The sequence below is a fragment of the Coenobita brevimanus genome, chromosome 84 (genome assembly GCF_032717465.1).
Source record: "Coenobita brevimanus isolate Jiangsu-jjx chromosome 84, ASM3271746v2, whole genome shotgun sequence".
NCBI lineage: Eukaryota > Metazoa > Arthropoda > Malacostraca > Decapoda > Coenobitidae > Coenobita > Coenobita brevimanus.
In genome coordinates this window covers 15395698-15467786 of record NC_137037.1, presented here as the reverse complement: position 1 = coordinate 15467786, position 72089 = coordinate 15395698, and the positions used below count along the sequence as shown (strand labels likewise).

General features: G+C 41.5%; 1 protein-coding gene across 1 annotated transcript; it reads left to right on the top strand.

Moving 5' to 3' along the window:
- The first annotated feature begins 14343 nt into the window (after positions 1 to 14343).
- Positions 14344 to 70515, top strand: LOC145410036 (allatostatin-A receptor-like). The gene is made up of 7 exons (XM_080280253.1): positions 14344 to 14460; positions 20484 to 20641; positions 62664 to 62872; positions 66809 to 66978; positions 68373 to 68561; positions 69536 to 69675; positions 70130 to 70515. The coding sequence occupies exons 1-7, from the start codon at positions 14344 to 14346 to the stop codon at positions 70491 to 70493; spliced, it is 1347 nt and encodes a 448-aa protein (XP_080136379.1). The 3' UTR covers positions 70494 to 70515.
- Positions 70516 to 72089: the final 1574 nt, after the last annotated feature.

Here is a 72089-nt window from a genome sequence, read left to right as displayed (position 1 = left end):
CCCTTGGTCTTGACCTTTAAGTAGATGTTCTCACAATTGAATCGCTTTGTTTTTGTCTAATATTTAAACCTTCCTAATTTAGTTCAAATAAAATCAAAGCTGTTTGAGTTGACATTACTCTGTGACATTGGATTTCGACCTTTCCCTATGACCTTGACCAATTGTTCTCTAAATCGTTTTTCCTTGCCTCATACTCAGTATTTCTCACAGTTTGGTCTCATTCGGGAAACAGTATTTAACCTGACCTTGCCCTGTGCCCTTGACTCTTGCCACATTGTTGGAAAAAAGAAACTTTATTTCATTGCTGACCTTCAGTTGTTCCATTATGTTTGCCTAAAGTCAGGTCAATACTTTTTTTGTTACTTTGTAAAAAAACACACAAAAGGGTCGAAGTTTGATTTTTCACTGTGACCTCCATCTTTGACTGATTTCCTGATAATCTAATCAGATCATTCTTCCATTTAACCATTCCCCCCCCCCTAGTTGTGGTCTACATTGGGGAGATAATGCTTATGTATATTTTTCTCGGTCGGCGTTTCACTCGGCTTGTAACCTTGATTTTTGGCCTATTGTCCTCCTACACAGTGTTTTCTCTTTGATCGATCTTCACTGCTTCCACCAAGTTTAATTAAAACCGAACAAAAAGCATTTGAGTTACTCTGTTAACACACACACTGACACACACACACACACACACACAAGGCACCGAGGAGACCAGACACTCTCCGCCATCGCTCCATAAACGGCCAACTTGGCCAGTGGCATTATCTAAATTCGTATCTTTATATGAGTCGAGCTTTGTACCAGGTCAGACTAAATGGTGTTCTAATATATATATATATATATATATATATATATATATATATATATAAGAAGTTTTAAAGCAAGACTTGTTCAAAAAGAAAAGAAACCAACTTAGAGTAAGAATGCGCACAATCAGCTGATCGTCTGTTTCGTCTACAACTGCCCCAGGGAATGTAAGTACCATATGTGCTTTTAGTACTGCAACATGACCACATACTTTAGTTAAGCAAATTTGGAAAAGAAAAGGGATAAAGGTAGAAAGCAGGACGATGATTTCTGCTAAGAACTGGTTGAAATGGAGACTCACAATAAACTGGTTGAACGAGTACACAGGCTTGAGACGGCTTTTCAAAATGAGATTGATGAAATTAAGAAACAGACGCACTTGCAAAAGTAAGAAATAGAAAAATTAGGAAAGGAAGTCAACAAGAAAGACATAACCATATGTGAGCTGACAGTAGAATTGGGTTCACTTAGGAGAAAAATTAGTGAAATGGCAAGTATAGTAGTCAACCACGAGAGTATTATGGAAGAGTTCAAAAATGATACAGAGACAATTAGGCAAGTAAGCAGTCTGATAGACCAGAGCAGTGATATTGAGGAGAAGATAACACAGGTGAATGAAGCTATGCAAAGCTACAAAAATGATGTGGAAACCACTTATGCTGAAATGGTGAAAGTAAAGAAAGAAAAAAAGGTGGAAGAAAAAAGCATGAAAAAGTAGGTGAAAAGAATAATCCAAAACAATCCTAAGTTAGTCAGAGAGTCAGTAGATATTAACAATCCTATAGTAATCACTGGTATAGAAGAGGAAGAAGTAAAAAACAAGATCTCAAGAGACAAAATGGAGATAGCAAATGTAATGAGCATATTGAATGAAGTATCAGAGAAAATCTGTAGTAAAGACATAGAGGAACACAAAAGATTAGCGAAATATGAGAGAAGCAAGTCAAGACTCTTAAAGGTAACCTTCCAGAGTGTAAACACCGTGGAGGAGATAATAAAAAATGCAAAGAATCTTATGGAAAAAGAGGAGTTCAAAAATGTATGGATAAAAAGATGCCTAACACAAGAGGAACTGGAATTACTGAAAGAGAAGAGGGAGGAAGCAAAAACAAAAAATGAGGGAAGATCAGAGGAGGGGAAGAATACATTATTTTTTTTTTTTACAAAGTAATAGGATTGCAGGTACGAAAGTGGTACATAAACAGGAGGGAATAAAAAGGAGGAAGGTAGTAGAACCAAGTCATGACAAGTATATAAACAAGATGATTAAGTTGATGTACTCATATGTGGATGGAATGGTATCTAAATTTTTAGAGATGAATGATTATGTCAAAGAAAATGAACCATATATAATATGCCTAACTGAAACAAAATTAACACCAAGGCTATCAAATGACATCCTAAACTTAGAGGAATATAATATATGGAGAAGAGATAGGAACTTAAAAAAAGGAGGAGGAATTATAATATTAACTAAGAAAAATCTAAAAGTCAAAGAAACAGAAATAGATATACCCTCACAAGTAGAGCTAATTGCAGTAGAGATTAATACAACTGAAGGGAAAGTAATTGTAGCCAAGTTGTACATGCCACCCAAGTCAAACACATGGGAAAGAGACGAGTATGAGGACCTGGCAGAGAATACAACTCAGGGTTTAAGATCAATACTACATAAAATGGAAGAGAAATTGGAAAGTATTATACTAAGTGGAGATTTTAATACAAATATAAATTGGAATACTCTAGATATAATAAGCCAAGAAAGCTGTTCGGACCAAAAGCTCTTGGATCTCGTGCAAGAATTTTTCCTAACGCAACATGTAAGGGAAAGCACCAGAAAAAGAGGACTCGATGTACCCTCAATGCTAGATCTCATATTTGTTAGGCAAGAAAACGATATTGACAGTTTAATATATCACCCTCCATTCGGCAAAAGCGACCATACAGTACTAAATTGCAATTTCAGGATAGCATATGACATAGTTAACAGCAATGAAAGTTACAAAAAGGGCCTAAACTATAAAATGAGAAACTATCATGACATAAAAAAGTACTTCTTAGAAACTGATTGGGGAAAGGAGCTTAGAGGACAAGATTTTAATGCCATATAAAAAAAATCCTGTGAAGTTTATGAAATAGGAGTCCAGAAGTACATCCCAAAACACAAAGAAGCAGAAAAGAAAATAAAGAAATGATTCAGTACAGAATTTAAAAAATTAAAAGAAAAAGAGATTTGTCAAGGAATAGATACAGAATATACAATAGTGAAAGGGCATATAATAATTACAAACAGGCAAGAAACGATTATACAAGATTAAGGAGGGAGCCCAAAAACAGTTTGAGGATGATATCATAAATAAAAGTAGTGATCAACCGAACCTATTTCACAGTTACATCAGAAGCAAAACTAAGGTAAAAGATAAAATACAATCCATTATGTGAAGCACTAAACAAAAAATTCCAATCAGTTTATACAGAGGAAAAAAATTTTGAGAGGGATTATGTGGAACATGCATGCCCACACATACTACCAGATATACAAACATCAGAAAAAGTAATACAGGAGGAGCTAAGTAAATTAGACAAAGGAAAAGCAAATGGTCCTGATGAAATTTCATGTTGCGTACTACGTGAATGTGCAAAGGAGTTAAGTAAACCATTATTTTTAATTTTCAAGAAATCCTTGAGTCAAGGTAAACTACATGATATTTGGAAAAAAGCAAACATTGTTCCCTGATTCAAGAAAGGGAATAGACAAAATCCACTCAACTACCGACCAGTATCACTAACCAGTGTTGTAAGCGAGGTATTAGAAAAGCTTATAAGAAAAGCTTGGGTAAATCATCTAGAAGAACACAATATGATAAAAAAGACAGTTTGATTTCAGAAAAGGAAAATCATGTGTTACTAATCTGTTGAGTTACTATGACAGAGTAACAGACACATTACAGGAAAGAGAAGGATGGGTGGACAGTATCTATTTAGATTTCAAGAAAGCATTTGACACAGTACCACACCAAAGACTTATGGAAACTGTACCATCAAGGAGGAATTCGAGGCAAGTGACTCAGTTATTTGATTAGTGCACTTGTAAACTACTTTCAGTGGAGTGTTTCTTTTTTTTATCAATATTTACTGAAAATAGTGGTTTATTGCGCTGATCCATGGTTTATTGCACTGACATAAGTGGCCTGCAGCAACATGGCAGAGATTATAATGCAGATAATTGGAGCCTCTATATTTATTCGTGTAAAAGAAGCCTGAGAGGAGTGCTTCTTCATAATGGTAATAAATATACTTCAATACCTGCTGCTCATTCTGTGCATTTAAAAGAAACATACCAGAAGTTGGCAAATCTTCTTAACCACAATAAACACTGTTGGTTCATATGTGGGGCCTTAAAGTATTGTGTGTCCTACTATGTCAACAATCAAGGCAAACAAAATTCCCATGCTTTCTCTGTGAGTGGGACACCAGAGCCCGGAAGCATAATTCCGAACTGTACTGTAGTAGAGACAAGGGGCGGGGCTTGGACTGAGAAGTCACTATGCGCCTGCCCTCAGCGCAACTTATCATCGTTGGTGTAATGACCTATATAGTTTTTACGACACTAGCATTTTTGTTTTCTGTATTTTTATTTTATTTTTTATTTTTTGTTATTATGTCTTTTTATGTGCAACGTTCATTCATCTTGAGTAAGATGTCTTTGTTCCATATACATCTTGTTGTATGTTTTCCGTATTTTCGCTGAATTTTTTTCCTTTTGTATTTTTTTGGTAAGTATGTGCAAGGCTCACTGAGTGATCTTCAGTAACGTAATTTTGTTCAATACATACATTGTTGGCAGCAAGCAGTGAACATTCCTGTCGATATTACAATACCAGTGACCAACAGCACCATTTATTGTCAATTGTAGATCAGAATACCTAAACTTTCGCCAAAATACCTAAAATTTTGCACTGCTGAGTACTGATGGTTTCAGCACAGAATTACTTTATGTCGTGTTAAGTTTGTAAATAACAAACTGGGACAAAATAATACAATGATAAACTAAGATGAGCTATAATGCAATGACAGTTATTCTGTACTCATTTATGAAATGTATATAGATAGATACACATATAGTACGGTACGTTTTAAATGTAATGGCATATAAAATGTATAGGAATATGGGAGTATCGTTCATCACAATCGCAGGCCCAAAGCAATGAAACCGAGAGAGAAGCCTGTATCTAAGTTGCGCTGAGGGCGGGCGTGTAATGGCGTCACAGTCCAAGCCCCACCCCTTGTCTCTTCTGTAGTACAGTTCGGAAATATGGAGCCCGGAAATTACACGAGGAATGACCAAATAGAAATAATCTATAGCTTGATGCCTATAGCTAACATCATCATATCTAATTTGATGAATACAGAAAGTGCTGCTACCACCACTTCATATTAAGCTTGGATTAACGAAGCAGTTTGCCAAAGCCCTATCAAAAGTTGGATTATGTTTTATGTCTTTGTGGCCAAAGTTTCCTTGTTTGTCTGCAGCTAAATTGAAAGAGGGCTTATTTATTGGACCTGATATCAGAAAATTAATTTCTGCTGCATGCTTTGAAGGTATGATGAACGATCTGGAATGAGAGGCTAGGGTATCATTCAAAGAAGTAATTTATAAGATTTGAGGTAACAATAAGGATCCAAATTACAAAGAAATTATGAGAAACTTATTGGTCAAGTTTAAGGAGTTGGGTTGCAACATGTGCCCCAAATTTCACTTTTTGGATTTGCATTTGAAATACTTCCCCGAAAATCTTGGAACAGTGAGTGAAGAACAAGGTGAAAGATTCATCAGGAAAGGAAGGACGTGGAAAGAAGGTGCCAGGGACGTTGTGATGTCAGTATGATTTCGGACTACTGCTGGATGATTCATAGGGACATACCAGAAAAAGTGTACAAACGACTGGCCACCAATCAAAGTTTTGGAGCAAAAAAAACTGAGAAGTCAAAAACACTAGAGGAGTTATATGTTCATCATGGAATGTAATGTTGTTTCCTTTATGTATATGCATAAGAAAATTACTAAATATTTACATTTTATTTATACTTTCATTTCATTATTACTAAATATTTCATCGTTTCAGTATTACTAAATATTATCCCTTTCAGTTACTTTGAAACACTGCTGTGTAGGTCATTTGAAATTTATACTTTTCTGTTTTATTTAAATTTCTTGTTTATTAATTTTGTATTAAAATGTGATATGGAGGAAACATTCTAAATGTATTTTTTCTATTGTCTTCATAAGTACAATAGAAAATAAATACTCAGAATTAAATAATTTTTAATGACTTTAATTTTGCAGGCCTCTGTTATTTAACCTAAATGTGCACACATACATATCGATGATTATTCTTTTTTTTCCATAATAACTACACCATAAAATACAGCAGCCAATCAGGATTACCATTACAAGTGACGAAATTCGTTCATAGAATTTTACACTTGATTGCAACAGGTGTAAATAGACATAGCCGAGGGTTGTAATTATACAGAGAAGGTTATCTGGGCACAAATCTCGATAGCTTGGTTTTAGGTAGTTGTAGTGAGATAGGGCACTTGATTATGGATCGTTAAACTCAGCCAGAATTAAGTAGTGAGACGTAGTGTCAACGAGGTGAGTTACAGCACTCTTGGGTTACAAAGTTTATTCCACAAAGTTATAAAAAAGGTGAGCTACAGTTTAGTAGAGCGTGATACTAATGTCGGACCTTCTCACCAACCCCTCTCTCCCCTATCACTCTCTAGCCCCCTTCTCACTGTATCTGACCCTCATTTTAATGGGCCTACTCTCCAACCCCTTCTTCTGATCTGCAGGGATCTCTCCAACATTATATAGAGCATGGGGAGGATGTGTATGGTAAATTTCCTATCACGTTAACTAGCTGACAAGGGCTGGTTACTCCACATATTTGGATACGTCATGAAATTCTTGTTCATCTGGCCTATGAGGAAGTTTGAGATACAGCGTATGGTTAAGAATTCTTGATTGTCTGGGACAACAAGGGCTGTGGATATACATTATGTGAATTGACATTCCTGGTTCGTCTAGGCAAAGGGATGTGCTCTCTAACTCTTCCTGGAGGACTCAGACATAACTACCTGTTGTACATATTGTTTCCTATAGCTATATACAGTTACATATAGTATTGTGTTATATTATGCCTACACAGGTTACCAGGTACCATCAACCAGCCACTTGATGTGTTGCAGGTTCGTATGTCTGCAGGTGTACATTAACCTAAATGATAATCAAACTAGTAATTATAAAACTAACAAAGTGCACATTGTGAGCGAGTGATGAGTGAGTGAGCACCATGTTATCACGATCTCCCTCTGACATACGGGGGCAGGATTGTCAAGTCTGTTCTTTCTTGGATTCACGTTAAGATCATTTGTTATGTCATTTCCATCGTAACGTCGATGAGGTTTGAATATTCAGTGGCGCATCGACTTGTTACAATAGAAACTTATACTTGTTGCTTTCATCTTTGCACCCATTTAACAGAAGCAACGCAACATACGAACTACACGGAATATTCACAGTTACCAAGTAGTTTCAGTGAACTACAACAAATTGTTGGCTATCATTTGCAGGATGACAGTATGTAACAGAGTGTTTCCCCTGGATAATTTCTCCCTGGATGATTTTCTCCGTTGTTGATTAAGTTTAGATTCGTGCATTGAGTATTGTGGAGCACATTATGAAGCAAAGGAAACCAAAGTTCTTAATATAGCTTAGGGTTTGTTCGAGTGGTACATGAATGCTGGTGTAAAGCGAGGTGCCAATGCATCCATCACACTCGCAATACTAAGTTCTACAATCTGCCATGTCAACGAAGCTGAAACGATAAAAATTTGGTTGTTGATGAGATGACAAAAGCCAAAAAAGGGGTGTTTCCGTTGGTGATTTCATTACCAAAGCATAGCAAAACGTTAATGTAAAATTAAAGGTGGACTCTCCGATAATTAACTGATAGGGTTAAAAAACACAGTGTTATTACGGAAAATCTTTTAAAATTTCATTTCATAACTGAGGCGTTCACCAATAACAGCCGAACACTTCTTTGCTAAGCTTGAGATTCCAAGGGATTCCTACCCCTTTACGGGGTATCACATGCAGAAAGAATTTCAACTCTACTTCGCACTGGAGTAAAGCTATTAGCCTCTGCATGAGTAATGGTCGGGTTGGGCCGGGATACTAATTTACAGACTTAACTGAGAGTAAACATTGTTCACTCACTTCATTCGCTCGCTCATAATAAAAAGAGGGTTATGTAATACCAGTCTTCTATCTCAACGCTAGTCTAACCTAACCTAACAACCTAGTCTAGTCGGATATAATCTGACCTGACCTAACCTGACCTGACTTTATCTGATTTAATAAAATCAGCACTAATCTGGCTTGCTCTAACCTAACCTACTATACCATTCGCAAATCTACCCAATCTAGCCTAACTTAACCTGGTCAAGCCTACCCTAACCATACACTAATATAAGCGTTACTTATTATGTATTATCTAATATAATCTAGTCTCACCTAATTTATTACCTTAATCTAAACTACTGTAGCCTAAATTAGATCAGTCTTATCTATCTTCACGAAAGCTAACTTTCGACAACATTCACTTTCAGACCTCAGTTGATGATGGTTGTAATGAGAAGCTGGACTAGAAACATCTTTGAGGCACCTGACCTTCACCTGACCTGACCTGATCTTGGCCATATTCCCCGGAAGTCAAGGAGATCAAAGTGTGAAAGTTGCCTCCATCGGAAAGCTTCAACATAGCTGTGAGTGGTAAGAGCAGAGCGCAAAAAGGAAGGGCTGGATCGAGTTTACTGGCGGTTCCATTTGAAAGCATATTTGAAATTAGCATAGGGGCATTTGTTTTCTTAGTATAATAGGAAAAGTGTATGGTAGGATACTTATTGACAGAGTTAGAGAAAGAACAGAGGAATTAGTTGGGGAAGAACAAGGAGGCTTTAGGAAGGGAAGAAGTTGTGTAGATCAGATATTCATTCTTAGATCTTTAGTGGAAAAGTTTCTAGAGAAGGGAAAGAAGTTGTATGCGGCTTTCATGGATTTGGAGAAAGCATATGACAGGGTGGATAGACAAGGATTGTGGAAAGTATTAAGAATATATGGAGTAGATGGAAAGTTGTTGAATGCTGTGAAGAGTATGTATGATGGTGCTAAGGCTGCATTGCGTGTGGATGGTGAACTAAGTGAATTTTTCTCTTTGGAGGTTGGGTTGAAACAGGGATGTGTCATGTCTCCATGGTTGTTCAATCTGTTCATGGATGGGGTAATAAAAGAGGTACAAGGTAGGGTAGTGGATGTTGGAGTGGCCCTGGTGAGAGAGGATAGTGTTTGGAAACTCCCTGTACTGTTGTTTGCAGATGATACTGTGTTGTTGAGTGAAGACGAAAGGGAGCTGCAAGGCTTGGTGGATGAGTTTGGGAGAGTGTGTAAGGAACGGAATCTAAAGGTGAATGTAGAGAAGGGTAAAGTGATGGTCTTTGAGAGAGGTGAAGTCAGTGAATGTACAGCGAGGCTGGATGGTAAGGAATTGGAAAATGTAAGTACGTTTAAGTACTTGGGTAGTGTGATGAGTAAGGATGGAGGTTTGGAGGGTGAAGTGCTTGAAAGGGTACAGCAGGGAAGAAAGGTTGCTGGTTCTTTGAAAGCAGTGATAAGAAACAGGGAAGTGAGCATGGAAATGAAAAAGTTACTACATGACAGTATTGTGATACCAACTCTAACGTATGGAATTGAAGCTTGGACGTTGTTGGAAGGACACAAGTCAAGAGTGAGAGAAGTGGAAATGAGTTATTTAAGAGGAGCCTGTGGAGTCACATGGAGAGACAGGCTGACGAATGAGGATATAAAGGAGCGTTGTGGTGTTGATGTGGATGTGATAAGAAGCGTTATGAGGAACACACTGAGGTGGTTTGGCAATGTGGAGAGGATGGAGGGCGAAAGACTGACGAAGAGAGTGTATGTGAGTGAGGTGGAGGGGGGAAGAGGGAGGGGGAGGCCGAGGATGAGATGGAGAGATGGGGTGAAGAGGTATATGAGAAAGGGGGTGTGTGAGTTGGGAGGAGGGCAGTGAAATGGCGGGGGACAGGGCGACGTGGAGGCGATTTGTTTGTGGCCACCCCAAACGGGATTGAGGCGTCTGGCAATAGATAGATAGATTCCTAATATGAAAGCTTTTAAACCCTACAGTGTAGTATGCCTTTGGTGAATCATCGGTTCCTACACTCTGTCCACTTTGATTTGGGCTAAAATTGTCACTTCTACTTTTTTTTTTTTTTTTTTGAGCTTTAACAAGAGATTAACACTAGGATGTGTTACAATGCTTGTTCCATTTTAACTTGGTCTGAATTATCATGTCTCCATTTCGAATACTGGAATATAACACCAGGTTATCCGTAGTTTAAGAATATGTACACTGTCTTCAGAAACTTAATCTGAAATTACCACCTCATTGTCTCGAGTGCTGAGCTTTAACAAAATATGAATACAGGAACTATATTCTGTTCATTTCAATATCGCCTTAACTTGTGCCTCTCTATCTTTAGCTCAGCACGGAATATGGTTTAAAATATCCATCTTTCCATCTTCATTGTTCAGTTATAACAAGACATTTTAACTTGCCTAAAATTGCCATTGATGAGTTTTGAATGTTGATTTGTAGCCTGAGATTAAAATAGAAATGTGTTGCAAGTCACGAAGAAGCGATATAGAGAGGATATAGTAGTGTTTTATTCTGGCGCTGAACTGCAGGATACGGAGGCAAATGGACGATAATATCCTCGAACTTAGGGTGGACAAACGATAATGATGGTAAGAGAGAGATACATGTCCCAGAGGAAATCTTAAGTGCACAGTACATCCATAGTATGAGGATACGTAACAAAATTGTCCCATAGATCTAAATATTCATGCTGGGCTTTTATACAGTGATATAAAAGAGAAGAGAATAATTGTAGTTGCTTAGTTGTGACTAGCCCACGAGAATAAAACATAGTAGTTAAGTAGAATACTCAATTGGCCTACTAAATAGCAAAATAGATGAGTCTGAAGGAATTTAAAAAAGAAAGCAGCACAGGATGTACCGAAAATAAACGTGAAGTGGATAAAGAAAAAAATAAGCATACAGGTTACTAGGGGAAAAAAAAATGGCATTTAGAAAATGGAGAAAAATGAAAGAATAATCAAAATATAGAATAATAGGAAGAGGGAAAAATCACCAGAAGTCTGTCAGATAGGAACAAATGACAATTGTAGGGAAACGGGGAGATTATATTCATTCAGAAGACGCGAACAATTAATTGGAAAACTAGTAGCAGTTACTGTTTTTTAAATGTGCGCCAGTGGTCATAGATATATGAATATTTAATTATAAGTTTCTTTTCTGTAGGCTACAGATTCATAACCACCGACTGACTAGAGTGATGTGACTTCAAGCAAGAAAAGGTGGCAGTATAAATATTTTCTGTAGTGTCAGTGAGATAATGGTACATAGTTAACAGGAGCTGGTGCGTGTTTATGACTGCTGGTACGAACACGCACACCAGCCAAACGCACGCACAAGATACACATGCACATGCACACATTTGGGTGACGTTGTGTTGAATAAAACACCTAGGTAACGTTGTCTCGAATAACTGAAACAGCTACACGCGATAAATGCCTAATCATTCAGGCACACACACATCGGTACATACACACTTCTTCAAGTTCTGTTATCGAGACTCATAACACTAATGCACACGCGGACAAAGAAACACACACACACACACAGACACACACACACACACACACACACACACACACACACACACACACACATAACATATGCAAATATAGAGTGAACAATCATACTGAACTATATCATTCAGAAACTCTCTCTCTCTCTCTCTCTCTCTCTCTCTCTCTCTCTCTCTCTCTCTCTCTCTATGTATATACAATTTTTTTTCCTAAAGCTGACTTTCTACAAAGACTGGGCAGATTAACGGACATTGCTGGATAGAGGAGTAGACTGTAGCACCAGTCGAGCAGGGCAGTACTCCCGAGGTGGATGGAAAGCTGATGACAGGGAGTGCTGGAGCTCCCGTTTCATCAGCCCTCAGGACTAGTTCCTGACCATCCCCCTTTGCTGAACTTTTTCAGTGTCTCAGTTACACAGAGAGTAGGCCAGCATGCTCTCCAGTACAAATTTCTCTATCTTCACCAAACTACATGCACAGTACACACTACACTTCCTATTCAAAATTTACCAAAAATGGCGTCGTCTTATCAAGCCTCGGAGTCCCCAGGGAGGGGGGGACCATAAATGCCCCCACCATCTGCCCGTCTCCCGGTGACGACTCAAGGTGCCTGGAACCACGGTCTGACTCTCTTCTTCTTCATTTCTGCAACATTCGCGGCCTTTCCTCTAACTTTCTCTCTGTTGAGCACCACCTCTCCTCCTCTAAACCTCACCTTCTTTTTCTAACGGAGACTCAGCTGTCTGAGGCACCTGACAGCAAACCCTTTTCTGTATCCTCCTACTTTCTCTATACTCATTTCAAAGCCAAAGGTGGCTGTTGTGTATATATACGTAACGACTTATCTTGCTCTCGTGCTCCTGAACTTGATTCTTCTGAATTCTCCACACTCTGGCTTCGGCTTTCCTGTCATTCTCTGACTAAATATATCTGTGCTGTTTACTTATCCCCTAATTCTACTGACTATCAAAAATTCTTCGACTATCTTACTTCTATGATGGAACACATTCTATACATTTCTCCTTTCTCTGAAATCTCCATTCTTGGAGATTTCAATGTTCACCACCACCTTTGGCTCTCCTCTGCTTTCACGGATCCACCTGGTGAACAAGCCTACATCTTTTCTATCCTTAATGACCTAGAGCAGCTTGTACAGCACCCTACCCGTATCCCTGACCGCCTTGGAGAGAGCTCCAACATACTTGACCTCTTCCTCACAACTAATCCTTCTGCTTACTCTGTTAATGTTTTCTCTCCGTTGGGCTCCTCCGATCACAACCTTATTACCTTAACCTGTCCTATCACTCCGGTACGGCCTGCGGAAACGTAGTCTGTGGCATTTTGGAGCCGCGGACTGGGAGGCCCTCAGGCAGTACTTCTTTGATTTTCCCTGGAATGATTATTGCTTCCATGGCCGTGAGCCATCTGAGTGTGCCTTGCGCATTACGGAGGGTATTCTCTCGGGCATGGAAGCATACATTCCTTTCTCATATCCTTTGACTAATGCAAGAAAACCTTGGTTTAATCACGCTTGTTCTAATGCTGTCCGCAACAAGGAGAGGGCCTACAAAAGGTACCGGAGCCAACCCACCCCTGAATCACATCATCTTTACGTTTCTGCCCGGAATCGTGCTAAGTCTGTTCTTCGCTCTACTAAAAATAATTTCATCCATACTAAATGCTCTCAACTCTCCGACTCGAATTCTCACTCCTTCTGGCATCTTGCCAAAAATCTTTCTAACAACTTTACCTCATCATCCTTCCCTCCTCTTTTCTACTCTGATGGTTCTGTAGCTATTTCTTCTACTGATAAAGCAGATCTCTTCGCACAGACTTTCTCCTCCAATTCTACCTTAGACGATTCCGGTGCTGTTCCTCCATCACTTCCCCCCTCTGACTTCCTCATATCTGACATTAAAATTTCTTCAGTTGATGTATTTTCTGCCATCACTGGCCTCAGTACTAACAAGGCATATGGGCCTGATGGGGTCCCTCCTGTTGTTCTCAAGAACTGTGCTTCTGTGCTTACACACTGCCTAGGCAAACTCTTTCGCCTTTGTCTGTCAACTTGTACCTTTCCTTCTTGCTGGAAGTTTGCTCTCATTCAGCCAGTCCCAAAGAAGGGTGACCACTCCCAACCCTCCAACTATCGTCCAATTGCTTTAACGTCCTGTATTTCAAAAGTTTTCGAGTCAATTCTTAATAGGAAAATTTTAAGGCATCTTTCCTATCACAACCTTCTTTCCGATCGTATTATCGAGAAGCATGAATTTGGCCTTCTGAAATCTAACCAAGTATCGAATGGAATACATAAAAATCACCCATAGTCTTTTAATATCAGCATGTCCAAACACACACAATCACCAGAGAAATCGACCCCTTACTCCCCTACACAAAGCAAATTAAAATAATAATTGAGCACCAACCCCGTCCACTGAAGCCTAGAAAATCACCGAAACAAGCCACACAATACACTCCGAATCATTTAGTACAGTAGGACGACAGAGGAGAGGCAGCAATAATCATTATACACACACACACACACACACACACACACACACATTAAAACATCAAGACTAACAAGAGGCACTTTAATTTACCTCTCTGCCTCAGAACATAAAGATGGAGGAGCTTGGAGGTACAACTCACACCGGAACAGTAAATGGAGGAGGCACTGGAGGAGTAGGGGCCGATGGGAGTGGAGGAGGGCCAGGGATGGACGAGGAACAAGGGATTGAGAGCTTCCTAACCTTTCTGCCGCCCTACATCCTCTGCAACTCTACAAATTACACCAAGCTTCCACTCTGCAATAACTACACTAAGACCCTTGAGGTGGGTTGCTGTAGTAGTAGTAGTAGTAGTTGTAGTAGTAATTAGTAGTGGCAGTAGTAGTAGTAGTAGTAGTAGTTGTTGTTGTTGTTGTTGTTGTTGTTGTTGTTTTGTTGTTGCTGTTATTGCAACTCCAGGCTCATCTGGACGTGAACCCAGTGAGCTGCGGGCTGAAGTTTCCCTTTTCCTGCATCTCCACATCCATCTTTGGGCAGGTAGGGAGGGGACTGAGGGACGTTGCCTGACTGGACAGCTTCACCTCCCGGTCATATTAATACACCTACGTGAAGGCGTTGCTCTCCATCACCGAGGAGGGTTGCGATTCTCGTATGAAGTACATATTGCACAGTTGCCTGCATAAGGTTCCGTTCCTCTCCCTCTCTCTCAGTAGCTCATGACATCATATTAGTTTTAGAAGTTAAAAGTAGCAGTTATTTGAAAATAACCCTTTAGATAACCAAACGGATTGCATTGACAAAATGTAACTATACCCACACTTATGGTATTATGTGTTTCAGAAGGTCAGGTTGAAGAATGGAACTTTTGCAGGGGACTGAACTATCCATGATCAAAAGGTTGCCGACACTTCTTGCTGGTTGGGCGATGGAAACTTTTATGCGGAACAGTTTTGGGATAGCAACACCGCCACAGTGTCCGAACGGTTAGCAATGCTAGCTACGATGCTGCCTATTCAATGGTGCTGCGCTGAATCTTGGTGCGGACAGTGGGCACCACTCGATCCAGATGTATATGATCCCGTTCTGGGTTAGTGGGTAAAATAGGTATGTAGATGATGCAGTGGCCTTGCATTTGAGGTCACTGGGAGAACGGTTTTCCACAAGTTCAAATGCCTTAGTCTCGGAAATGAGTCACCGTGGCAAAGCACCTCACGTCGAACACGAAGCACACAATGAGAGTATTGAAAGGAACGATATTACCCAGACATTCAGAGGCTCAGTGTTGGTAGGTGAGTCGCAGCGACCTTTTTTGCTCATGACACTGTGCAACCTTAATCACAGCAGCACTTGACTCATTGAGTCCGTGATTAATCTTATCCCCTCGATTTTGGTGTTGTCATATACTGGTTTGTTACTGCTACCTCCATTTCATCATTCTCAGCATAGGGGAAACCTCGTGGGATGAAGGAGTAACCGATGGCCATTTCTAACCCCTCCAGAACGATATGGGCCTCCTAAACGAAAAAAAAAAAAAAAAAAAATGGAGATGGCTAGAACAAAATGCAAGGATGTCTTTTAGCCTCAGGAAGTCCTTTCTGTTCGCTGATACAAACACCGAAAGTTTTAATTCAGACTTGTAGTGGCCGCTGGTAGTGTAATTACAGTGGTAATGGTAGTGGTAATACTGTTGGCACAACTCAGGGTCTTCTGAAACGTGAATCCAATGAACGGCAGGCTAAAGTTACCCTTTTCCTGCAGTTCACCTTCTTCCTTTCGGGGATAGCGAAGTAATGGAAGGACGTTCATATCATACAGTTGAGCCTCGCTGTTATGTTGGTGCCACTACATGAAGGCGCCCCAATCCAACACCAGTGAAGGTGGTAATCAAGGCTAACGTCCATCACTTTCAGCTCAGAGTCTGTTAAGCTGGGAAAAATTGCCTGAAGACAGGAACGTATTAAATGAGACGAGTCTTATGTTAAACTCTTATAACCACCGGACACTCGTTTTCAGCTTAACCCTTCAGTCTGATTGCGTAGTTCTTACTTCTTTCTTGCTAGCTAGCTGTAAAATACTGTATTCAGCCTAATAGTGAGTATTCGAACTGGTTCGATTACATATAGCTGTATTTATACCTCACTGTTAGAATTCCTTCTTAATTTGAACGAAGTCGCTGGAAGATGGCAAAATATAAACCAGAAAAATGTCATCAATTTATAGGATAGAGGGAGATCTCTCGTAATACGTGAGTTAAATATGACCAGACAAAAACTTTACCCTTTGAAAATGGGAAGCCAGTCTTAAGCTGAACTAGATCATCAGATGGTAGGATGATAAAATATCCTGAGAGGATGATTGGGTAATATCTTTTAATTCTCGGTAGATGCAAGGCCCATTGCGAGACTGCATAAAATCGTCTGTTCAAACTGACACTGATGCAAAGGATGATAGCTTACGAGAGAAATCTATAGGCAGCGTCCACATCAAATACTTGCTGACGCGGGCGGGAGGTCTGGATCATTGTAATCCACAGAAGTTCTAATTTGTACCTGTACGTCAAGTAAGGCCATTTGTAAAGGTTACAGTGATGCAAAACTCTTGCTTGTAACCGCGCACGCCAGCAAACATTTTGTGTGGAGGCGGCCTTAGACTACAAGTAAACAACTCTCTAAATGGTCCAGAATTGTGTTTCTAATTTTGATCTTGCAAACTGACGAGAAATTGGTCAAGCCTTAATGGTTAGATAAAAGTTTCATAAACTCATTATACAACAGTGGGACTCTTCCTGCCCTGAATAATTAGTCTGGTAGTAACAAGAACGAAATCGGTAGAGTTCTCTGACTGGAAGTGCTAACCTCAGTATAGTGACAATTTTATATTTAACTCTTGGTATCAGTATAGTCGTTTGTTTTCTTCTGATGGAACTGGACCCTCACAATTTGAACACTGTGCTATGATTTCTTGAAATTCGAAGGGCCATGGTTATGCGTTAATAGGGAATGTCCTTGGTGACAAGTCAAAATTTTCCATCAGTCTGACTACACTTGACCATCAACTTGACTGAAAGGGGTTAGTTATCTTTGACAGGTGAAAACCAACTGACTGTAGACTATTTTCTTAGGATTAGAAGAGGCGTCTAGTAGCCAATGAATTGGAAAGTCTCCAATGACATCTCGAATACAGTGATGACTATTTTTATACTTGGTACTGGATAGGGAGACCTTCACGTTGTGGCACCGGTAAGAACGAGTGGTTCTCCTGCGCAGGTAAACAAACGTCGCTTAGTCCCTTCCCTCCGAAACGGGAATGGAGACTGAGGAAAAGGGCAACTTCGGCCTGCAGTCCAGTGGGATCACTTTAAGATGAGACTGGGGTTGCAACTAATACTACTACAATATATTCTTAATACTACCTTATTTTTATATGAAGTTTGGCGAGACTCCCCTTCAGGAGGAGGGCACTCTCCTACGTTGAAGAGAATTTTGTGAAGATGTCGTGAACAAAATTAAAAATGTACTTGCAAGATCAAGAAAATTACTAGGTCATCCCACGCGTACATTATGACGTCAGTGACAGCAGGAGGGAAAGAGAAAATGGAGACAAAGAGAGAAAATTGAAATGCCCGAGATTCTATAGGATATTTGAAATATTATACATATATATATATATATATATATATATATATATATATATATATGTATATACAGAGAGAGAGAGAGAGAGAGAGATAAACACTAAGTTTATTGAGAATTGGAGTGTATTGAACTTCAATGCAGTTTACCAAATATAAAACGATTGCGTATTGCACAATTGTTGTCAGCTACACAGATGTTTGGAAATCTATAATTTCATTATACCCTGATCTGATACCCAGATCAGACAGCTGGAGCCAAGAAACGTGTGAATCACGGCCGCTCATTGGTTAATGCAACACTGAGGAGTGTGGTAAACCTTCAGCTCTTCTTATTTTAACACATACATAATTATATTTAACAGCTTGCAGTATAAGCAGCCTGAGTAAATATAGAATAACTTCCAAAACTAAAGAGGTCAAAAAGAGATTACAAATTTACCGTTATGAAAGAAAATTAAAGCTCATTATAAAGTTTTAGAAAACGATGAGTGACGTTTGAAGTAAATGCAGGCACGTATTATAATGCAATATGCGGACATAGGTGTACACCGTGGGTGGATGTTGTGGAACATGCGGACGTAGGTGTATATCGTGGGTGGATGTAGTGCAACATGTGGACATAGGTGTACACCATTGGTGGATGTAGTGAAACATGCGGACACAGGTGTACATCGAGGGTGGATAATTTAGGTAAGGTAAATCATTTCATCCTCCATTTTGCATCTCTTGAAAATCTTTGATAATTCATGTTGCACCCTTTAGCTTTCGTTTTCCTGCATCCAGTCACTTTATAATGACAAGGCATGATAATGCCTTAAAGTCACCCATCAAGCTCAGGAAAATGGAGCACATGAGAATCGTCTGCCTCAATAGTCGGGACTTTTTTTTTTTTAATGTTTAATGGCCATTACCAGCTATGAGGGGCATCAGGCCAAACATCTCTTTCACACGATAATAAAACAACTCATTCTTGCATCACATGAGACAGCCGATCTAGGGGGCCAAACATGGAGGGAGCATATGATAGAATGCTCTCAGATCGGCTAGACGCACCTCCTTCCCCCTGATGAACAACACTGGTCAGATCGCCTCACCCTGGTTGGCAACCTGGAGCAGACCATAGAGGATGGAATAGATTGTAGTTCCGAGCTGGTACGATTGGGTGTGGGTGTTGAGGGTCAGGAAATGTCGGTAGGAGGATACGTCTAGCTGATCCTTGTGGTCCACAATGGGAGGTGAGATAGGGTGCCTTCCACTGCCGGAGGAGGGGAGGACTCATTGACCTCCTCCCCGGCTGAGGAGTCAATCGAAGCATCCTCAGCCATGGAGGCGGTGTCAGAGGAGTCCTGCCCCTCCTCAGTCTCTGATGGCAGATGGTGTACCTCGGCCTTGGTCTGAGCTGTGCCCATTTCCGGATCCAGGTCGGTGATCGGGGTGACAGTCTGCCTGTTGAGAGGGGCATCCAGCCATAACCGTTTCCGCTGTGTTGAGTTGGGGGCAGCAGGTCACGGCTGCCGGGCCCGGTGCTCCAGTCGGCGAGGAACTGAATGTACATCGCAGGTGAAGCATTTGGGGATGACAAGGAGGGGCAGCCCATTCTCCTGATAGATCTTGGGCAGTAAAACAAGCAAAGCCCCTTTGTCATCCCCCGAAAAAGCCTTCCCCATCTCGATGCACATAGCAATTATTGTATCACTCTCCCCGGCACTCCGAGGATTCCAAGGCCGGCGCCTCCGGGTCGTGGGACGTTGTCGTGCATGGGAAGAACCCTGCATGGCCACACCCCGCTGCCCAGTGAGGTCCCGAGCCTCAGGACCATTAGGAGTCCGAAGAGAGAGAAAACGATTTTCTCGCCATCCCCAAGGGAGAATGTTGGTACGAGGTTGAGGAGACCTAGTAATTCTCTTCATCTTGCATCCTCGTATCTTTTTCAGCCAGAGTAGTCTTTCATAAGAAATTCTTGGTATCCTGTAGTGTGGGATCTCATGAAGGCAATACCTTATGATCATTGAAAAGACTCCCAAAAGGTGAACAACGTCTAAAAAAGCATTATATATATATATATATATATATATATATATATACTGAAAACATGCTGTTTTACTTGCTCTCTTTTCAAAGGAATCACAGTGGGATAAATATATTTACATATCTATTGACCGACGCCTAATACTTGTTTCTAATATATTCATACTGCCGACAGAATTAATCCCTTCAGCACGATGACGGTTTATTATGTTTTAATGATTTTATTCGATCAAGAGAAGATCTGTCTCTGCAAACTGATTAATATAATTCATCATATAGCCGCTTCGCTACCAGACGTCTGTGGTGTGGTGATGGAAATTTTTGATGGTGGCAAGTTCATTATCATCATCGTCATCATCATCATCATCAATATCATCATCTTGGCCTCATAGGAGGGGTGAGATAGAATGCAGAAAGTACGAACGTGCTAACAACAGAATGCTCAATGAAATGGGCCACATAATCATTCAAGCATCATTCAAGCCCAAGGAAACCTAGCACCACATTACAGCAATAACCTTCTACACATAATGTGTATGCTATTTTTCAGTTTAGATGCTCTTCACATCACCTGTCAGAGTTAATTCGTATAATGTCAGAAATATCTATCTATCTATATACCTAGGCTGCTTCCCCCAAGGAAAGGGATGAATAAAATAGTGCTAATTATGTTCACCCTTCAACAGGAGAACCAGGTCTTCGAGTATGCTTTGATCGTGGCCATCGTCGTGCCTATCATCTTCGGCATCATCGTGTTGGTGGGACTCTTCGGTAACACCCTCGTCGTCATTGTCATCATCGCCAACAAGCAAATGAGGTCCACCACTAACTACCTCATCTTCAGGTAAGAGACGCTGTGGCAGTTTAAGATGATAATATGAAGTGGACTGTCGATGCTTTAATATAATATGCATTCTTAACCCCTTAACCGCGGGCTTGTTTTGCTTTGACTTGCGGCTCCCGTGGGCATATTCACGCTCCGACAGACTCTCTAAAAATATTTGCCAAAAATCAGTTATTAGTCCTAGAATATTAAAATCACATATGCTTATGGCACATAGCTTCAGCTTTCTCCTGGGGTGTTTGTTGAGCCTTCGTCGAGTACCTTAGGACTTGTGGAGACCTCTGAAGTTGGGTAATGAAGTCTCCACTTAACACTTCCCGACAACCCGTAATATGATTACCACAGCCTGATATTATCACTAGAAACACTATTCTATGATTCTCAAATAGTTTGGAATCCATACTCCCCCCCAAAAAAAAAAAACACTGTGAAAGCAATGAAAATTACGAGGGCGTATGACCTTCCCACTTGACATCGTTTGCCGCTGGTGTTCTGTCATTTATTATTAATAAAATCACTCACAGTTTATATTTCTGTTACTATATAACACTTATATATATCTACAGTCTTTATCCATAAGTTTCCTTCAGTAATAGTAGTTTATTGTCACTGTAGGGATTCAATTTCTCTTTCAGTAAAATACGTAGCATTCACTTTCTCGTCCTGCATACTAGCGTTGAGAGTGAATGTCACTTTCACCCTCACTCTCATAACTCATAGTATTCATACATGCTAGAGTGAAACTTTCACTTTCATTACTCCTAGTATATATACTCGTATTCTTATAATACTACTTATTTACATTTCTATTTACATTCTCTATTTTATTTACATTATTTACATTTCTATTTTATTTACACTGTGTTATGCACTGTCACTTGCAGTAACTTATAAAACTATTTTCCACTGTTCACTTATATTTACATTCATTGCTTTCACTTGCTGTTTACACATTATTTACACATTATTTACAATTCCACTTGCACTGTTTTACTCACCAGAAAGTTCGTAGTCACTCTCTATCAATTGTCAGCCCTTTCGAGGTTTAGTAGGGGGTAGAGGTCACAGGGCCCTTTGCATAGGGCTAAAAAGTGGTGGAAGTTAGCAGGCGCGAATCCGACGTACTTTCACCTTGAAAGACGATAGTAAACTGATACTGGCGGGCCAGGGTGGTCTACCTAGCGAGAATGCATTACTGCCAACTTCAGCCTCGTGAGAGCTGCTAATATATAGCTATGAAATGATTGGCAGGAAATCTAGACAATACATTATAAATTAGGTAGTTCCAGGTGAATGTAAATATCATTTAGGCTTCTCCCTTCCCGACTTATATATATTTTTATTACGAGAATAGATTATACGGCATATTTCAAGGGGAAATAAACAGCAAAAATTAGCGAACAAGTGCACGTGAGGTGTTGTCAGGTGATAATTAGCCAATTCCAGGTGTATGGCACTATCACTTACCTTATTTCTTTTTGATAAATATTATTTAGTATAAGAATAGGGCATAGGGCTTATTTCAATGGATGAAGTCAGTGGAAAATTCCAGGGAAGATTTACTTAGCGATACAGTGTGGTGGCCTGCAATAATTAGGTAGTTCCAGGTGAATGTAAATATCACTTAAACTTCTTCCTTCCTTTCCTATATATATTTTTATTACGAGAACAGATTGTACGGCATATTTCAAGGGGAAATAAACAGCGAAAATTAGCGAACGAGTGCTTGTGAGGTGTTGTCATGTGATAATTAGCCAATTCCAGGTGTATGGCACTCTCACTTACCTTATTTCTTTTTGGTATATATTATTTGGTATAAGAATAGGACATAGGGCTTATTTCAATGGATGAAATCAGTGGAAAATTCCAGGGAAAATTTACTTAGCGTAGCACGGCCGGGCAGGCGAGAGGAGAGGGTAATGGAGGGGAGGTAGGGAGGGGAGTCAAGAACAGGGAGAAATGGCTAAATTGTCAACAATGGATGGGAGTACAGATGAGATTAGGAGTGCTGACTAGTGTTGGACATTGGCAGTACTGATAGATGATACAAGCCACCACTTGAAAGCCCGGGCGAATTCAAAATAACACAGAATCGCAAAAGTGACGCCCCGCGGTATGATCCCTTGCTTCCAAGCATCACGAAAGTGACACCCCGCGGTTAAGGGGTTAACACGGGCTACCCATTGTGGATTGTGCTGGGTGGGTACAGTTTTTGCAATGAATTTTGTGTAAATTTAAAATAGTTGGTAGGAAGTGTATAATGTTCACTATGTCTTAAAACTATATAAAGGAAGAGGCAAATGAAAAGAAAAAACTATCCTATCCTCGAAATTGGCTGGTTACTAGATATGTACCATGCAGTCCTTCATTGCTTCCTCAAAATCCTAGCTACTCGGAGTAACCTACTTTGTTCTAACATTTAAGGTGAAAAAGATCAGTCGCTCTCGGCAGGGTAGTAATAGGTGAGGAGCAAACCTCAACCTCACCTAGGATGTAAAGCCTTGTGGGGTACAGTAAAGTGGAACATCTTTACTCAGTATATCTCCAGACGCCCATTTGCATAATCATATGCCTACAACCTGACCTAGTAAATGGTTTCTTGGGATACATAGAACAGTTACGTGAAAATAAATATAAATGGAAACTTTATGTTTTTTTCTTTCCAGAGTATAATTTTGGCCAGTGAAATACACTATAGGCTCTAGGCAGGTCTATATACAGTATATGCCTGTTGTTGTCACTAGAAAGACACGATGATAAGGACTGATTTATTTTATGTTTATACTCATTTATTTAATTAACTAATTTTGTTATTTATTATACCCGCGCTCACGAAGCAAAAACCAGTATTATGTTTTATTCGACGTCTCTCTCTCTCTCTCTCTCTCTCTCTCTCTCAATATGATGTGTGTGTGTGTGTGTGTGTGTGTGTGTGTGTGTGAATAAAATGATTCAGACAGTTTTTACCCGACTTAAACAGATGGTGTGAAGGGATTAACGATTTGCCAAGAGGATGCTCTAGTTTATTGAGGACAATAGGCCAAAGGTCAAGGTCATAGAGCTGGATCAAAGAGTGACTTGGGAAGGTGGATTGTCTTTAAGGGGAAGATTATCTGTCTCGATCTGTAAAGAGAGAGAAATCAGTGCATAAATTCTTCATTCAAAGGAAATGAGTAAAATTTTCGGGCTCATGGAACCCCACTGTCCCCTTTTGCCATACATAATAGTCTTGTTGGGGCCCTCGATGCAGCTCCTCGTGCTGAGAGGAGGTTGTTTCATAAGTTTGCCTTTTCTTGTCAGGTAAGGAATAAAATCAAGGACTGAACTGAAGCACTGAACTTTAAAAATTTAAAATAGCAGAAGACAGGTCAGTGGCATTTCATATCCATTGTCCACACCTGGTGCCAAAAGTTCGCCGACCCGACTGTTGTCCCCAAGGCAGATTCAGTTTTTCTCCTCGCAGATTTTCCTTCTAATGCCTTCATTTTATCATGTGAAGATCTTAGTTATGTAATGTGATCATACTGCGTCTGGTGTGGCACTACAAAATCAAGGAAGGGCAGGGTAGAAAAAGGAATTTGTTTGTAAGTCGTGGTATAACAGCATCAATCTCCATGTCAGACAAACCAAGATCTATGAAAAACTGCATTATATTTAAAAGCTGTATATACGGTACCCTTGTCTGAAATGTCTATATAGTTATAAGGTAAAAATATATTTTACAATGCTTTATGAAAACAGATGAAGTAATATTGTCCATGTTTGTTGGAATTTTAAGAAGATTTTTTTTTTCTACCGAGCCATTGTGTTGTTTTGGCATCTGGTTTTGGCAGGCTGTAGCCTACTTATCTGGGACCATCATTTGACTTTATAAGATATTTTGATTTTCTGGCTTACTACAGAATCCTTTCAACGAAATATTCAGATTTTGAAAGAGCCTATTGTAGGTATGAAGTACTTGATGTAGCAGGAGAAATGTTTCTTTGACTCAGTCCGTTTCCCATTAATGAGTCAAAGTGATTTCCAGTTGCAGATATTAGATTTCCACCAAATAGCGTTTTATTTGTACAGTATCTATATCTCTAACAGTCTCATATTAGGAACACAGCAAGAGTGAACCTTCTCCATAGAAGACAAATGAGAGCCAGAATTAATCCGCACCCATGCTGGCAAAATACGGATGGCGAAGAGGTGTCTGTAGAAAGATTGAAGCATGTGTAAGTTTTAATGCTATATTGGCTATGTTTGTGTGTATTCGAGTCTGAATGTGCCTTCGGTAGAAACAACAGGGAGCCAACATATGCAAGCATCAGAGCATGTTACCAGCAAGCACCTTTATAATCCATCATGACTCTTGTCTGAATCTTATGGTAGTATGTTTAAGCGCTTTTTGTGGAGGCATTCTCCATTATGTTATCAGCACACTCCACAAATGGATTTCACAGTTTGTTTGTATGCTTAGTCACAACTGTGACATGGGATGAGATGGTTAAGCCTGACGCTACAAGATGAATGGTTTTATATATAGTAAAACCTCACTATAACGGACTAATTGGGGCCCAAGCCAGTCCGAAAAACGCGAAATTCCGATAAAAGAGACATCCAGACTTCCCCCTGCTAACCCAGACTTTTTCCGATATATCAGACATTAGTCCAGATCACATGAACAGTTTTTAAACTGTTTTGACTACCATTGTGGTACTGTACTGTATTATAACTTCATTAATCAAATGGTAGAATTTATATGATAATACTGTACTGTACACTGATAAACATGTCTTTTATTTACCGTATTGTGGTGAACATACCTGAAGTGGTTGGGCAGTCCAGACTGCTTCTGGCTTTATCGGACCTTTTCCAATATATAGGAATTTAGTCCGGTAGTTCCTCAAGTTCGATAAAAGCGAATTCCTGTCTATTGAAGTCCGTTATATCAAGGTATTCATAATACTTGTATTTGGGAACAGTTTTGAAGAACTTCCTTGTTCTTCACATTATCCCTTGTAATTATGGGAGTCAAACATTAGGCCTACACAAATGTGGAGACAGAGTGCTGTATGCCTACATGATATAATGTTGGCTATACGTGAGAAGTTCAAGAAATTCCTTGCTTCTTTGCTGCATTTGTTTGTAACCTACATGCCGGTTGTTGCTTTCACTCATATATACACACTTTTGTGTGTATATATATATATATATATATACACTCGACAAAAGTTTGTGGCAGCAAAATCAAAACTTATGGCAAAAAAGAATGGTGCTTCTGTGGGTGAAGCGATACACCCAGAAGTACGTGGCAATAACATGACGTCACGGCAGCCCGAGGCAGTACAGAGTGGTGGCTGGCTGGTCCCTCAGTTGCCTCCAGGCTGTGAGAGAGAGGGGAAGTGTGCTGCACCTGTCTCTCTGATTGTGCAATTTTTTCCTTAGTGACCAGCTGTGTTTCTGCTTTTGTTACTTTACTATGGCCCCTACCAAGGATTTATCTAATGAAACAATACCCCAGTTAATTGCTCTGAAGGAGGCTGGCCACCCAACAAAGGCAATCAGTGAGTTGGTTGGTGTGGCAAGCTCGACGGTACGGAAGTGGTGTGCCCGTTACAGGGAGGAAAACTGTGGTGCAATTCCTACAAAGAGACCACCTCTCCAAGGTCTGTTAATGTTCTGAAATGTGCAGTGGAGTCTAACCCTCGTGTGACAGCCAGGGTGCTGAAGGAGAACAACCCAGAAGTGTTTGGTGAGGTCTCAGTGCACACTGTTTCTAGGAGGGTGCATGAGCTTGGTTTTACCAGCCATAAACCAGTGCGCAAGCCACTTCTTATACATTCCCAGAGAGCTCGTTGGGTTGCCTTTGTTAACAAGTACTGTAACTGGGGTGAGGAGTAGTGATTGTCTGTATTGTGGTCTGATGCAACATTCACTGTTACCTGTAATTGAGGGGAGCGAGTGTACCGGCGCCAGGGCAGTGACCCTCATGACCCCCGCTACTTGGAAAGCACAGTTAAACACCCTGATTCACTTATGGTCTGAGGTTGCTTTTCCAGTAACGGTTTAGGGAGACTTGTTGTGCTTCCCAGAAATCACAAAGTGAATCAGGCTGTTTACCTGGAGCTCCTTTTTGATTACCTACCGCAGCCATTTGAGTTCACAGATGCCCGAATGTTTTAGCAGGACGGTGTACCTGCTCACACTGCCAAGTCTGTCACCAACTTGCTTGAGGACTGCCAGGTACCCTTCTTAAAGGAGTGGCCAAGCAACAGCCCAGATCTCAACTGGATTGAGAACCTCTGGCACATCGTGAAGAAAAACCTGCAGACATTCGTGAGTCCTGAGGTAATATATCACCCCAGCATCTAAGGAACCTTGCCCTTTCACTTCCACGACATTTCCGTTCCGTGAAGAAACGAAAAGGGTACCCTATTAAGCATTAAAGGTAATTATAATGCATTATTTACGAGTTATTCCAGTATGTGATTTTTTTGATGGTGGTGGTGGTGGTGGGAGCCTGCCACCACATACTTTCGTCGAGTACTTATATATATATATATATATATATATATATATATATGTAGATAGATAGATTCATACATACATGGATACACAGACAGACAGACAGACAGATAGATAGATAGACAGATGGATAGATGGATTTAGATATAGATATATCACACCATCATCATTAGCAGCAGCAGCCATTTTAAGTCCACGGCTGAAATAAGGCCTCCCCCATCTTTTCTACGAATTCCTTGATTAAGCCAATCTTTGCCACTTATTGTATGCAGATTTCTCTATTTCACCTTTCCACCTCCCGTCTGGCCTTTTTCTGCTACCCTTACAATCTCTTGAGTCCAGTCGGTCAACCTCTTGCTGCATCGCTTATCCCATTTTCTTGCGACATGACCTGTCCATCCTTATTTCTTTTCTTTTATAACTTGTAAATTATAATGTCTTCGATTTTAGTGTGCTTTCTTAACCAAGTCGATATTTTCCTGTCTCCTAGAGATATTCCCAACACTGGCCTTTCCATTCTATTTGAGAATGGATTAGTTGATTTTCCGTTGATTATGTCAGTTTCCAGGTCTCGCAACCGTACATCATACCTGGGAGTATACATTCGTAATATACGTTTCGTTTCATTCATACTGGCTACATTATTGATGTCTCACTGCTTACCGAAAGCATTCCATTCTGTCCATCTGTAATGTGTCTGTTTATTTTGCTATCATGATCTTTCGTTAGTTTTAGTATTTGCCCCAAGTAAAAGTACTCTTTGACTTCTTCAAGAATTTCATCGTTTATTTTGGTGACGCTCTTTGGTGTACTTAGATTAAACATTACTCTAGTTTTACTCTGGTTCATCTTCAGCTCTATTTTTATACTTTCGTTATTTAGGTAATTTAATATTTAATTTTATTGGTAGGTGGTGGGCTTATCATCCACTCACTCTATGTAGTGCTGCTCTCGGGTGACTGCCCTTTCCTCTCTTTCTTCCTTCCTTCCGTTCTCTTCTGCCTTTCCTTCAGTCTTTCCTCTTCATTATGCCTGCGTGTGACTACATTCCCTCTTCTGTCCTTTTTTTTTTTTTTCCTTCATTCTTTCCTCTTCCTTCTGTCTATGGGTGATTCTACACTGACAAGCCAAATGGTTTCCTGTACACCAGGAAACCATTTACTATAGTGGGTGGTAACCATATAACCAAATTATGGCGCCTGGTGGTTTAGTGGGTAATTAAAGCGCTCCAAACGGATTTTGCCTGTGCAGGCATATATCCAAGGGGTGGTTGGTATTTATTGCTCACGTAATGCCTCTCAGGGATGAGTGAGGCTGGTCACTCATCTTAAATGTCAGGACCAACTTGCCTAGCCCCGGTCTCCTACGCTCCTCATGGGGCAACGCAGGATTAGAGGATGATGAAGATGAATATTTCTTGCTATGTCTCAGCCGTTTCTGAGATCGGGACAGTTTTATCTACAAATCTTATATGATTTAGATTTTCTCCATCTATGTTTACTTTTCTGCTCAGCCAGTCTACTTTTCTGAAAATACTTTCTAGGCAAGCTGCAAATATCTTTTTTATTTTTATTTTTTAGTCATTATGTAAAACTGTAGCAGCTCCCTCTCTGTATATGTTTTCGAGCAGTTTTACAATGTTCTCATATACTGTACTCATTGTTCCCGCAGTGAATTTAAAATTGCTATGTGCTTCACCGAGTCGAAAGCCTTTTCATAATCAACAAAACCCAAACACAGTGGTTTATTATTTTCTGTAGTGTTCTCAGTTAGCTGATTCATTGTGTGCACTGCAGATGATCAGTTGTCTAATACCAACTTTGGAATCCGGTCTGCTCACGAGGTTGGTTTTCCTCCAAATTTGTTATTCTTTTGAATGTAAGGACTTTAGTGAAGAGCCTATAAATAACTGGTAATATGCTAATGGATCGACGGTTACTAAGATCTTTTGAGTCGCCTTTTTTGTAAAGGAAAATAACTATTGTTTTACACTCTTTGGGGGGAAGTTTCTTCTTCATACACTGATTAAATAAGTAGGCAAGCCTGTTTTGTACTTCTACTCCTGCATCAGACAGTAAATCTGCTACCATTCCATCTTCTCCTGGGGCCTTCCTTCTTTTCATACTTTTAAGAGAAATGTTTAATTCGTCTGGTGTTACGTCTGGTATTTTACTTGTGTCCTTTGAAAAAAAAAAAAAAAAAAAAACTATTGTACTATCGTCTGCGATGCCTACAGTTCTTCATAAAAATCTTCAACTCTCTTTACCATCCTATCTGTACATTTAATGGCTTAACCGTTTTTGTCTTTCAGTGATGTAATTTGTTTCGTTCCAAATACCATTTTACTTCGGACCTGTTTCTGACATTTTTCTTTTCGGACGTCTTTTTTTTAGTTGATCAATCTATCTATCTATCCATCTATATAATATAGATATAGATAGATAGACAGATATGCAGTATAATATAAATATAGATATAGATAGATATATAGATAGATATAGAGACATAGCTATAGATAGATAGGTAGATATAATCAACATCATCATCAGCTATTTCAGGTTCACTGGCGAACTAAGACCTCCCCAACCTTTTCCACTGATTCCTTGACTGAGCCAGTCTCTGACACGTTTTGCCTACAAACTTCTCTGTCTCATCTCTCAACCTCCTGTCAGGCCTTTTTCTGCTACACTTACAGTCTCTTGGAGTTCAGTCAGTCAGCCTCTTGCTCAATCGATTATCATTTATTCTTGCTACATGAATTTCCCACCTCCATTTTTGTTCTTTTATAACTTCCATTGTGGTTTTTACTTTAATTTGCCTTCTCATCCAGGCTGATCTTTTCCTGTCTCTTAAAGAATTTCCCAACATTGTCCTTTCCATTGCTGTTTGTGAACGGATTAGTTGATTTTCGGTCGATTTTCTCAGTTTCCGTGTCTCACAACCGTATGTCGTAGCTCTGAATATACACTTGTTATAAACATTTCATTTCATACGTATTAGCAAACTACTTTTCGTTATGTCTGTGTGTTTACCCAAGGCTTTCCCTTCAGTTATAATGAGACTTTTCATTTCGCTATCATAATCTTTCGTTTTAGTATATGCCCCAAGTAATTGTACTCCTCGATCTCTTCTGAAATTTCTTCACCTATTCTGATGACGCTCTTTTGTATTGGAAAGATCACTTTTACTCTAGTCTCCTTTAGCCCAACTTTCAAACTTCCTCTGTTTAGGTCATTTAACATTTTTTGCAATGTCTCTGTTGTTTCTGATATATATATATATATATATATATATATATATATATATATATATATATATATATATATGCACTGTATATCTGATTGCCACTACAGTAGGATAGGGCTGGCGGCGCAGGGTCCTCCCGATCGCTATCAGGTGATTGTGCCGGCAATGACTTTCAAATTCCGTTCATGCTCGTCACGGGAGAAGTGCAGGTGCGGCCTTATCCTTCACCAGTATCCGTCGTCTCAGTACCGAATTGAATTCAGTTCATTTTCTCCTACAATCCATACCCACTTTAGCCCTGTTCCTCACAGAACCCCAAATCTCTACCGAAATATCCCAATTTTGTTTTCCAGGTTACCATCTCATCACAAACTTCCATAACAAGGGTGGCACATGTTGTTATATCAAATCTTAATTTGCAGTTGACATTGTTTTAAATATTACTTCAACTAATTTTGATTACTCTCTGTATAAACTAAATTATCTTAATATTGCCAAATCTGTATAGTCTATCACTCCCCCAATGCTTCTTTAGAACCTAGTGTATTTGACTTCATATCCACAAAGTTGAGTAATCTTAACCTTACCATTAGCACCTAAATTAGCACATTAGGTGATATTAATGTACACAGTGTAGAATGGTTATTGCACTCTACCTGGACTGATGATACTGGTCTAGAGTGCGAGCTGTTTGCAGAATTATTATCTCGTGCAGATGGTAAAGCAATCAACCAACCTGACACAGACAGAGAGCTGGTACTACAATCCCAGACAGATCATCTTTTCATACTGAACCATCTAGACCAACATACCCATATCCCACACCAAGCCCTCTTCCTCCCGTCATCTCCAGACATCACCTTCTGTTCCCCAAACATCGCCCTCACTACATCATGGAGAGTGTTTAAAACCCTAGGTTCTGATCACCTCCCAGTCATCACTACCAAAACCAGAATCACCTCAGCTGGCCACAAACACACATACACTAATTATGAGAGAGCCAAATGGGAGGCCTTTGTAACTGAAACAGAACAACATTTCGAAACACTAAACAGTACACCCATCACAAACATTAACACCGCTGTGCACACTTTCAATATAATTGTACAAAACGCAGACTAAAGACACATCCCTATAGGCAACAGAAAGAGAGACAACCCCAACTTCACACCAGAAATTCAAGGCCTGATCAGACAACGGGACACACTGCGACATTCCCCAACACCCCGTACACAAGACACCGTACAACAAATACAAGAACTCAACACTCAAATAAACAATAAAATACCAGAACAACAAACACTAAACTGGAAAAATTACCTTCAAACACTTGACCACAAAACAAACATCAACAAACTCTACAAAACACTAAACAGCATCACACTTTCCAACAGCAACACCACACAATCACACGCTGCCATCACAACAACAGACACCATACCCTCATACAAACAACAAGCAAACACTCTCATCATTCACTTTTCACAAGTCAGCCATCTAAACCCCCATCCCGAAGACCGACATATCATCCAACGTAAGAGACAGTTCCCCACAGACCCAGACTACGCACTTTCACTTACAACCAGACGAAGCCCATCATTAACATCCTCAAGCACTCATCTGCCTGTGGACCAGACAACATAAGCAACATTCACCTTAAACACCTTGGACCACAAGGCATACAAGCACTCACCAACATATCAAACTACAGCTGCTCACACAACATAATACCCAACATCTGGAAGCATTGCATTATCATCACTATCCCTAAACCCAACAAAGACTATCGTCTGCGATGCCTACACTTCTTTATAAAAATCTTCAACTCTCTTTACCATCCTATCTCTACATTTAATGGCTTAACCGTTTTTGTCTTTCAGTGATGTAATTTGTTTCGTTCCAAATACCATTTTACTTCTGACCTGTTTCTGACATTTTTCTTTTCTGACGTCTTTTTTTTACTTGATCTATCTATCTATCTCTCTATCTATCTATCTATCTATCTCACGTTACCCTCCTCACACCACCCCATCACACTTCTCTGCACCCCCTCTAAAGTCAATGAACGACTGGTAAACTAGTCACATCTCACATTCCCCTAGCCCAGTCACAACATGGCTTTAGACCACTCCACTCCACAAACACCCTTGTTACAGACCTTACACAGAGAGTTTTCGATGGCATGAATTCAGTTAGGCCACCACACAGAACACTCCTAGTCACACTGGACATTAGCAAAGCTTTTGATGCCATCCCCCGCCACAACCTCACAAACAAAATACTCAACACAAACATGCACAATAACACAAAAAGAAAGCCAGCAAACTACTTAGCAGGCAGATGTGCACACGTAACATTTGCTGGTCAGTCTTCTAACATCAGAAACTTCCCAAACGGCATCCCCCAAGGATCTGTTTTGTCCCCTACACTCTTTAACCTATACGTGCACGGCATACCCACACCCCACACACCACAGACACACATACCTTCCTATGCAGATGATATAACATTTACATGTACGCACCAAAACGCAAACACAGCTGCACACATCATTCAACCTTACCTCAACACAGTACACGAATGGTTCACCACAAACAGGCTCAAAATAGCTCCAGCCAAAGCTACAGTGACCCTTCTCACAAACTGGACAGCAGAACACAGTCACATCCCACACCTCACCATAAACAACACTAACCTAACACACACACACACACACACACAAAATCCTTGGTGTAACATACAATACATCAGTGTCATTTAAACAACACATCACAAACATTAAAAATAAAATAACACTAAGACTCAATGCTTTGAGGTCACTTGCCCATATAACATTCAGACACAACAAAGAAACCACCACCACAGTATACAAACAATGCATACGTTCAGTGATGAATTATGCAAGCCCTCCCTGGGCTTCTAACCTCACCAAAACACACTACAACACTCTACAGGTACAGACCATACAGAACAAGACCCTAAAAATAATCACAGGCTGCACAGCTACTACACCCACAGACCACCTACATCAAGAAACCAAAGTCCTCAAAGTCAAGGATCACATACAGTAGACATGAGAGGCACCCAGTTTCTTGCTGCAGCCTCCACAAACTCACAACATCCACTATATTACATGGCAACACATCCACCCACACCAAGGAACATCAAAACAACACGCAGCACACGATACCATACACAAATACGGTCATCTCTCCCCCCTCGCCCACCTCAGACTGGCTTCCAGAAGCATATCCACACTCAGATCACCCACTGCTCCATTCAGTCACTTAAAGACAATACACAGCTGCATGCACGGCCTCCTGACATCCACCCTTCTGAATCCTATCTCCCTCGTGAGGACAGGGTCCATTTAGCCAGGCTGAGATGTGAGCACCATCCAGCCCTCTTAAGCTACCAGAAGAAGCTGGATGACTCTGTCGCTGATGCCTGTCCACGATGCAACACAGCACCCCATACTATTAAGCACATTATGGAAGACTGCATTGCACACAATCACCTATGCCAACAAGACAACATACACTCTTTGAGAGCTCTGTGGGAAAGCCCAGTCTCGGCCATGGCCTTCCTAAGGGACTCGGGGCTGTTCAGCCACTCTGCCTAGGGAAAAACTACTTCTACTACCAGAATACCAGATAATGCTGACCATAACACCCATCTCTTGGATCTATTCCTGGTAAATAATCCGGATCAGTACAGGATCGAAGTAGGTTACTGTCACCACTTAGATCCTCCGACCACAATGTCGTCAAAGCCTCATTAGTTGGTTCCCCCAAACCTCTCCGTTCTGAACCTGTCAGGGCGACTCGGTGACACTTTGATAAGGCAAACTGGGATGAATTCAGAAATTATCTTGCTGACATTCCATGGCAGTCTTTCTTTAGTGATATCAGTTCTACCTAGTCTCACATTAACCCGCCCCATCCCGACGTTTTCTGGGCAGTGGTACGCCCCAGTCCCGACATTTTTGGACCTTTTTTTTTTAGGCTCAAACATTCGCTTTTGGTGAGAAACATCGAAAATTCATAGAGAAATCGCTCACCTGAGGTTTAAAATACTCGATCCAGGTACGAGTATCTCCTTACCTGACTGGGTTTTCTAACAGGCTGGCACCAAAGAAAACGAGTTCTATGGGAGGGTAACTATTTTATCCACTCATAAACAGTATTTATTTACTTGGTACGAATTTATATGTAGTACAAGAGTATATTGGTTTTCAAACAGTAATAGAGTAAAACCTCACTTTATCGCGGGGTTGTGTTCCAAAGGCACCCGTGAGAAGCAAAAATCCGCGATGTATCGACACTATCCCTAAAATGGCTATTTATTGTCTAGTAATAAGAAAAACCAGTACGGGTACTCACTGATGATGAATGAGATGAATTGAAGATGATGATGATCATGAAGTTCAGTACAAGGTGTATATTAGTTGTGCAGCATTGAGAGGGCGCCTATGACGACATTTCTCCGGGTGGTGAGCGAAACGTAATTGTGGGAGGTCGGTCTACCACGCACCACACAGTTAGTTTGAATCCGATGGTCGAACCATGCGTGACTCGCAAATCATTATTTGTGGCTTATTTTTCTGCCTTCCAGTGATTGCTTGCCTTGTCTGTCAACATGGGGCCTAAGCGTAGTGCTAGTGATGCATGTGGTAACACACCAAAACGGACTAGTAAAGTGATGTTGCTGACAGAGGAAGTTAAAGTGTTGGACAAACTTAAGGGAGGAATGTTGGCAATAATTATCTGTCAGGACAATTCCCCGTCATTTATTTACATACCAGTTTATTCAGCAAGTACAGTACACTAGTTTTTTACTTATATGAGTTATAAAATCCCCCTGAAAATTAGTTATTAAAGTATTAATTAATCAATAATAAATATATTTATAGAATGACAGGGAATCATCCATGTTTTGATGGTGAATTGACTTGATGGTGAATTGTCTCTGAACCGTGTGTTTGGGGTGAGTCAACTGTTCTTACAATAAAGAACACAGAACTTAGCATACGGGACTAAACGGGAGTCAGTGTGGGCTAGTGCACCAGACTGTGCTGAAGTGTCTCCACCTATGCCTGTGAACTGGCTCAGAACCGTATGTTTGGGGTGAATGAGTCAACTGTTTGGACAATAAAGAAGGCAGAATGTACCATATGGGAGGCAGTGAGAGTTTGTGCACCAGACTGCTGAAGTGTCTCCACCTACGCCTGTGCTTGTCAGGTTTCAGTTTTAAATTTCTTACATTTTTGTTGTTTTTCATACTTTATGCTAGTTTATAAGATGTATGTAGTGCATAAACAGTATTATTCAGATGTAATATACTTAGTAGAAATACGTAATTGTGCACACAAGGGCAGAATGTATACGCGAATTTACCACATACGCGAAGGGTCTGGGAACGTAACCCTCCCGTGAATTAAGGGCTTACCTGTATAAAGTAACAGTACTGTACAGTACTGTACTGTACTGCATTGCAGGGGCTTCAGAAAACCAGGAGAAAGCGGCAAAAACAAGTGGTGAAAGGCTGAAGTGGGCACAGCATTGTAGCTGAGGCAGGAACACGCGGTAAACTGGGAGGTGCGGTATGGTGGTGCGGTGCGGTCCCGCTCCTTTCTTTGAGGATGGCGTGTCGGCAGCAGCCAATCAGCGGCAAGTAAAAATTTAAAACGTGTTTGGATTGGCTACTGGTAAGGCTCCAGCCAATTGTGTGCCACCTACCAATGAGTCGGGGTATTTCCTCACCCCACGCCACGATTTCGCCTGTATTTTATCAAATATATTAGCCACTTTTTAATTATTATTGTAAGTAATACAGCTATTAATATTTTAGAATAAATAAAGATGTAAAATACCATAAACATATCCATTTCAGAATACAGTACTGAAAATAAAGATGTAAAATATGTACTGTACCCTAAAAATAGCCGTAGTAGGCTTTGCGGAAACAGCGATGAGGCGGGGTTTCCCGCAATGTAAAAATATTTAGGTTCCAATGAAAATCCCGCGATAAAGTGAACCGGCAATATCTGAACCGCATTATAGCGGGGGTTTACTGTATAGGCATTATAAGCATCGTTTCACTCACTAACTCATCACCATTCATGACCTATTTTTCCCACATTACCTGATCATCATTTCTGACTGTTTCTTCCTCTAATGCTATGTAAACTTTGTCCTCCACATTGTCATCGATTGGGGAATCACTCTGGCCCTGAATGTCTTTATTGGCCAGGTCACTGGTACCAGGTGAATTGCCGAGACAATGGCGTGCGGGGGGGGGGAGAGGTCATGCGGTGTAAGGCATTGTCCCTGCTTGGCATCTTGTAGAGGAATAGAGGAAGGTGTCCCATGTATACGTGCCAAAAATCACTCACGAAATCACTCGCGAAAATTGAAAATTGTGCAAATTAGGGACCTTGCAATGTTGCCGTGTTAATTTACGTCTCTGGGATATGAGTGCACATCATGTGAGGACGTGAATTCACGTCTCCGGGACAGGGCGGGTTAATGACTTAACCTGCCCCGTACCCACAATGTACAATGCAAATGCAACTTTTTTTTTTTTTCACGCTCAGTCCGCACAATATATGATATACATTTTGCTATTGCAAGGTCCGTCATTTGCACATTTTTCAAATATCGCGTGTGATTTTTGGTATGTATACACGGAACACCTTCCTCTACCACACCTTAGTACATTTTAGTACATTACTGATACTGTTTGTGCTTGAGATATAGGGGAGCGCAGTGATAGTTCGGCCAGGAGGATGGTTCGGCCACTGGCCTTCCTGAATAATGTAGGGGACCTAGATCATTGAGATTTCACATGAAGTTGCGTGATCTTGCTGACAGATGGTATATGTGTTTTTGTTTTGGTTGGCCGGGAAACAGCAACGTCAGGTTAGATTTTATGATTTTTCATGACCCCTATGTACTTTTTCGGTGATCCAACGTAAGCAGTAGCTCCATTAATACTTCAGGGTTGTTATCCATATATAGTGCAAATATCATTTATTGTCTATAGGTGACGTGAGAGTAGATAACGCTCGAACAGCTTATGAACTCTGGGTTTCGGGGCGCCATGTGTACATCTTTATACATGGGGGATGATTCGGCCACTTGAAGTGAGGGATGGTTCGGCAGGGTTGCCAGGTGGCCGAACCATCCCTCATAATTATTTAATGATTTATTTTCTTTATTTGATGATTTTTTTCTATCTGTCTATCTATATACCTAGGCTGCTTCCCCCAAGGAAAGGGAGGTAGCCGAGACAGGACGACACACTCCCCATTTACTCATCCATTCAACCACTCATTCGCATCTTTGCCCCAAAGGGGAGAACGGACTGGTCCTCACCGCACCACACCGCACAAGGGTCAACTGCGCAATGCACTCAGTAACATCCGCAGCAGGGCCCAATAGCAGAGCTGATTTACCCCTGCCACATCATAACAGACTCATCCCCTTACCTTTTTTCTATAAAATTACATATTCTCTCTCTCTCTCTCTCTCTCTCTCTCTCTCTCTCTCTCTCTACTTTCCCTCAGAAATTGATGAAGCTTCTGTTTCAAGAATCGTTATAATTGGAGTATTACCTGAACCAGTTTCACAAAGCACTAAGCGAAGGCAAAGGTATTACAACTTTGGATTTTTGTTTCACTGAATTTAAAATGCGTTAAGAGTAAACAGCATGTAAGAGAAGTGGCTTTCATTTGACTCGGATATTTTCTTTCACAAAATTATAGTTTTATTTTATCTGAGATAGGCAAGAGTAGAGCCATTTAATTTCATTATAAGGAGATTGTTTGTTACTTGTTTCATTAAAAGGAGATTGTTTAGGTAAAAATAAATCCAATAAATCATGTCAGCACAGATGAAAATTAGATTCTTAATTTTTCTACTGTATCTAATCTTTAATTGAGCCCCAGAGACAAGTGGCCAAATCATCCCACATGGTGGCCGAACCATCCAACGCCAGTGGCCGAATCATCCACACCAAGAGGGATGGTTCGGCCATTTTGGAGACCTTAAGAGTTTGGATTACTGCCAAGAAATGTCGTAAGTTTAAGAACTGACAATAGCACACAAAAGAGCCAAAAGATGTGGCTTCCTCTTGGAATAAGCAGATTTTAAGAATTTCTTAAACTTTATTTATTACGATTTTTTTTCGAAAAAGTGGCCGAATCATCACCGCCCTCCCCTACTAGGCTCATTATAATGGTAAAGCCTGTAAATATGCGATAATGTGACACTCACTATAATAGTAAGGCCTGTGGTGGAAACTGGCATACTGTTAGTAGAAAAGTATAGTGTAAGTTGAAAAATAGAATGTAAGTTGAAACAACAGTCATAGTGAGTCAATTGTGCAATAATTCAGCAATTTTAATGTGTTTGTGAATGAAACAACGCTTATAACGCCGATATTTTTGTCCGAAAACCAATATATTTTTGTACTACATGTAAATTTGTACCAAATAAAGAAATATGTACGTATTTTGAGTAGTTTCCAAAAGTTATCCTACCATACCTACCATAGAAAACGCGACAGTGCGGTTACAGAAAACTCACTAGATCTGTCTCCCTCTATTTGTATTTCCTGCTTCCTATGATCTCCAGTCTTTCAAACGCAGTGTGTCCAGGCATCTCAAAATGAATGGATCTTGAATTTGGCTCTCTCTTGTGTTTTGTTTTTCTCTTGGAAGGAACAGTTCTGCGGGCTCGTTGCCTTTGGTTCTTCCTCACATAAAAAAAAAAAAATCAGGTGTTCAGAGGGTCACCTGTCTAGACCATTTTTAACCTCAGGTGAGCACTTTCTTGGTGATTTTCCATTGTTTCACACCAAAAGCGGAGGTTTGAACCCCCAAAAAACGAGTCGAAAATTTGTTGGGTTTTGGGAGTGGGTTTTTTAATACATTAGTCAGTACAGGGCTGGTTAATAGTAGCTGGTATGGATTTATTCATACCAAATGAACAGTTCACTAAAAGATCAAACTCTCCAAAATGGTTTGATAGCAATTGTGCCAGAGCAACGGCCCAAAAGTCATTAGCATATCATTCCCACTTAAAATTAAAAACATCTGAATCACTCATGTCAATTTAAAATTGCTAGAAACCATGCAAAAACAGTAACTAATCTCACTAAATCAAACTGTCTTCAAAACTAAGCATCAGAACTACTTAACAGTCCTAATGACAATAGAAAATTCAGGTCAACTCTCATTTCTTTCCATAATAACTTTAACATGTAATCATCCATTCCCCCACTAAAGATTCAGACAGTAACATTACAAATGACCCACTTGAGAAAGAGAATATCCTTGCTTGACGTCCCTGTACTAGAACTTGACTCTCCCGAAATTGTTCCACTTAAAATAGACTCGATACATCAAATCCATCCTAAACAATTTACCAACCAACAATGCTTCAGGCCCACATGGAATTCCTCCAATTGCTTTCTAAAAGTGTTCCCCAGAACTTGCCTCGATTCTTGCTAAATTATTCAGACTATGCATACGTACTTCTTCATTCCCTAACTCATGGAAAGAAGCCATTATCAACCCAATACCAAAGAAAGAAAGTTTCTCTACTCCTCTGATTACAGATCAATAGCTGTAATGTCTTCGTTTGGTAAAGTATTTTAAATTGTAATTAATAAGCACATAGTTGAACACCTTGAATCCAACAACTTATTTCGTGATAGACAATATGGTTTTCGCCACGAAAGATCCACTATTGATATACTCAATCTCCTGACTCATACCATCCATCAATCAATTGACCAACATGGAGAAACTCATGCAGTAGCCCTTGATATTTCTAAAGCTTTCGAGAGAGTGTGGCACCGTTCCCTGCTCTTCTTTTGTTCCTCTACTTTCCTCATATCTCTGTGACAGAAAGATAAAAATTGAAGATGTATATTCCAATTTCCGCTCATTTATCGCTGGCATGCCACAAGGATTAGTTCTGGAGCCAATCCTATTCCTAGTTCATATTAATGATCTCTTATCTGTCCCCCACAATCCTGTACATTCATATGCAGATGACTCAAAACTTCACAGTTCAGTCACACTCACACCCATTACAAAGTTTAATATATCTAACTCTCAACTCAGCACGGCCATGTCTATTTATCAAGACTTAACTAAGATCTCTGAATGGGGACAAAATAACTGTGTCTCATATGATGCTAGCAAAACCAAATGTATACAGTTTACTAATAGACTGATACTGCCAGAATTGCATATTACCTTCAGTGCTACTAATATTCCCATCTCCAAAAGTATTGAAATTCTTGGTGTTTCACTTAACAGTGCCCTCAGCTGGACCTCTCATGTCAGATCACTTGCTAAAACCGCCTCAGAGAAACTTGGATATTTGTAGCCTACCGAGTCCATGACTTCCTCCCTGACAAGCAGTTGTTTGTAATTTATAAGTCATATGCAATCTCAACTAGAATATTGCTCACCCTTGTGGAACGGATGTGGAGAGATTGCACTAAAACAACTAGACAAATCTCAGAACAAAGCTGTTGGACTTATTAACCCATACCATCCCAGGCATTTTTGCAATTTTATACCCACCCAATCCCGGACCAAAAACGGAAAAAAAATTTATTGCATAAAACAATCCAAAAGGACATATAAATCAAGGAAAAGGAAAAAAAAAGTACTTCTTATAGGAGAAATAAGACCAGGATGGCCGTCCATCGTGTTTTTAGCCCAGTTTCCCAAGCAGTGAGCAATGTTTTCCCACCCAGCTGGGCGGGATGAGAGAGAACGGGGGGGGGGGAGGAGAAAGGGGGATTCCCCTTTCTCAGTGTCCTTCACTGGCTCATATTCCTCCCCAGAATAGTCATCCAGGTCTTTCTCTTCTGAAGAATCACTGAATGAAGGGGCAGAAAGGTCCATGTGACAGTTTCAACGGCCTCCTCCAGCCCAATGAGGCGGAAAAATGGCGTGATTTTCGCGACATCCTGACGCTCTGACGGACAGTGGCACACTGATGTTACCCACCCACGCAGAACCAAACTCAGTACTACAACTGCGTGGACACAGTGTTGCCAGTACATTAAGCTACCCCTTAGCAAAAAATAATCTAGATTAAAGCAGTTTGAGACGTGCTACAGTGCTCAAATTTTGCTGTTGGCACCATCATGTCGCTGGGATTAATCGAGACGTTTTATACTGTTGGCGCCATGCCGACAGCGGAATTGTACGGGTTAATAACCCTTCTATTACAAATAAACTACCTTCCCTACAAGTAAGAAGGAATGTTGCCTCCCGTGCATTGTTTTATAGATACTGTACTTCTATGGCAAATGCTCAGTCCAAGTTGTGTCCACTGTGCCACCTCTCCATGCCTCCACTCCTGCTACACTGGCATCTAGTAGCGCTCAAGACTGGAATGTCACACAGCCATATTGGAGAATTTCTGCCTCTCAGAATTCTTTTATTCCCCAAATGGCATCTCTCTGGAACTCTCTTCCACTGAGTTGTTTCCCTCCAAACTTCAACCTAACAGCTGTTCAAGTCCAGCTTTTACATATTTTAAACCCACCATGTGCCAGTGCCGTTTTAAAACAGTCTGACATAATGCCGCAGCCAGTGCCAGTGCCGTTTTAAAATGGTCTAAAATAAAAACCTTCACTGTGACCGCATTTTTGAAGATTCGCGGGTAAAAATTGGCAGGCATGTAAGGCAACTGTTCCTCTCCCATTCCTAAGGCTGTCATGGCCGCACACTCACTCGCTCTCCCCCTCATGCTCGCTCTCCCTCACTCTGCCTGTGTGCCTCACTCAGTGCTGTACATAGTGAAGGCATTTTGTAAATATTTTCATGTAAGTGTAAGTTGTAAATATTTTCTTGTAAGTGTAAGGACTATATAGTGAAGTCAAGTTGTAAATACCTTCTTGTAAGTGCCAGGACTGTACATAATGAAGTCAGGTTGTACCTATCTTCAAGTAAGTTTAAGAAAATGCATTCACAGTGAGAAAGAAACGCAAATTGTGATACATGCTGAAGTAATAAGTGATCAGAAAAGTGTACTGAACATTGCTATACCTTCATAGCATAAACATCTGAGTATACATTACATAGAAAACGGCTTTCTCTCACGTACATGGTGAGCATGAGAAAGCGGCTATACCTGTACACGATTATGCAGGATTCAATAAAACTAATTTTCGAGCCTTGGTGAGCATTTTAATGGCAAAATTCGTTGTTTCCATATCAAAATCTATCATTTTAGCCAAGAAAAAAAGGTAAAAAAATGGCTGGCACTAGGGTTACCCAGAGGGCTAAAAATAGCCGGCACGCTTCGGATTAATGAATGGAGGACGCCATTAATCAGGCATATGGATTTTTTTATTAATTTTTTTTCCTTCAATTGCTCTATTGTTAATATATATCTATATCTATCTAGACTATCTGTCTATCTATTTATCTATCTATATACAATATAACTTCACTATAACGGACTAATTGGGGCCCAAGCCATTCCGTAAAAAGTGAAAGTCTGATAAAAGCGATGTCTGGACTTCCCCCTACTAACCCTTACTTTTTTCTGATATAGCAGACAGTCAGGATTGCACCAACAGTTTTTTCACTATCACTGCTGTGCTGTACTGTATTATATTCACTACAATAATCAAATGATATAATACATATAATAATACTGTACTGTACACTGATAAACATGTCTTTTATTTACCTTATTGTGGTGAACATAACTGAAGTGGTTAGGCAGTCCGGACCGGTTCTGTCTTAATTGGACTTTTTCCGATATACTGTACTGTAGAAGAATTTCGTCCGGTCGGCTCCTCGAGTCCAATAAAAGCGAATCCCGGTATATTTCAGTGTTATATCGATTTTTTTTTTTCTCTCTCTCTCTCTCTCTCTCTCTCTATGTATATGAGGCTAGGAAACTGACCAGAGATGGAGCTGGCTTAATGAATGTTGTTAGGAGAAGTGCATGATCAGGGATTTGGCACTCCTTTTAAACGTGGAATCGTCCATATTGACTCAGTCAGATACGTTTTTGTGAAGCTACAGATCATGGTGAAAATGTTTCTGGCATATCTGATAGAGCCAGGATTCCGGGGGCCTGAATGATGAGTGAATGGAAGCGTGGCCCATTGGACTGGGCAAATTTGGGCTGTCTGGACATTGCTGCTCCACACCTTGCCCTAGGGTGGGGAAGGAGGTCCGGATACTAATGATTATATATATATATATATATATATATATATATATATATATATAATGTGTGTGTGTGTGTGTGTGTGTGTGTGTCTCAGAAACAGCGGAGACATTGCAAGAAATGTTAAATGACCTGAACAGAGAAAGTCTCAAAGTATGGCTAAAGATGAACCAGAATGAAACTAATGTTTAATCCACATAAACTAAAGAGCATCAGCAGATTAAGCAAAGAAATTCTTGAAGAAGTCGAGACTACAATTACATGGGGCAAATACTGAAATTAAATAAAGACCAAGATAGCAAAATAAAAAAACGCATTACAGTTGGATGAAAAGCTTTCGGTAAACACAGACATCATGAAAAGTAGCTTGCCAAATTGTATGAAACGGAAAGTATACAGCGAATGTATAATCCCAGCTATGACGTACGGTTGTGAAACCTGGAAACTACCAATATCGATCGAAAATAAAGTGATGCATTCTCAGAAAGCTACGGAAATGTCAGTATTGGGAATCTTTAAGAGACAGGTAAAGGTCAACTTGGTTGAGATACTAGACTAAAGACAAAGACATTATATAAGTTATAAAAGAGCATGATCCACCGGTATACATGGAGAGTAATGAGGAGGATGGATGGTGAACTTGTTGAACGAAAGGCAATGATAGACTACGTGTGTGTGGATGGGCGAATGAGAAGACAAGTATTGGATGCAAGAGTGTGGAGAGGGTGGGGGAATGGAATCTCGGACCATCACTTAGTGATGGCCAAGGTAGAGCTGCAAAGAAAGTGGTTGAGGAGACGAAGGGGAAGACAGGAGGAAGCAGCTCCTGTGAGAAGAGTGGAGAAATTGCAAGATAGTGAGAAAATGACAGAGTATAAGAGCATAGTGGAAGAAAGATTGGGAAGGTATGAGCTAGAGCAGATGGAAGGGGTGGAAGACGTATGTAAGATATTCACGAAAGAGATAGGCGCAGCGTGTGAGGAGGTTTGTGGAGTCAGGAGGAGATGCAAGGGTGTGCAAGGGACAGCATGGTGGAATGATGAGGTGAAACAAGCTGTGGAACAAAAGAAGAAGGCATATAGTGAATGGTTAGCGAGTAGAGGTAGGGGAGAAGATGAGAGAAAGAAGAGAGAGGTATATGTGAGCAGGAGAAGGGAGGTTAAGAGACTGGTGAAGGAGAGTAAGAAGAAAGTGAATGAAGAGTTTGGGAGGAATCTGAGTGTGAAATGGAGGGAGAGTAAGAAATTGTTTTGGAAGGAGGTAAAGAAAGTAAGGCAGTGTGAAAGGGGAAATAGTAGGGGAGTGAAAGATAGGAATAATAGATTGTTGGTGGAGAAGAGAGAGAAATTGAGGAGATGGAAGGAGCACTTTGAGCATTTGTTGAATGTAGAGAGTGAGAGCAGTGCCAGTATAAGTGGTTGGGGAATGGCTGGGAGAAGAAGAGATGAGAGGAGGGAGGAAGAGATTAGTAGGGCGGAAGTAGTGGAAGCGATGAAGAAGATTAAGTTGGGAAAGGCCCCAGGAATTGATGGAGTGTTTGGTGAAATGCTTAGGTATGGGGATGAGATTGTTGTGGAGTGGATATGGAAGTTGTGTAGATTGGCTTGGGAAGAGGGAAGGGTTCCAGAGGACTGGAAATCAGGTATAATTGTTCCTTTATACAAAGGAAAAGGGGAGAGAGAAGTATGTGGTAACCATAGGGGTATTTGCCTTCTTAGTGTGACTGGTAAAATATATGGTAGAATACTCATTGATAGGGTTAGGCATATGACAGAGGAGCTAGTTGGAGAAGAACAAGGGGGATTTAGGAAGGGAAAAGGGTGTGTAGATCAGATATTTGTTCTAAGATATTTAGTGGAGAAATATCTAGAGAAGGGAAGGAAAGTGTCTGCTGCCTTCATGGACTTGGAGAGAGCTTATGACAGAATAGATAGGCAAGGTATGTTGAAGATAGTAAGAATATATTGAGTGTAGGGGAAATTGTTGAGTGCTGTGAAGAGTATGTACGATGGAGCTAGGACTACGGTGCGAGTGGATGGTGAGCTGAGTGAGTTCTTTGATCTCAATGTGGGACTGAAACAGGTTTGTGTGATGTCTCCATGGCTGTTTAATATATACATGGATGGGGTTGTAAAGGAGGTGCAGGGTAGGGCAGTGGATGTAGGTGGCTCTAATGAATGAGGGTGAGATTTGGAAGCTTCCAGTGTTGCTGTTTGCTGATGATACAGTACTGTTGAGTGAAGATGAATGGGAGTTGCAAGGTTTGGTGAATGAATTTGGGACAGTGTGTAGGAGGAGGAATCTGAAAGTTAATGTAAACAAAAGTAAAGCTATGGTGTTTGAGAGAAATGAAGTCACAGAGTGTGCAGTGAGGTTGGATGGTGAGGATATGGAGAATGTGAGTGCATTCAAGTACTTGGGTAGTGTGATGAGTAAGGATGGAACTTTGGGGGATGAAGTGCGTGAAAGGGTACAGCAGGGAAGGAAGGTTGTTGGTACGCTGAAAGCAGTGATGAGAAATAGGGAGGTGAGTATGGAAGTTAAGAAGTCACTGCATGATAGTATTGTGATCCCTACCCTGACGTATGGAAGCGAGGCATGGACCTTGCAAGAGGGGAACAAGTCAAGAGTGAGAGCAGTGGAAATGAGTTACTTGAGAGGAGCATGTGGAGTGACGTGGAGGGACAGGTTGACGAATGAAGACGTGAAGGAACGCTGTGGGGTGGATGTGGATGTGGTTGAGAAGATTAGGAGAAATACACTGAGGTGGTTTCGACATGTGAAGAGAATGGAGAATGAAAGACTGACTAAGAGGGTGTATGTAGGTGAGGTGGAGGGAGGGAGAGGGAGAGGTAGACCAAGGATGAGGTGGAGGGATGGAGTTGAGAGGTATATGAGGGAGGGGGGGGTGAGTTGGGGGGAGGGTAGTCAAATGGTGGGTGACAGAGCGACTTGGAGGCGTTTTGTCTGCGGCCACCCTTTGCGGGATTAGGGCGTCGGGCTATAGATAGATAGATAGATAGATAAAAGAGCAGAAATGGAGGTGGGCAGATAATGTAGCAAGAATTAGGGATAACCGATGGACCAAGAGGCTAACTGATTGGATATCGAGATTTTAAGCATAGCAGAAAAATGCCAGACAGGAGATGCATAGATGACGTAGAGAATTTTGCTGTGAAAACGTGGCAAAGACTGGCTCAGTCAAGGAATTCGTGGAGATGGTTGGGGGAGGCATTTGTTCAGCAGTGGACGTCTAATGGCTGATGATTATGACGATGATAATGGTGATATATATATATATATATATATATATATGTAGTGTTGCTCTAGGTATCTGCCTTTTCCTCTCTTCCTTCCTTCTGTCTTTCTTTCCTTCATTCTTCTCTTGCTTCTGCCTGCAGGTTACTTTACACCCCCTCTTGTTTCTGTTCTTCATTCTTTCCTCATCCTTCTGCCTATTGGTGACTGAACACTCAGTGACAAGCGAAATGGTTCCTTGTACACCAGGAAACCATTTACTACGCTGGGTGTTAAACATATAACCAAACTATGGCGCTTGGTGTATTAGTGGGTAATTAAGGCACTCCAATATTATTGGACTGATTCTATAGGTTTATATCCAAGGGGTGGTAAGGGCTTATTGCTCACGTTATACCACACAGGGATGAGTGAGGTTGGTCACTGACATCTTAAATGTCAGGACCTACTTACCTAGCTCCGGGCTCCTACGCTCCTCATGGGGCGACATAGGGTTGGATTATGGATGCGTATATATAGATATATAGATAGATAGATAGATAGAGAGAGAGAGAGAGACAGACAGACAGACAGACAGACAGACAGACAGATAGAGATATAGACAGAATGATTAATTGATTGATCTCTGACTGTAATGTATATACGTATCCCATTCTCGTTGCCAGTGTTATATTCCTGCAGAAGTGCAGATATATTGTTTTAATTTGGTGGGTGAGATTCGTGAAATTCCCTGCTGCTTTGTTGCGTTTGCTTAAACTTTGGATGTTGCTTCAGCATAGGCCAACACGATTGTATTACCGCTGTGTCGCTATATATACTTATCCTATTCTCATTGCACAGGGGAAGGATACCCATGTTATATCTGATTATCAGTCAGAAGCTACTGTACCCAATTATAGCTAAAGCAGGCCCATAGCCAAAGGGGGGGGGGTCGAGAGGGTCGTACGACCCTCCTCTCAGCTTCTAGGTTCACTTTCTCACAATCTATTTTTTTTTTTTTTTTAAATATCAGTGCAAAAAGAGTTACTCTCCGTTGTTCAGAAGTTTTGTGCTGCTTCTCAACGTCGCTTACCAGTATGTATTCACCCAGATCCCCCCCCCCCCCAGCAACCATGCAGCAGACGTTTGACCTGCCGGCTGCTATGTGAGTCCAGCTTCAGCAGAAAACCCCCCTCGCCCTTCGGAAAGTCTGGCTAAGGTCCTGTAAAGGTACAGTTGCGAGCAAATGACTCGAGGCCACCTCCTCCACCAGCATGGTCGTGTTGTATCTGGTAACAGTGGCAGCTATGAACTTCATCAAATTTTAGTCGTCTGCTCGAGCGAAACAAACCAAGTGATGATTTGTCACGATGCAGTTCTAACTTTCCCCTAATCAATATCATGCATGTAAACATATTATACTGATAATGATTAACGTGTCATACCCATTATAGATATATTAAAACCACATTATTATTACATAGATACCAAAATGATGATGCATTCATGCATGCGAGACACACGGGTAGCGGAAGTGATGCAGCATTTTGTTCAGTTATCGTCGTGAACCAAATATCCTTTACCAGTTTTCCAAAGATATGTCGTAGGGTTATCAGTTTCCCCGCAACGTAGCAGTATTACAAAATTCGGTGGCGACCCTCTCCCATCCTCGTCGACCTGAGACACATAGCCGGGATGTCTGCAGGTAGTGAGGAGGGGAAGCAGGGGGAGATGGTAGTGAGGAGGGTGGTGGGTGGGGAAGAGCTGGAAGGAGGAGGAGAAGAATGTTAGCAGAAATTGAAATGAATGTAAGGAGAAGGTTGAAGACTGCATTTTGCCACTAAAGGGAGAAGGAGACAGAAGAGAAACAGCAAGCACGAAAAAAAAAAAAAAAAAAGGAAAGGAAGAATAGGAGAGGAAATGAAATGCATTGGCTAGGGATCAAGGACGCACCAAAACTCATAGAATATTGCCCACATTTAAGCAAACAATATGCCCATACTGGGTGATAGTGTGGTAGCTCATGTTGCTGGAAAGTGTGGTAAAATTGTGAATGTGGCACTGGCAGTAGTAGCGAGACTAAGCACAAACGACAAAGAGATTAAGTAGTCATATTTGTGGTAAGTTCGACATGTAATAAAATATAGATAGTGGACCATGAATTGTCATTTGTCAACGCATTAGTGTTACATATGTGAATACTGAGATATTATTATGAAGTTGTCGTTGTGTTGCCAAATCAGAAAGCATACACTCTTATTAAATCATACAATGATGTCCGAATGATCTTATTATCGGTGTTATTTATAATAATGTCAGGAATAAGTGACTGTGGTCACTGAAGGAAGGTTACTTAACTACAAACTGTAACACCACTATATCAGGCAGATCGATAAAAAACTTCAGTCAGTTCAAATTTATTTAACATACAGTAATGGACGTTTGTAGGCAACATTTTAAATGTTATATATTTATGACATTTGACTACATGCAGAGCTGATTCAGCGTATGTGGGTTATTCAGAACCCACTCCAGCCTCCACGGTTGTTGATGACAGCCTGAAGTCGATCAGACATGTTAGCAGCATGCCTGTGGACCAGTGGGGGATTTCCCCGGAACAGTTCCCAATGTTCATTTGCGTGTTGTGAGAGTTGCTCCGACGTCCTCTCCTGTGCCGGCTCCCATGTGTTGACAAGATTGTCCCATATATTTTCTATGGGGGTTCATGTCACACCCCTTACTAGGCAGGTGAAGAAGTTGCAGATTGGGGTGATCAGCAAACCATTCCTGCACAGCACGAGCGGTGTGTATGGGGCATCTATCATGCACGAATATAACTGGGCTAGTGAATGGATAATTTCTTGCATGCAAAGATGGCAGAAAGAAGTCCTCTAAGATCTCTATGTATCTGGCAGAGGTGAAGCGACCTTGGATGTGGGTTAGGTCCCTCATACCATGAAAATCCACCCCCACATGTTACATGTAATGTGGCCGCTTCGTGCTACCTCGTAGATGTTGCGCGGATGAAACCTGGGAAAAAAGTTACAGAGTGTAAGCCATCCACAGGACTATGAGGTAATGATGGATATACAAAGGTGGTGAGTTTTACACTTTAGTGGGAATTGTGGTACTGAACATTTCCGCATTTTGAGATGCCTTGAACAGCAGCGGCATTAGGATTGTTTGAGAGAATAGAGTAGAATGTATTCCATTTAGCAAATTACATAACAATTTTACAGTATTGTATCTATCTATCTATCTATCCATCTATACTGTAGATAGATAGATAAATAATGTTTGAGAGTAGAGAGGAATGTATTTTAATCAGCAAATTACATAACAGTTAGGCCTATACAGATTGGACCTATATATCTATCTATACTGTATTTAGTATTTATATATATATATATATATATATATATATATATATATATATATGTGTGTGTGTGTGTGTGTGTGTGTGTGTGTGTGTAAAAACTCAGCCCGGGAGGAATTCGATCCTTTGACCTAGACAGGAGGCATGCTTTCTACCATATACACATGCAGCGTCAACATACTGCATACCGATTACATTATGAAACGTCAATGGTGAACCAATGTGCTCAAACTTCTGAGGTTTATTACAACACCTGATTCATTCACTTACCCAGTATTAGTTATGTTCAAGGAATTTGAGAAGGTTGGAAGTCAAACTACCCAAGGCATACTTTTGAAAATTATACTGAAAACCATACAGACTTGATACAAGGATCAAAATGCCCCAAATTTTGGTAGAGGCAGAATAATTTTGTTCTTTATATATTATAAACCTTATCTAATGGGGTACTGAGCAGACCCCAATGATCACATTCAGTCCAACTTTGCGAATCAGTTCCCTATTAGTCAGTGCAAAAAGCACAGTGACTGTTTTACTTTACATTATTATTTTTAGGGTGATTTTTGCGATGGTTCATTTTGGATCAGATTTTTATTCTGCCTGACCCCTTATATTAATGTCAAAAATTTTCTTTCTACATGCACGCTACAGTCTACTGTATATGCACGACTATCAACAATTGTGTAAGGTTGTCTTACCTTGTGTTATTCCTCCTCCAGCAATGATTCCTGCCGTGTGATGTGGAGCAAAAGGTTTTTTCGTCCGTAAAGATCACGCGTCCCCAGAACTGCAGATCTTTCTCCACATACTCCTCCGCGAATAGTAGCCGGTTGGCGCGGTGCTCCTCGGTCAGCACCTGCTTTTGGGCAGGTGTTCGGTGATGTATCCCTTGGGCATGAAGGCGCCGTCTCACAGTGTGCACGGACACGTCTAAATTCAACATGGCGCTAATTTGGACAGCATTGTTGTTGATGGGATCGTCCTCAGCGGCTTGTCGTATACGTTGATCAACTTCCGGCGTAGTTACACGTGGTGGCCTTCCTCGTGGACGATCTCTCAAATCACCACTTTCGTGCCACCTCTGAACCCATCGCTGAACTGTTGATCTTGAAATTCCAAGGCGATTCGCTATGTCCCTCGAGGAACATCCAGACTCTAGGTGACCAATAATTCGTCCTCTGAGGGTTAAGCGTTGTTGCTGGTGGTTCATGATTGCTCCTGGCAAGATCTCGGCTTGTGGAACTGCCTCCTTCTCGAGTGTGCAGCTTCATCAACACCTCGATTGTGACGTAGGCAGCCTCCTTTTAACTCCCACAACCCCCTCCCCCTGTACCGCCTACTGTGATGTGAGCCTTTATCACTCCCACCTGATTCAGATTTAGATATCGACGAAAGGTGGGGAATGACTGGCATAACGGTTATCTGTAATAATACTGCTACGTTGCGGGGAACCTGATAACCCTACGACATAGTTTTGGAAAACTGGTAAAGGATATTTGGTTCACGACGATAACTGAACAAAATGCTGCATCACTTCCGCTACCCGTGTGTCTCACATGCATGAATGCATCATCATTTTGGTATCTATGTAATAATAATGTGGTTTTAATATATCTATAATGGGTACCGTATGACACGTTAATCATTATCAGTATAATACGTTTACATGCATGATATTGATTAGTGGAAAGTTAGAACTGCACCGTGACAAATCATCACTTGGTTTGTTTCGCTTGAGCAGACGACTAAAATTTGATGAAGTTCGTAGCTACCACTGTTATCAGATACAACACGACCATGCTGGTGAAGGAGGTGGCCTCGAGTCATTTGCTCGCAACTGTACCTCAGACACGGCAAGACAGCCTTTTTTTTTTTTTTTTTTTTTTTTTTTTTTTTTTTAGGTTCCATATTTACCAATCAATACAAGCCCCAACACTCTGCGGAACATTGTCGCTGAAGGCCAAACAGGGAAGAGTGCGTGAGAGCAAAGAGTTACATTGACACATGTGACATAAAAGATGTAGAAGTAATTATCACTACAAGCACAGGTATGAACAGAGATACAATGATACATACAGTACATGGTAAAAAGTTGGTGCCGTAATTATCAAGTTTAGGGATGAGCAAAGGGATACACTGACACACACATACCTACATACATATGTAAAGAGAGCCACGTATTTACACATACATATACGTATATATCTATGCATGTAGAGGTGTATGATATGGAGGAGGTCTGCTGGGCCTTGATAGCAGGCTGTGAAGCCTATGCCCAGAGTCGCACACACACAAAAAAAAAAATTATATATATATATATATATATATATATATATATATATATATATATATATATATATATTCACAAACATGTAGCCATTGACATACTGTGTGTACAGGATAGGTACGCATGTATAAAGATATGGGTATGTGTACAGACGTGCATACATATACATATGCTACATGCGCATATATATGATATACTGTATTCATATATACATAGGAGGGAGACATATATATATATATATATATATATATATATATATGCACTCTAAACAGATACATATACAAGTCACATACACAGGTAAATAAACAGACAAAAATGATATCCATTATAAAATTACCTCTTGATTCAAAATCCCAGCACTAGGACAACACATGCACATGCATCCGATGTGTGCGTGGACAGAACACACACACACACACACACACACACACACACACACACACACACACACACACACACACACACACACACACACACACACACACACACACACACACACACACACACACACACACCAAAATGTCCGATCGTTGTTCTAGTGCCAGGGCATTACGATCGGTCGTGGGCAGTGCAAACGAAGAAGGACCTTGCGCAAGCGCAATCCACAGTTCACTACCTTGTACAAGCGCAAATGCGCAATCTGACAAATATTTAGCTTGCACAATGTCGCAAAGCGCAAGCGCAAACCATTTGCATATATATTTGTGGGAATTACTGTAAAATATTGAGATGTTTAAATAAAATAGCATACTTTTATTTATTATTATTTTCTATTTTTTGTAATTTGTGCAAGTGCGCAACCTAATATTTAGCTTGTGCAATGTCGCAAAGCCCTAGCACAAACCATCTGCTTATATTTGTGGGAATAACTGTAAAATATTGAGATATTTAAATAAATTAGCATACTTTTTTTTTTTTAATTATTATTCGGTCTGTCTATCTATTGCCAGGAGCCTTAATCCCGTAAGGGGTGGCCACTGGCCACAAACAAGCAACAAATCGCCTCCATGTCACCCTGTCCCCCACCATTTCACTGCCCTGCTCCCAGCTCACCCCCCCCCCTCTCTCATATACTTCTCCACTCCCTCCCTCCATCTCATCCTTGGCCTGCCCCTCCCTCTCCCCCTCTCAACCTCACTCACATACACTCTCCTCGTTAGTCTCTCACTCTCCACCCTATATGACCAAACCACCTCAGTGTGTTTCTCCTAACGCTTCCTATCACATCCACATCCACACCACAATGATCCTGCACTTCCTCATTTGTTAGTCTGTCTCTCCATGTAACTCCACATGCTCCTCTCAAATACCTCATTTATTTCCACAGCTCTCATATTTGACTTCTGTCCCTCCAACAAGGTCAAAGCTTCACTTCCATACATTAGAGTTGGTATCACAAGTCTGTCATTAAGTAACTTTTTCACTCGTGAAACTTCAAAGAGAGGAGTGAGCGGGCTGCAGAGCGGAGGGAAAGGGAAACAAAGGCTGTGATGTTGCCAGTTTTACTTCTATCTGCATTTTCGCAAGACATTTTATTTAATAATTCAATATAGATATACAATAGCATATGTAATTCCTTACAAAAATCATTAAAACATTATTTAAATCAAATATCCACAGCCTAATAAATTAGTAGGCTGTGGATATTTGATTTGATATATGTTTTAATGATTTTTGTAAGGAGTTGCATATGCTACTCTTAATAAATAATGTATTTTTAATTTATTATTAATTACTGATAATAATAATTTAAAAAATATTAAAATACATTATCTCTGTTGAAGCATTTTAAGAAATGCTACTACCCTCCATACCTTCCACCTCCCCCCAGCAATCCAGAACCCTCGCGACCCACCCGAGCCTCCCCCATCCCTTGTCCAGACATACGGGAAGCTCCCAAGACCATGTGTCCCTTGGATTGCACAGTGGATAGGTGCACAAGTGCAAATTTAGTTGTGCAAGCACAACTAAATTTGCTTTTGCGCACCTGCCTTTTCATGTGCAAAAGCGCAATATTGTGCATGGTCTCATGCAGTGCGCAATGCGCAAATGATATTCACTGGAGCACAACGGTGCACAATTGTGCTTTGTGCAAGTGTTTGTGCACCTGCCCAGCACTGATTACAATGACAGGAAATCAGGGTGAAGGGTGAGAATGTCTTTGAGTACATCAAGATGTGCGTTGAAGTAGGTACACAAAGCAGAAAACAAGAGTCCAGGGGGTCTGAAGGGGGCAATAACTGGGCAGCTAACGATATGATGGGATAATGCTTCATCTATGGCATTATGAGAGTTTACATGGCCAATTGGTGGTCAGTCGTCCGGTGATTTCCCCTGGGGAGAGATACCCCAGGCGAAGGCAGGTGACAGCCACATCACCGCGGCAGGTGTGGGTGGGGTGCTTGCCATAGGTGTGTCTCATGCCATGGTAGGTGTCATAGTGCTGGATGGTGACACTAGTGGGACATTCAGCATTGGTATGCAGGGCTAGGTCCTCCCTGGACTCCTCAAGAAGGATTCTCCGGACAATTATCATGGACGCAGGGAGGCGGATGTCAGCTAGGGGTAGGTTACAGGCAGCTCGGGGCCAGGCGATCTGCCTGGTTGTGGCGGATGTGACCAACATGGGCTGGGATCCAAATAAAAGAAACCCTGAGACCAAGAGCATGAGCCTGTTGGAGGCGAGAGTAGAGAAAGGTAAAGAGAAGGGAGGAGTGTGGGGGGGGGGGTTGCAAAGTAAGGCAATGGCAGCTTGGGAATCGCCATGACTAGACCTGGTACTGTAGGTGATGAGAGTGAAGTAAGTCAAGTTCAGGGCGTATAGCAAATAGTTCACACTGGGTACTGCTGGCCCAGTTGGGAAGGCGGTGGGAGGTGGAGAAGATGAGAGAAGCAGAGTTAGTAAAGGCAATGAAAGCAGCTCTCGCCCGCGCTAACCCGGCTGTTAGCGAGGACAGAACCGTCAGTGTAGACATGAATAGAAGGGGAAGGGTAGATGCAGGCTATGGAGTTAAGGGTTTTAGTGATGGAAAGCTGTGAGGGGATTGGTTAGCAGTCAGAAGCAGTGGCAGAAGGTGTGTAGTGCACAGCAGGAGTCGTATGTGTCCAGGTAGGGGGCAAAGGGTCAGTAGGGCTGGGAGTGACAAGATCACCATGGATGCTGGCGGGATCACGGCCAGAAAGCTGGAGAGGACAGTTGAGTCCTGAATGGATTCGTTTTAGCCAGGAAGCCAGGCCTGGCACGTGAGTATCCCAGATCCGATCTAGGTGAGTGGAATCTGAGAGAATGACAACCAGTTGGGAGGAAAAGGATGAAGCAGGAGACGGAAATATGGTCAGACACTGTGTGGCAAAGCAGACTCCATGCATATGAATGTGATGGATGACGGGACACAGGTTGAGTTCATGGAGCATGTTAACTACTCTGGCAGACCTGGGGCAGTGAGAATGAGGCACATCGCCTGATTTTGTACCACTTCAAGTGATCGGAGCTGTGCGGGGGGGGGGGGGAAAGGGAGAGAGGAATAGCATGATACTCAAGAAGGGAGTGAATAGATAACAGGTAAAATGATCAAGCGACAGGGATGCTAACCCCATGCGAGTCACAAGTGAGTGTGCCAAGGAGTTTAAGTCTGTGGTGAAGGTGGGTGCAGATAGTGCTGACATACTGGGAGGGGTTAAAGAGGGAAGAGAGGGGAATTCCAAGATATGTACAGTATAATCCAGCACTACCTCAAGATGAGAGCAGAGGAGGGTTATGGTTGTGCAAGCAAGCCTATAAGTGAGGGATCGTGTAAACAGCTTGGTTTTGTCAGTGTTGATAATCAACCCACAAGCAGATGCAGCCTGGCCGAACTTAACTAGGAGACGTTGAAGAGCGACAGGAGAAGGGGAGTGGATGCAGATATCAACAGCATAGATTAGGATTAGGGATGGGACCTAAAAGACGGAGGAGTCTATTCATGAGAAGACTGAAGAGAAAGGGGCTAAGTATCCCACCCAGAGCCCCACAAAACAGAACCCGAGAGTGACGATGGGACAGATAGCTTTCCAATCAGCAGAACAGGTGGCCAGATACACTCAGGTGGGCAAGTTCGTCAAGGATGACATCATGGTTTGCGACGTCGAATGCAGCTTTGAGGTCAATGAAGGCTGTACAGGAGGAGGATGTGAAGTGAATGAGCAATTCTGCAAGGCAATGTTGTGTGCTTCGGCTTGGGAGGAAACCAAAAAGATGGGGAAAGAGCTGGTCCTAAAGAAGATTGCAGAGCCTTGATAAAAGACTTCTCTCAAGGACTCTGCAGATGCAGGAAGTCAGGGAAATGGGACGGAAATCAGAGTAATTAGGCTTTGGGATGAGGATGATGGTGCTATGGGTCCAGTCTGCAGGGAAACTACCTTCAGAAAGACTCAGGTTGAACAGTGAGAGTAGGGGATTGCCAGGGACTTGAGTGATGAGTCTGAGTGTGGCGTAGGTGATCCCGTCATCACCCGGGGCGGTTGCTGTGCCTTTGCAATAGCACAAAGTGAAACTCATCAACAGTGATGGGGCGATCATCGAGGGGCGAGGGAGTGAAGCGAGCCTCTGCAATACGTGCTAACCTGTTTCCGCTAGCAACTGAGAGGCTAGCCTTGATGGGGGGAGGGAGGGATGTCAGCTGAGATTGGATGGACCATTTGTCAACTAGACTGTTGGCATATTCCACGGGACTGTGGTGGAAAGGAGGGCAAGGGGACTCACGTGACTGAACAACTCTATTAACAAACCACCAAGCCTTAGATTGAGGAGTGTGTGCATTAATATGCTGGAGAAAGTCATACCAATACGCCTGGCAAACACTGTGTTTAAGGTCACCAGAGGACCTGGCGCTGTGAGATAGGAGTGGAGGTTGTCAGCAGTACGGTCAGCACAGTACACAGCTGCTGCTCGCTTTACTTTCTCCTCGCTGTCATGTAGACGGTGATCCCTTACCCACTCCCCAGCCTGGCGAGAAGAGGTTTTCGTAAGATTGACTTTCCACACATAATGATCATAGAAGGTTTGTACTACGGTAACTAGGGAGGTGTAAAGTTCATATGATGTGAATGAATGACTAGCAAACAAAGTGGTGAGCATGTCCTTGAAAGTGGATTGCAGCGGAACAGGGATATTAATCTTTTTCCTGACATGGCGGTGCTGGGAGTGTAGTATGGGAATGGAATATGTGGCATGGATGGCATTGTGATCGGAGATAAGAGTAGGGACAATGTCAACCGTGACAGCATGTTTTACCACATTGCTACCAAGGATGAGATCAAGATAGCCTCCCCCAACATGAGTGGGATGAGGAGTGAAGAATGGATGTAGATGACGGCTATATCAAAGTCATGGAGACAGTGACCAGCAGGAGAAACATGGGAATCGCCAAATGACAGATGAGAGGCATTAAATCGCCAAGGTAAAAGATAGGTGAGGAGTGGCGGGTATGGAAAGTGGTTTGGTCACCCCCAGTTGGACTGAGATAGACATTACTTTTATACAAAGAGGCATCGTTGACAGTGGGGCAAAATATGTGAAAGAGAGAGGCGTGAGAAGAGGCAGGTGATTTGGTAATGAGGGTGTGAGGAGTAGAGTGATGAATGTATGTAACCAGGCCTTGGACAGAATGGGTATGATAGCAGTGGTATCCCCGAAGCCTGGGTAGGGATCTGGGGTGACAAGAATGAGGGAAAGCGTCCTGAAGGCAGATAACAGCAGGGTAATGAGATGAAGCATAATGAGAAAGGTCAGCCAGGCGGCAGTGGATGCTCCGCATTTTCCAAGATAACATTTTATATTGTCTAGGTTTGGGAGCCATTAGGACAAGGGGGGAGACGGAGAAATGTCATGAGAGAGTTGGGGAACGGATGGTTGGGGAAGTGGGGGAAAGGAGGAGGAAAGGGGGTGGGGAGGCACGAGAGAGGGAAGTCCCATATGTGCAGTTGCTGGGAGAGGGGGAGGGGAGAGGGTGGCAGAAAGGCGAGGATGTATGGGGGAAAGGAGTGGGTGAGGGAGTACAGACAGAGGAGGCTTGTGTGAGAGGGTGAGGCTGGGACACGGGTGGAGGGACAAAGCTGGATGGTGGTGAGATGGGAGGGAGGGAAGGAACAAGGAACAAGGGTGGTAGTTACATGGGAGTTGGTTTGTGGGACCTGTGAGGTAGGCAGAGAAGGAATATTAAGGCAAGAGAGTACATACAAAAGGAGACTGCTTAGTTCCTCGCACTGTTGTTGCAGTAGTTGAAGTTGATCGTCCGATGGATGGGGCATGGCGTGAGGGCAGGGGAGGGGGGAGCAGCTTGTTGCAGGGCACAGGGAGGGGCAGGGGCTGAGGGGAAGAGGGGAGGGGGAATGATGCAGAACCAGCGGCGGGGTGGTATATCGGCTGATGATCAGGAGCAGGGATGGCGGTGGGGCAGGAGCAGGGACAGGGCAGGCTGAGTGACGACTTGGGCAGTCCAGGTGCCAGCAGGCGAAGCAGTGACGCCCACACGCCCTCACCAGGGGCACTGGAACTGCAGTGAATGTAGCAGACGAGGGTGGGCAGCCATGGGGTCAGTGGGGGCTGATGGCATGGGTGGTAGGGGCAGTTCCAGGAACTCAGTTGAGTGGGAGTCAGCTGCATGGGGACTGGAAGAGTGAACAGTGGCGGAGTGCCTGACAGGGCAGGTTGTGGTTGAATGAGGGCCACTGTACAGATCACACCTTTCTGCAGACCGGCAGTAGCGTGAGATGTGGCCGGACTCATGACAGCGATAATTAACACAAGGGCTATGATGGTGTGGCCTCTACGAAGGTACAGGGGGGAAGGTGTAGCTCATAGTGGTATTCAGGAGGGGGGGAGTCCTCTCCCTCCCATACAACAATGGCACGGTTGATGGGTTCGCCCAAAGAGTTGTACAGGTGATGTGCTCGCTTGACACAAGGTATGTTGTGTAGGACTAACAGGAGTGTCAGTTGCCAGGCGTTTCACAAGGCATTCTGGCAATTTCTTCCTTCTAATTAGGGCATCATGGAGTACAAATTTGATGCCCAAAAGCCCCTTAGTTGTTAGAGTCTGGATGACATCGGGATAATTTTTGTGGACGTAGATGTTAGGAGGTGCAGGAGATATAATGCGAGCAGCTTCATGGTGTCGAGTGATGAGGGGGTGGGTGGATGCACACTGGTGCCAGACACCTCGGACAGCAGGTGTGCATGTGGAGGGAAATGCCAGGTGCACATACTGGTCTCGTGGTATGACAGGAGGGAGCTGGGGCCGGGGAGGGAGATAAAGGGCCACAGGAGGGTTGCTGGTGGTGAGGGCAGAGGCAGGGTCATCAGGGCTGGACGGGTGTGAATTTATGGCAGAGGGTCGTTATGGGTGGTTGGCACTTGGCGCCTGGATGTTGGGGTCGGTGACCGCCAGTCAAGCACTCTCTCCTGTTGGGAAGCGTGAGGCACTAGCATGGGCCATATTTTCATGAATGTTCCCCTTGAAATTAAAAGAAAACGAACCCTATGAACAATAATAGAAAATAATGTTTGTCGGGTACACTGAGTTGGGTATAACACTCGCTCAGCAGATGATGACTCCTTTAAGGCTGGATGACGAAGGAAACATTTTTTATGTTGATTGATGTTAGGGCAGTAGGCCCTATTTCTTCCATTTATTTTTCGTCTAACTAGATTTACAATGGATGGAGCATTATCACATCATATCGTTACCTGCCCAGTTATTGCCACCTTCAGACCCCTGGACTCTTGTTTTCTGCTTCGTGTACCTACTTCATCACACATCTTGATGTACTCGAAGACATTCCACCCTTCACCCCGACTTCCTCTTATTGTAATGTTCTGACTCTAGGACAATGATCGGGCATTTTGGTGTGTGTGTGTGTGTGTGTGTGTGTTGTCCACGCACACGCGCACATATCAGGTGCATGTCCATGTAATGTCCTAGTTCTGGGATTTTGAATCAAGAGGTTATTTTATAATGCATATCGTTTCTCTCTCTCTCTCTCTCTCTCTCTCTCTCTCTCTCTCTCTCTCTCTCTCTCCACCCACCTGTGTGTGTGACTATGTACATGTATCTACTTAAGGAGTATATATATATATATATATATATATATATATATATATATATATATATATATATATATATATATATATATATATCAATCAATCAATCATTTCCTGTGGCACCCTCGGGGATGCATAGGGCCTCGATGAACTCACACCACCACATCCTATCTTGTGCTAACTCCTCAAGATCTCCCCAACACTCATCTCCAGCTTCCCGTCTCATTGTCCTCACCCACGTCTCTTTTGGCCTTCCTCTACCTCTCCTACCAAGTGCCACCCACTCTGGTGTACCTCGTACTATTCCCTGTCTCCTATACACATGTCCTAGCCACTTCCATCGTGAGAACCTAACATATTCATCGACCGGCTGCACTCCCGTTATTTCTCTAATTCTACTATTTGGTATCCTTTCCCACCACTTAACTCCTAATATTCTTCTAAGTGCTTTGTTTTCAAACACCAAGAATTTATTTTCCATAGTCACTGTGCTGTACCAAGACTCGTGTCCATAAATTAAGATACTCCTAACCATTACCTTATAAAGTTTGATTTTTGTGTGCACAGAAAAATTGTTATTATTCCAAATATTTTTAAGCATTCCCATTGCCTGATTAGCCTTCTTTAACCTTTCCTCGAATTCAAAGTTCAAAGAACTATCCTTGGCTAAATAAGTACCTAAATATTTAAACCTATCAACTTGCTTTACAACCATACCTCCAATTACACATTCCTGCGCATTTTCCATATTATATATATATATATATATATATATATATATATATATATATATATATATATATATATATATATATGTGCATGTTGCATATATATAGGTATGCACGCCTGTACCCATACCCATATATTTATACATACGTACCTATCCTGTACATGCAGTATGTCTGTTGCTACATGTGCATGAATATATACATATACTGTATGTAAAGATATCTACGTATATGTATGTGTGCATATGTACCTCTCTCTGCATATGTATGTACATTCGTGTGTCTCTATGTACCGCTTCACTCATATCAAAACATTTAATGATAATTACTGTGCCAACTTTGTACCATGTATGTATCATTGTATTCCTTTGTTCATTATTGTGCTTGTAATGATAATTCTTTCTGTACCTTCTATCCCCTGTGGTACCGATTTTGTTTTCCTCATGCACCCCTCCTTGCTTGGCCTTCAGGGACAGTGTTCCCCAGAGTGTTGGGTATTGTACTGAATGGTAAATAAAGAACATTGAAAAAAAAAAAAAACGCTATTGATATACAGTTATGTATAAGCATGACATGTATATGTGTATGCATATGTAGGCCTATACATATACAGTATATGTATATGTATCACGCACGTGTATGTATTACGTATGTATGTATGTACTTGTGCTTCAGCACACACACACACACACATACACACACACACACACACACACACACACACACACACACACACACACACACACACACACACACACACACACACACGTCTGTCTGTCTGACTGTCCGTCGAGAGAGAGAGAGAGAGAGAGAGAGAGAGAGAGAGAGAGAGAGAGAAACTGTTCTTTCCTTAATCTTACAGTCCAGCACCGGATATACTGCAAATGTTTTTTCCTTATAGACTGATGTATGTGGAGTAGAAATGTGGAACTGCCATACAGATAAGGAAAAAAAGGGGGGGGGGGATCTACATTACTCCATGACCTGTAATTCATAGGCCTATCCTAACCTGGAGGGGACGATTTGGGGACTGCATAAATTTACATCTAAACCATCGACAGATTCCCTTTCGTATTGGGCCTAGGCTCAGTTCACTTTAACTAGGCGTAAAATTACCATCTTTCTGTCTTGAATGTTGAGCTGTGACAAGAAAATAACACTAAAGTATTTTCCTGGTCACAAAGAACTGCAGTGGAAAGAATGCAGAGCCATAGATTTCACTTATTCTCCCACCGAGTTAGGAGAAATGCATGTCCCAGCTAAAACGAATGAAATCTATGTATAATTCTAACATCTTTCTTTTTCCACTAACTCTTGCTCTCTCTCTTTCGCCTACTCTCAGCTTGGCCATGGCAGACCTACTCTTCATCGTGTTCTGCGTGCCTTTCACTGCGTCCGACTACATCCTGGCATCGTGGCCATTCGGTAACATCTGGTGCAAGACGGTGCAGTACCTCACTTACGTCACCGCATATGCTTCCGTCTACACACTGCTGCTTCTGTCTTTCGATAGATTTCTGGCTGTTGTTCATCCCATAGCGGCCCTGACAAGTGAGTTTGTGTGATCTTCACATACATTTCAGCAATACAACGTTTTATTTTGATTATGCTCCTGCTGATCCATACAGTGATGTTTAGCGTGTGGAGTCTTTTCGAAATGGGGAGATTGGATACCGTTCACTCTCGTGATCTTAATATAATCGTGTGTTGGCAGCAAGGATGTAATAAGTAAGATTTTGTCATACTGAATGGATTAATTATTAATTATTTTGTACAGTGCCACGGCCCCCATCATATGATTCAGTTCAGCTTAAAGCCACGTCTACACCAAATGCTTGCTGGAATTGTGGGCTACGGACGGGAATTGTATATCATTTTAACCCATGCAAATAACCCCACCTGACGCTGGCGGTGAGAGAGGGAGAACTTCTAAGGTTTCTGACGCAGAACTCCCTTCCGCGCCAGCAAACATTTGGTGCAGACGCAGCCTAAGGTTATTCTTTAAATTAAGTTGCCTCTACCCCATCCTCCCACACACACGCATGAAAAGGAGCCCTTGTATTGTCATTCCTACTCTATCTTGACCACTGAAGATGGTGGCAGTGTCCACCGAAACTGTTTGGTAAATATATTCTCCGTCTACGAATGTTGGTTTTATTCACCGTCAGTGTGTGGTAATCATAGGGGCATTTGTCTTCTTAGTATAATAGGAAAAGTGGATGGTAGGATACTTATTGACAGAGTTAGAGAAAGAACAGAGAAATTAGTTGGAGAAGAACAGGGAGGCTTTAGGAAGGGAAGAGGTTGTGTAGATCAGATATTCATTCTTAGATCTTTAGTGGAAAAGTTTCTAGAGAAGGGAAAGAAGTTGTACGCGGCTTTCATGGATTTGGAGAAAGCATATGACAGGGTGGATAGACAAGGATTGTGGAAAGTGTTAAGAATATATGGAATAGATGGGAAGTTGTTGAATGCTGTGAAGAGTATGTACGATGGTGCGAAGGCTGCAGTGCGTGTGGATGGTGAACTATGTGAATTTTTCTCTTTGAAAGTTGGGTTAAAACAGGGATGTGTCATGTCTCCATGGTTGTTCAATCTGTACATGGATGGGGTAATAAAAGAGGTACAAGGTAGGGTAGTGGATGTGTGAGTGGCCCTGGTGAGAGAGGATATTGTTTGGAAACTCCCTGTACTGTTGTTTGCAGATGATACTGTGTTGTTGAGTGAAGACGAAGGGGAACTGCAAGACTTGGTGGATGAGTTTGGAAGAGTGTGTAAGAAACGGAATCTAAAGGTGAATGTAGGGAAGAGTAAAGTGATGGTCTTTGAGAGAGGTGAAGTCAGTGAATGTACAGCGAGGTTGGATGGTGAGGAATTGGAAAATGTGAGTACGGTAATGTACTTGGGCAGTGTGATGAGTAAGGATGGAGGTTTGGAGGGTGAAGTGCTTGAAAGGGTACAGCAGGGAAGAAAGGTTGCTGGTTCTTTGAAAGCAGTGAAAAGAAACAGGGAAGTGAGCACGGAAGTGAAAAAGTTACTACATGACAGTATTGTGATACCAACTCTAACGTACGAAAGTGAAGTTTGGACGTTGTTGGAAGGACACAAGTCAAGAGTGAGAGCAGGGGAAATGAGTTATTTAAGAGGAGCCTGTGGAGTCACATGGAGAGACAGGCTGACGAATGAGGATATAAAGGAGCGTTGTGGTGTGGATGTGGATGTGATAGGAAGCGTTATGAGGAACACACTGAGGTGGTTTGGCCATGTGGAGAGGATGGAGGGTGAAAGACTGACGAAGGGAGTGTATGTGAGTGAGGTGGAGGGGGGAAGAGGGAGGGGGAGGCCGAGGATGAGATGGAGGGATGGGGTGGAGAGGTATATGAGAGAGGGGAGCGTGAGTTGGGAGCAGGGCAGTGAAATGGAGCGGGACAGGGCGACTTGGAGGCGATTTGTCTGTGGCCACCCCAAACGGGATTGAGGCTTTTGGCAATAGATAGATAGATAAACTGAATGAGATGAAGTATTTCAGATATGCTGTACTGTACGTACGCTGATGGAAAAGACTGTACGAGATTTGTGCAGACTGTTTCAGAGTTTTGGAAAACTCTGCAAGCTAAAAGGACTGAAAATTAATGTTGATTTTTAACAAACTAAGCTGACACGAGTGAAGCTGGAGGCATATAAGAGGTAGACAACACCAAATTAAAATAGGTAAAAGTAAAGTGATAGCTGCTGAGTGTCAGTCACAGTGTGATGCACTGTTAAATGTAAAGAGATCTGAAGAGGTGGAACAGGTGAAGTATTTAGTGCAACTAAATGAAAACGTACTTTTGAAAAAAGAAAACAATATACATATATCAAGCATACTTTAACAGACGTTCATTTATTTTAGATAATTATCCCTCTTAACTAACCCATCTCATCCGTCTTAATTTATTTTTTTTACTAATTATTAACTTTTTTAAACACTGAAGCCAATTATCACTCATTTCTAACCTATTTTATTCATGAAACTCATTTTAAACCTGTCTTTCTCCTCCTCAGTTCAGACATGGATGGTGATAATGATGATAAATGACTGATATGATGATGATGTATATCTGAAGCTACAGAACGTGGAGAAATTTTCTGGGCCTATCCGATGGAGCCAGGATTCAGTGGGCTTGATTGATGAGTGAATGGAAGCGTGGCCTATTGACTGGGCAAACTTTGGCTATCTGGACGTTGCTATTCCTCACCCTACCCTAGGGTGGGAAAGGAGGTTCAGATGATGATGATGATGAATGAAGATGTATGAGTAGAAATATGATGATGATGATGATGATGATAAGGATGAGGATGAAGATGATGATGTAAACGGTTTGGTGATTTGGATATGCTGGAAAGTATTAAAATTATTCCGAGACAGTTTTGCCGTGTGGAGAGAGGGGAAGAATGAGAAATTAACAAGGTGAATGTGGGTGAGTGAGATAGAAAGGAGAGGGGAAGGGGGAGAGCGAGGATGAGGCGACGAGGTTGAGAAGGAGCCATATACCAGTGAAGATGGCATGAGCACGAGGGTAGGAAGCTTTATGGCATGAAACAGCGACATGGAGGCCTTTTGTTCGTGCCCACTATCTTCAGAATTAAGGTGTCTGACAATGGATGTATGAAGAGAAAGAGGGTAGTGATGATGATGAGAACGATAATGACAGAAAGAACGACAATGATAGTGAACGACAAGTAATGAACGAATGGGAGTGATATTGATAACATATGTGATACTGATTTGATATTCATGTTAATGTTCAGTTTAATGTTAACCACTTCATTATGAGGACATATTTGCCACTCTATTCATGTTTATTTCCAAGGCTTCTATTCAGCTTAAAAGAGACTTTTCAAACTGGACAGGTTAATGTTAATGGTAGTTGCATTGATTCTGATGTTTATTCTAATGTTAAATGTTAATAGGAGTAGTGATCTTGACCACCTTGACAATAATGATAATAATAAGTGACCTATCATCTTCCTCTTCTCCAGTTTGGACAGGGAGGACGCTGGCGATGATACTGACAATGATACGTACGAGAGGAACAGGCTTTAGATATCTGTGATAATGATGATGGTAATGATGCGTCAGTTTCCCTTTCCTCAGTTTCGACAGAGACGAAAATGATGCTGTATGAAAGAATATGGTGATGATGATGATGATGATGATGATGATTATGTATGAAAGAAGTAGGGTGATGATGATGATGATGTTTTGATGATAATGATGATAATGTTGATATTTTTGATGTCTTATGAATGAAATATGATGATGGTTGTGGGGATGATCAGAGGTTGTTGATGTCCAGTGAGAGAAGTATGGTGGTGGTGGTGGTGACGATGATGAGGTTGACGATGATTACAGTAAGATTAACAATAATGATGCATGGGAGAAACAGAGTTATGATATCGATGTTAATAAAATGATTCTAATACAGTAACTTCTCTTTTCCCCAGTTCGTACAGAAAGGAATGCCCTGTATGCGATCGCCTTCAGCTGGATCCTGATTCTGACCTCCTGCATCCCACTCTACCTGTGCCATGGGATTAAGAGACAGAACTTCGATGGGGAGGTGTACAATCAGTGTTCCTTCCTCGATAAAGAGTACAATCACAGTGCTTTCCACGTGAGTAGATGGAGGAAAGGAAATCGGAAGGATAGAGGGAAGGAGAGAAATCGTAGGTCTAGAGAATGGATAGCAAGAGAGAGAGAAAAAAGGAGAATAATGGACGAAAGGATGGAATGAGAGTGGGAAGGAACAAAAGGACAGGAGAATAAGTAAAAGAATGAGTGGAGGAAGTAGGGATTAGAGAAAGCATGATGGAGAGTAAGAGGAGGAGAAAAGGAAGGGAGGGGGGGGGGAAGGGTAGGGGAAGGGAAAAATCAAGATACAGAATTTCCATGGTGAAATGTACAATTATTGTTCTTTCCTCGATAAAGAATACAGCCACAGTCCTTGTCATGTAAATACTTGGGGGAGAAGAAATATGGAAATGCATAGGGAGAAGACTCGTACGGGATGAAAGAAGGGATGTTGATGGACGAAATAAAGGAATAAATGTGGGAAAGGAGAACGAAGAACGGCCAGGAAAAGTGGTGAGAAGGTCAAGAGGAAAAGGAAGGCAGGCAGGCTAAGGGGAGGAGAGAAAGAATAAAAAGGAGTAAGGGAAGGAAGGAAAGTTGTACGCTGGAGAGAAGAAAGGCTGAGGAATGAAAAGAATATTCGGAGGAAGGGTAAGGGAAGGAAGGAAGTATATATATATATATATATATATATATATATATATATATATATATAGAGAGAGAGAGAGAGAGAGAGAGGGGGGGGGAGGGGGGCGGACGTGCAGCAGGCATTTTCGTTCAGCTCATCTTAGTTCCTTCTTGCTTTTTCAAAACTCCCTCTCCCCAGTTTCTTTAATTAGTCATCTCGCTTCTCTTTCCTTTCCGTTACTTTCTCTTTTTCTCCCATACTCTCGCAACCGTTCCGTTTCACCTAATCCCTAACCCTGCTAAACCCCTCTTTCGCGCACGGATAACCCCCATTTTCTCACATTATCTTTCTCTCCTCTTTCTTTTTTTTTCTAATAGATGTGGTTGGATCAATTTTGGGATTATTGGTTTTACTTCAGGAGATGACCTTATGGAATAATAGTTTTGTTGTTGTGTGCGTATTCTCTCTCTCTCTCTCTCTCTCTCTCAGTTTTGTTGTGTGCGTACTGTCTCTCTCTCTCTCTCTCTCTCTCTCTCTCTCTCTCTCTCTCTCTCACTAAGGTGCAGTAGAGGGACACCCTCACGTGGTGGCACCGATATAATTGGGTAGCCTCACTACCCAGTTCCTCAGCTCGCTCCTCACATCCCCCAAAAGGAGGATGGGGGACTACAGGTGGAGGGAAACTTCAGCTTGTAGTCCACTTGTTTCGCGGTCATAGGAGCTTGGAGTCATAGCAGCAACAACAGGAACAACAGTAACAAAACAACCAGCAGCAGCAGCTTTCACCCGGCCATCTACCTCCCTTGCAGATTGGGTTCATAACAACGATGTACTTCATGCCGCTGACGGTGATCGTGGTGCTGTATCTGATGATCCTAAAGCGACTTTGGTACGGCGTTGGCACCAGGAGTGCTGAGAGTGTGAAGGGCAAGAAGAGGGTGACCAGGATGGTGGTGATTGTGGTGGTTACCTTCATAGTGTGCTGGTTCCCCATACAGGTGGGTATGGTGAAAGGACGGTAGGGAGATGGGGAGGTAGGCCTATACTTTGTACTGCTGATGATTCCTCGTGCATTTGTGTGCATGGAAATATGTATAAGGAAGCAACGTAAGGCAGTAGAAATATAGACAGAGAGGTCTAAAGGCTGTTAGAATGATACATACCGTAGAGAGATGAAGACAGACAGTTTTACAGAATCCATTCATTTTTTCGAGGTGAGATGAGCCTCGCCTCCTGATGTATCCTTACCCAGACATTGGCTGTGTAAGTGTGTATGATTCTGCTAAAATTCTTAAATATATGTGTACACAATTTTGGTTGCAATATTTGGTAAATTACTCTCTTTTTCCAATTCTTTTACTGAGGACAGTCATCATTTATGAACTCTGTAATATCTAAGTTGAAAAAAGATGAAAAGTACCTGCATAAAGTCGGAGTGAAAAGTCTTTACACACATTGCTGCCGTTTAGGCCTTTTGTCTCCTGGCGGCCTTGTGGGGACAAATGACCCGAATGATAAGAACGTTCATATTTTTCACCCTGACGCTTAGCAAGCATTTGCGAGCCTTCGTCAGCTTATGTCTTATTACATGGTACATAAATAATGATGATCTTCGGTCAAAGATTTCAATAAGAGGTGTCTTCCATCTTCCTCCGTCACTCCCTCATCCATTCTTTTTCACTCATTCTCTCCATCTCCCTGTCTTCCTCTTTCCTCCGATATTTCTCTTATTCAGTCTCTCTCTCTCTCTGACACACACAAACACACACACACACATCTATCTATCTATCTATATATATGTATATATATATTTATTTATTTATATCTATCTATCTATCTATCTATCTATATACATACATATATATGTATACATACATATATATATATATATATATATATATATATATATATATATATATATATATATATATATATATATTCCCTACCTTATCTACATCCCTTTCTCTCACAGCTGGTGCTCCTGCTCAAGTCACTGGATATGTACGAAATGACCACGTTTCGGATCATAACGCAAATTGCAGCGCAGGTATTGGCGTATATCAACTCCTGCGTCAATCCCATCTTATACGCGTTCCTATCAGATCCATTCAGGTGAGGAGAGAGAGAGAGAGAGAGAGAGAGAGAGAGAGAGCGTCAACCATATCTTATATTGTACATCCCCCTCTTAGACCCATTCAGTCGAGTCGTAGGTGACGGGCAAAATCAATCAAAACTTTATTCATATTTCACTCCCTTTGCTCTTTTATTATAAGGCTGTTGGGTAAGGTGAGTAAAATCGTCTATTCTGGAGTTACAGTAAAAGTTTATATATATATATATATATATATATATATAGTACTGAGAGGGGACACTAATATATAATTATAATCCCTTAAAAAATAAAGACCATTTCATTATCGGAATGAAGCCTACTTTTGGTAACAACATCTGTACTATAAAAGCAAATATGCATCTGTGTGTGTGGGGGAGGGGGAGATGTATTCCAAGACATAAGAGAAAGGATTTGCTTCTTCCTTCCTGCTAATCTCTATCTTTTTCCTAACAGAAAGGCGTTCCGGAAGGTGATTTCCTGTGGCCCCCAACGTCGCTCAATCCTGAACGGGAGGACGGACATGGAGAGATCAATGGAGACACGACCACTCAACCCCCGCCCGAGCCCGCAGCCCTTCCCATTGAGCAACCTGAATGCGAATACCACGAACCACCTTAATCCTTCCCCGAGCTCTGCCGTCAACCACACAACCAACACATCCGTTACCACAAGCTTCACCAATGGAGCCACACGTGATAGGAGTTCCAGCAGTCCACAACCTCAAGACGTTAGATTCATGTCTGGGGAACATAAGGGGTCGGCTAACTATGGGGGTTTGAGTGATATTTCGTGTAATTCGTCGCGAGGGAAGGAATAACAGAGGGTTGTGCAACTGTTTAATGTCTCTATGGACCTCCTAGAAACCTTGAAGCCAAAGGTCATGCTTTCGTCGACACTAGAGATTATTCTCTAGCACCTGTTTCTTAGCGGTTTGTTTTTGTGGGTGACGGCCATTATTATTCTGTGTGTGACTTAAACACGTACATCTAGAGTATATTGTCATTCATAAATATTATACAGAAGTGCTAACTTATCATATGCAGAGGCGCTGAAGTATGGACGGCCTTCATTATTGTTTGAGACGTGAACACAGTACAGTTTTATCACATGCCTACATAGTTCCGTAAGGACAAGTTTTCATAAATATCATTCGTGAAAATGTTAACCCACCACATGCAGAAATAATGTGGTAATGAAGGAGGTGCTAGCAAGCCTCCTATGCTCTCGAGAGTATGGCACAAAGTGTATTCTTATGACTCTTCATCGTTACGACCAACGCTAATTATACTGTGTGAAACTGTGATGTGTTTGTACTTCTGAAGCGCTGTATGGACAGTGTGTCTTGAGATTGGAAGAAAATATTATTAATGACAACAGTATATATTAAAATCAAGAATGGACTGTGGACAGAAGTATACGTATATATTTTTGTAAATACAGTACTTTAATATATATGCTATATAGAAATAAATTAAGCATAGGCTAGTAATATTAAATGATTCAGATATGTACTAGACTGTATGACAGTATAACGGAAATGTGTGTGTGTGTGTGTGTGTGTGTGTGTGTGTGTGTGTGTGTGTGTGTGTGTGTGTGTGTGTGTGTGTGTGTGTGTGTGTGTGTGTGTGTGTGTGTGTGTGTGTGTGTGCGCGCGCGCGCGCGCGCGCGCCAATTCCCAGTAGATTCATTAATACTACTATGTTTATGTACATCGACTTGGCTGGAGGCCCATTTTCTGAGTCCAACCTGCTTCTTCTCTTTTATAGAGAGGTGGTTAGGGGACGTTTGTATAACATGGGAAACGATCTAAAGCATGAAAAAACGGTATGAGAAGTTGCATTCTATGCAGGCTAGACATAGGTAAAGATGATTGAGCAGTCCCTTTTGGTTATGAGGCAAGATATTTGCAATATACGAACCATTCTGTATTATGTGTGTTGCTTATATTGTGCATTTTCATGCATCATATGTTATTGCTGTAGAATATTCAACTAAGGTGATTTGAACCCTGTACATTCGCTTGTTTGTAAATAGACGAACTGCTCAAGAATTAACAATTGCAATCAATAATTGTTTTCTTTACTGTAACACTGGGTAGGTCGAGTGGCAGTGGGTTGAGTAGGTATGCCATTGAGCCCTGCATGCCGCCCCAACCTTTGACGTGACCTGACCCATTTTGGCAACCTGATCCGCGCACGCCGCAGTCGTAGTAAGGTTGATTCTTACTCGATCTTTCACATGGAAGCAACCTTACTCATCTGGCGTTTCATAGCGCGTGCAGATCAGTTCGCCACTTAGATATTGAAGCAGATCAGCTCTTTAGTGATAATAACTTGTAGTGTAAGCATGATTTATTAAGGTAATATCATTATCTTTTGTGTGACAGTGCCATCATGCAAGTAAATGTTTGTTG

Coding starts and splice junctions, on each gene's coding strand:
- LOC145410036 (XM_080280253.1), top strand. CDS start 14,344: ATGGACGAGGAACAAGGGATTGAGAGCTTCCTAACCTTTCTGCCGCCC. Junction 20,642..62,663: donor ACTAACTACCTCATCTTCAG/GTAAGAGACGCT, acceptor GCCTACTCTCAG/CTTGGCCATGGCAGACCTAC. Junction 68,562..69,535: donor TGTGCTGGTTCCCCATACAG/GTGGGTATGGTG, acceptor TTTCTCTCACAG/CTGGTGCTCCTGCTCAAGTC.